The sequence below is a fragment of the Thalassophryne amazonica genome, chromosome 2, assembly GCF_902500255.1.
Source record: "Thalassophryne amazonica chromosome 2, fThaAma1.1, whole genome shotgun sequence".
In the NCBI taxonomy this organism is placed as follows: Eukaryota; Metazoa; Chordata; class Actinopteri; order Batrachoidiformes; family Batrachoididae; genus Thalassophryne; species Thalassophryne amazonica.
In genome coordinates, this window is record NC_047104.1 from 12,051,608 (window position 1) to 12,123,696 (window position 72,089).

Here is a 72,089-nt window from a genome sequence, read left to right on the forward strand (position 1 = left end):
GAAGAACAAGCGAGGGGTTGAGCCAGCTGGTGAGCAATCACACGGGACAAACAACACAAAGGAAAAGAGGAGAAAGAGGAAGGAGAGAGCACGGTCCTGAACGGTAGAAGCTTCAGAGGTTTCTGTCTGGCAGAAACATTGTGCATCAAGACTGGGCCTGCTCAGTCATCTCCGCATCCACCATCCCATCCAGAAATCAGCCAAGAGAACATCTTCCTTGCCAATGAGAAATTGCCACCACAACAACAATTAATCATGGTAATAGGTCAAGGTCAAGGTCACTATCAAAAAAGCAGTCTTGGGGTTAAAGGTCAGAGGCACACCCCTAGCTTCAGTGAGCAAAAGTCAGACCATCTATTGTTTCTACCTGTGCACCCACGAAAAGTGATTTCACTGATTAATCATCCACCTGCCTGAAGAGCTGAACTCATTAGGATCAGGAACAAATATGAGGTCGGACTTTTACTCACTGTTTTCTACCTCTGTTAAAGGTCAAAGTGAAACTAATTTCATTTGGCTTGTAATCCTGTGTAATTCAATAAAGACCCTCTTTCTTTCAGGGCATCATTGCTTTTACATGATAAGGCAGTCTAGCTGACCTTAGTTTATGGCAGAAATAATCAAATGTCAAGTACTTTTAGGGTCAAAGGTATAGTCGGTCCCTGTTTTGCAGTGCTGTTGGGATAGACTCTGAGTGTTTCGGAGTGCAGCTCGATCTAGCAGCCCTGGTCGCTGGCATTGGTGGCAACGAGATGCCAGGAAGCCTTACCCTATAGTCACATTAGCAACAAATATGGGCGACAAGCAGTTGGCATTTGTCATTTGACAGCTGTTCTTGGGATGTGGCCAACTCGTGGTTACGTAGCGCTGAATTCACAAAGTTTATTGATAGAAAATAAAGGGTGGAAAACCCAACACTGCCACTATGACTTTTTCTGTCATGCTTGACTGATTAGCAGAACCAAAGTTTCAGTCCAACGTCTTTCACAGTGATGTTCCTGTATCACTAGTTAGCATGCTAACATCTCCATAAGATGTATCATAAATCACTTCAGAGGCATTCTTGATTTAGAAGTCTTTTGTTCTTTTTAACTTTTACAAAATATGTATCATATCAAATGCCAAACATATTCGATTTATACAGAAATACAGCTGTTTTCGGAGTGTTTCCGCTATCTTGGTTTATTTTGTTTGTGTTGTATCGCTCAGCATTTGCATAAAATAGACTTCTTGTCTATTTTGGCGCCACCCAGCTGCCAACATAGTTTTGTGGTGTTTTGTAGCAACATTGTCGCTGCAAAAGTCTGACTGAAAATGAGTAGCAGGTACTCGCTTTGCCTCTCTTGAAGCATTACTCTTGGGAGTTGGCGCATCTCCGTGGTTTAGAGGCTCCTCGGTTGCCCTCATTTGCTCTTAACATAACTTTTAGTATCAGCCTCCTAAAACAAGCCAGTACGTATCCAGGATGCAGTACCACATGAACATACATTTCAGTAGGTTTATCTTTTATGTGTGCCTTTGTGGCATCTTTGTTGCGCGTGTGCATGTGCTCGATCACTAACATCCATCTGCACGCCTGATGGTGACACATCCACCAAGAGCCTCCATCAGTGACGTGCACAGAGAGGCAGAAAGTGTGTGAAAAAAACAAAACTGTGTGTGTGTGTGTGTGTGTGTGTGTGTGTGTGTGTGTGTGTGTGTGTGTGTGTGTGTGTGTGTGTGTGTGTGTGTGTGTGTGTGTGTGTGTGTGTGTGTAAGAGAACGAGAGAGGCAGAATGAGAGAGGGAGGGGAGGATCTGGCCAGGCGGCTTTAACCCTGCGTTGCCTGAGGACAAGCCGTGCCATCGATCCTGTTTCTAATTCACCCCTGCTGGCGGTGCTAATGTCAGCCACAACCGGTTACCACACAATCTGCTCAGGGGACTGGCCGGCCCTGCTCAGCTCTACGCCCAAACCTGGGTTAGGTCTTGCATGATGATTTGTGTTATCGGCATCTTTCTCAGTCTTCATATCACACTGAGAAAATGGACTGACTGTCTTAAATGTAATATGTTCAGGCTGAAATCTTCAACAGAGTGGCTATACACCCAACCGTTGGTTCAATTAGGTAAATACGCCCAACCACAACCGACCACTGAGTGCGCTTGTAAGTTCACTTCCGGTTTCAACGCGGGAGGAAAAAGGTGGATATTTTGTCGCCGGCTGTGGAAGGGTTTGCATTCCGGCGCTGTGATCTAAAGCGGTTCTGTTTGGCTCATCACACCCAGGGAACTGTGTCAAACTAACACCATCACCATCAACAAGCAGCATTTTGTTCATAAAAACTGTTTTGTCATCGTTAACAGGCTTCCGTTCAGGCATTGAGGCATTTTGTGAATGCAGAAATGCACTCCTCTGATATAAACCAAACACATCCTCTCTTCTTCTGTTGCATTTAATGGCAACCTTACTGTTGCATTGCTGCCACCTTCTGCATCAGTCTGTTATAGCAGTACTAAATCCTCTCGAGTCCAGTGTCCTTCAAGTATTTAAAAAGCCAACACCCCCCTCCCACTTTAATTTAATCGTTATTTAACCAGGTTTGTCCCATTGAGACCAAGATCTCTTTTACAAGGGAGTTTAAAGTTTCCAATTCACCAAACCTGCTGATCCTATGTCTAAAATACTTCCAACAGAAACGTCTTTTAGGCCTATTGTTCTAAATTCTGAGAGAAGCTCTTGCCTTTCTCTGGAATATTTATTACAATACATGAGGCCATTTCCAATCACCAAAACAATGTCCTAAATAAGGTCTTGCCAACTCCTGGATGAACCTGTCCCAGTGTCCTACAGATCAAGAATCCAGTGACCAATTTCATATTTATTTACTTTAAGACTCAATAAAATGTTGTTGACATACAAAACCTATAAAGCCTACTTTTAGTACACAGAAAACTCACAAGGAATTGATAAGGAATCGAATCGATAAGTGGAATCGATAATGGCATCGATATTGATAAAATCTTATCAAAATACCCATCCCTACCCCTTAATTGGAGTAAGCGGTTGAAGATGAGTGAGTGAGTGAGTGAGTGAGTGAGTGAGTGAGTGAGTGAGTGAGTGAGTGAGTGAGTGAGTGAGTGAGTGAGTGAGTGAGTGAGTGAGTGAGTGAGTGAGTGAGTGAGTGAGTGTTCACTGAATAACAGTCAGTTTATGCCCTAACCTGAGTTGCCAAAGTCAAATCTTTTGAGGGTCTTATTGGTGAAGTGAACTTGGGTGCCAAGTTTCAACTCATGTAATATGTAAAATTATTGTCAAGACATCACATGAACAAGGTTTCACACTCTCTTCCCCCTGGTGGTGACAATTAGTACTGAAAAAATCTTAGTGAGGTGCCCTTTTTTAACAAATGTTGCTTTTATACATAAAGTCTTTATTAAGGCATCGCATACAAAAATGTCAGAAAGCCTGCCCCTGGTGTTTCTCTCCATATTCTGCAGCACGGAAAAGAGTCAATGACTCCAGTTGGACAGGATGCCAGTCTGACTCAGGTTACTTCTCCAGCCATGGCCGGTACCCATTTAAAGACAGGTAGTGTGACTGGGAATCAAACCCAGGTCTCCATATTGGATCTAGAGGGGAGGTTGAAGGGGTTGCAAACCTCCCACCCCAAGGTACTGTCCAAAGCTGAGATAAAATATGGGAAAGTTCTTGTATAAACAAAGCCAGGTTGATGAACACTGCTGCATGCAGAATTGGAATTAGAAGACGTTCAGTATTTAAAATAAAAACTGTGGATTAGAAATGACGAGTAGAGTCTCTATGTAGTTTCCCAGATTAGAAATGTGAGGGGGGGCTATTGATTTTCCAGGAGGCCTTCGACCCACCCAACAAAGTCACAACCCCCACCCCCACCCCCTGCCCCACTGCCCTTGAAGCTAGATTCACACCTGTAATGTTAACCCAGCTCCTTATCCCACTGAGCTACCTGCTCGACATGAGTGGTGAAGCATCATGGGAATAAACAAAAAGTGTCCTTTATGTCTTTTTCTCCACAAGGACATAGAAAAGATGAAGGGGTGAAAGAAAAAGAAGAAGGTCAGAGTAGAAATTCACAGCAAGAAAATAATATTATGCTGTCGGGAGGGTTCAATATATGGATATACCTTTGTCAAATCTTTAGTTCAAACTTTTTGATGAGAATTTGAATGTTGTTGGTGTTTTTGTCTTTCTGGCTGCCACGTGAGGAATCCGACTGGATCAAAGCCAACAACAAACCGCTCTGTGTCATCATAAAGGCCTTTAAAGAAAAGGGAAAAAAGGAAGTCTGTTCTTACAATTATTATCTCTCTCTCTCTCCTCTCTCTCTCTCTGGGGTTGGGGGGGTGGTGTGCACTGGTTGCCTTGGAAACACTTCAGTCCAGATAATTATTGCTGTAACTGTGTCTGCACACCCCACCTATAAAAGAAATGGATCATAAATTACAATCACTGAGTGGCAGCCTTCTGATGGGCCTGCCTGCTCACTGCCGCCACCAACTGGGCAACCGAGCTAATGCAGAAGCCAGCAGAAGGACTCCTCGTGCATCATCTCGCTGACTGAACTGACAGAAAAGAAGACTGTGTCTATTATTTTTTGTTCTGCCTTCCTCTATTTTTAGCTGATGGTGTTCAGTCTGAATATTAAATCCAGATGACAATAACAATCATTTAAAAACATTAATGGCAGAATGGAAATACGACATCATGCTGAATCTGTTTAAATATTTACAAAGGCCTATTCCCATGGCCCATTCCTAAGTAATCAAAAAACAATTAAATACTCTCCCTCGGTTGAAAGTAGCTTTTTTGTTTGTTTGTTTGTTAGTTTTAAAAAATAATAAAAATAATAACTTTGCGCCTTTTTAAGAAGAGTAGTCTGGGGCTGAGTCGTAATTGCAAAGTGAGCGTCCTACTTTTCTGCTCTCCCTTTTCGTGAGAAGAAAAAAAATGAAAACAAGGCCAAAAATGAATAAACAAGCAAAAAAATAAATTAAACAAGCTTTAAGAATATAAGAAATAAGGCAATTGCATGACTGTGAATTTTATCATGTGATCTTCTGCAGTAATGTTCCACATAAATGAGGTGGGGTTTTTTATACATTTCTTTTAGTCCTTTATTTTGATCATTGTTACAGTTTCTATTATTATTGGTGACACTCAAACCCCTTGAACAGAAACTTTCCTTTCTATTTTCTGCTAAACAGTTGATTTCAATTCAGTTTTTCCCTCTATGAAGTGAGGGAGTGTCTTCAGAGAGGATATGAGTCTGCTGCAGAGGTCTTCACCGTAACGCCAATTAAATCAGCCTCCACCGCAGCGCCAAACACAAACGGGTCTCATCATTATGTTGGTCAGATTACTGTAAGACAGCAGGTGTAAAAGCCTCACCTCAACACAAACTAATGTCACAGATACGCCGGCATCTCGTGCTATAAAATGAGATGCTGCAGCGTTTTGCTTCCTGCAGCCGCGTGCGGGTGAGCAGTAAAGTTTCAGGTGTTCAAATGACCTCAGCATTATGATTGTAACTCTGCAAAAAGCTCGACAATAAAGAAAAATGTTTTCATCATCAAATGCGGTTTGTGCTGAAATCTCGGCCCATTTCTTCTCAAAGGACAGACGGTGTCACACACACAAACGAGACGGGAAGCATCTTCCATCCAGCCGCCCAACAACTTCAGAATTATACCGTCTCGCAACTTTGTTTCAAAAGAGAATGCGCGGCTGTTTCAGGAAGGAGGACCTTTTGAAAAGTTGACGGCACCTCGTGTTGGCGGTTTACGGCCGGGGCTTCTGCTCAGTGCGCCGCGCAAATCACACGTGGGTTTGCTCATTAGGCGCAATTGACAAGCCACATAAAAAAGAATCCATCGTTCCTCCAAAACACTCGTCAGCCTCCATCTCGCGGGCCTTGTTGCCCCCCCGCTGCATCCTCTCGTCTTTTCTGCGCCATGCATATTTCAGATCAGGGATGGGTGTCAGGCGCGGCGTGGGAATTATTAATCTCAGGTTGTGTACTTGCAGGGAGCTGTTTAAGGATTCACACTAACAAAGGGCAGCGGAGTCACGAAATCAGGCTGACAAGGCCCTTGTCTTTCCATCTCCACACCTCCACCTGTCTGCTGCTTCTCCTTCTCGCACCGTGTGGTGCAGACAAACTCTTCTCTCTCTCTCTGTCTCTCTCTCTGCGGCTGACCTTTGGAGCCGCTTAGGTTCACAAAACACCTCCAAACAGTTCCTCTCTAATGGCCCACTACTCAAACAATCGGTAGAACGACCTGACGAAGATGATTGATCTCTGACAAGCGGCTCGATGCATTCCTACGAGTCATTAGATCAGCCTGCGTGGAGAGAGGCTGAGAGAGAGAGAGAGAGAGAGAGAGAGAGAGAGGCTGAGAGAGAGAGAGAGAGAGAGAGAGAGAGAGAGACCTATTGGAGAATTGTGCAAGTGTGCGTACAACCAGACCAGGCATTTATCTAATGTCAAGACCGGCGGACAACCTTTAGTCTGAGTTTGATGTTGGAATGACAACAGCGTTTATACGCTCACACACACACACACACACACACACACACACGGTGGCGTGCACATGCTCACACGCGTGCATGCAGACTTTAACAGAAACAACACTGCTCGTCATCGTACAGCTGGATCATCACACAGAGGTGATGTGCACGCGCGCACAGAGTGCGCTCAGACACGCTCACGAGCACAGCTCAGCGCTGCTGTGTGAAAAGAGAGAAATGTCTTCTTTAAAGATCCTCTTGTTGTGCTGTCGCACTGGGAGATAAGGATGGATTAGGCTGAGAGACGCTCTGAGCCGAGACACGCAAACATGCTGTTCGACATGGAAGTGAAGCGCCACAAACTCAGTGTGCACACATACACACACACACACACACACACACACACACACACACACACGTGCAGTGGATGGAGATGGGCCACCAAAAGCGTTTTATTACTCCATACTGAGTTCATGTCATCATATCAGTAATCTGTTAAAACACTTTATAAAAATAAGTTCCGTTAGGCAGACAGAGGGCAGGTGGAGGTTATGTGGCCCTGGAGGAGCTGCACACTCTCTGAGTGCCCGTTTAGTGTGATTATGGTGTCTGCATAGTGGGCAAGATCCCTTTAGTGGAACAACAAGGATTTTGGATGTCTCAGTTCAAATCCCTGTTGGACTGGGAAAATCACGAAGGGCCTTTGGGCAAAGGTCCTTCATCCCCAAGTTGTTCCTGGGGTGCAGTTGAGCACTTTGCATGGCAGCGCACCGAGCATGCATGTGAATGGCTGAATGTGAGGTGTCACAAAGCGCTTAGTGCATGAAAGCACAATATAATTGCATTTCTATGCAACATCACATTATTCCGTTCACACTAAACCCGTGTCCACTGCCTGGAAAACAGCACAACACACCCTTTACACTCTCCTAGCAGGTGGTGAGCCCACACGGAGGTGACACCATGTTGTTTTTTGGGGCTGTGCCCAACCCAGCCCCACAGTTGTTGACCCGGCCACCAGGCCTGGCCCCAGGAGGTGGCCATATATTCCCTCTTCCAGGCAAGGTGACTCGATCCGTATGTTTGTCCATCATAAAGGGTCTTTTTGAATCACCCTTTGTCTGTCTCTTCACCTTCATTTGGCTGAGGATAGGGAAGTTTGGGATGAGCTGCCACCACATGATGGAGCCGTATAAACGGCAGAAAATAGATGAATGAAATAATCCTGTTTTAAAGCTACAATGTGTAGAATCTAGTGTCATCTAGTGGTGAGGTTGCTGATTACATTATACTGCCGCAGGTCATGTTTTTTTCCCCCTTCAGGTTTTTGCTTCTTTGGTGATGGAGATTCATGCTCTCTTGCCTTATGTTGTGATTAGCAACATGTTTGAGACCCCAGTTCACAAAAATGACAGTTGTCAAATGTGCTAGCTTATGCTAGCAACCAGCAGACAGTGTCCACTGTCCAGGGGAGCAACCACTGTTTCCCCTTGTTTGTTCTTCAGTCTTCTGGCTGTTCTGCAAAATACGCCAGATTAAAAATGTCCCTTTTGGGGTACTGTATCAACATCACGGTGCAACATGGTAGCCTCCGAACGGGCTCGCTCCCATGTAGATATGAAGGGCTCATTCTAAGCTCATGAAAACAAATCGATTCGTTGTGGCAGGCAATTATACACTAAGGAACAGATGGTTATGAATGCTATATTTCATTTATGCTAATAAACATCCAGAAATCCTACAGAGTGTAGCTTTAACTGTGAGGATTCACTGTCACGCTGCCACCGCAAGGAGGCAAAGTGCTTCTCACGTAATGGCAGCGTGGCCGAGGACAAACCATCCATCGTCATTGATCATTATGAAGTTATTGCAATCATAAGGACACATATTCTTCATGTTTTCTGTCTTTTCTTTATGCCATCTGATATCACAGCTGAATTAATACACCTGAACACTGTATGCTGCCGTGTTTCAGTGGAACACTTAATATTTCAGTAAAAAAAAAAAACTATAAAGTTGTTTTACAGCTAATGAACAGGAAACGTGGGCGGGGCTAAAAGGTAAACGTATTATTTATGACGGTATTTCCTTTACCATTTTTAAAGATACATTTCTATTTAAACCATTTAAACACTTTGATATTGATTATCTATTGGTTCAGTCACTTCTTGTTAACTAATTCTGAGTTCTATAGATGGGCGTCTAATGCACCAAAAAAGTGAGAAATTTAGATGCAATGAAGAATCGTTTCTTAAATGTGTGAGGTGGTAAGTGGAAAAAAATCCTCTGGTGGCATACAGTGGGAAGTCAAGTTCAACATCAGCGTAACATCAACTAATTTAATTGTTGAACATTTAATGAATAATGCAACGCTGTCCAATATATCACATAACTGACTTAAAGATACCTGGAACATAATTCATTCAAAGCTTAAATTTGTCACTGGGTTGTCAAAGCAGTTAGAGGACATTGGCAGGAAAATGTATCATATTTGTAATTGTTTGGCACCGCTGAATGTCATTTTTACCTGAGGCCATCAAAATATGGCCATCGGGCATTCGTTGTTTCACAGTTGTGAATCTCGCGTCATCTCGCGGTTCATAACTCACATGACAGGTCAGTTTCAACAGAGTTCCGGTGTCACTGCCTGAACAGTCCCCCCTAAAAATCGGTCCGCCCTGCCTTCACTGTGCATGCGTCATTTCTGAGCGTCAACAGCAATTCACCAATTAGCATGTCGTTTCTGTTTAAAACTGACTTTAGAATGATTTCAGAGGTTTTAATTTGTCATCTGATGGTTAATAATCACATTATTCCTTGATCGCTTTGGGTGTCGAGTGTCAGACTCAGAGTCAGTCTCAGATGCATGAGCAGTAAGGCAGGGCGGATCAATTTTTAGGGGGGACCGTTCAGTTGGCAACACCAGTTCAGAGCACATCATGAAGTATAAACAACAAGACAACATCAGGGTACAGCAGAAGTCCATCACATGTGCTACAACTCCTCTACATGTCATCATCATAATCGCCTGTGAACTTGCTGGATCAACACCATCCACATCCTTGCTAGCCATTGTTTGCATGCACTGTGAGATGTCAGAACTCCACTAGAACCGCAGTGCATTCTGGGAAGTGCAGCGGGCCACCAGGGGGATTATGGGAAACATTAAAGTACTGAATTGCAAAGGCGTTCTGTTTGTCTTATGCTCAGCATAAGTCCAGTCCTATTACTGCCAGGGTCTTCAAATTCACAGGGAACATTCTTGGGACACAGACACATCAAAAGTCCCACTGTTTTATGCTATGAATCATGTAAATTCTGGGGGTTTTTTTGGGGGGGGGGGGGGGTGACAGCCACTCAGAATAGAGAGGCACCGTGACATCACTGGCTGGTCTCTCTCTTGCTGCTAATTCAACATGGCGGAATCTGCTCCCAAACTGCTGCGTTTCTGTGTAAATCTAACATGTTTCTCATACATTATGTAAAAGCTAGCGAGAAATAAAACTGAAAACACTGTTTTTGTAACCTGATAACACCTCTGGAGTGATTTACAAGACATCTCGCGGACGTCAGCGTGCATGCGCATCTCACATGGTCAAAGGTAACATCCATTCTTTTCAAAAGCTCATGTATGCGCACATGCGCACCCTCTAGCAGACGCCATTAAAACATAAATAAAATATTGTTTATAACTGATTGATTGATTGAGTTAATTATTTAATTATTAAGAGCCTTTTCGTATCGTGCAACCACCCTGTGGAACAGTCTTCTTGCAACCGTGAGGCAGTCTGAGTCTGTGGACATTTTTAAGTCAAGACTCAAAACCTATTTTTATTCTCTTTCTTATGGATAGTTTTTATTTTTATTTGTTTTATTCTTTTACTTATTATTTATGTATTTGAATTTTTTATTCATTTTTAATTATTCAATTTTATGTTGACTTGTTTTATGTAAGGCGCCTTGAGACAGCTTTTGCTGTGATTTGGCGCATTATAAGCTAATTAAATTAAACAAACTGAATTAAAATTAAATTTATTTATTTATTTATTAAAGACATGCAAGTTAGGTTAACTGGAAACCTTATCATTGTCCAGGTCTCCCTTGAAAAAGAGGTGTCAGTCTCAATGGGACTAACCTGGTTAAATAAAAGTTAAATTAAAAAATTAATTATTCTGCAAAATCAATGTAAACTTACAGAGGTGAATATATCAATGATACACAGATAACACAATAAAGCATAAACTATTTATGAATAGAATTTTATGCATAAAAATGAGTACAGTAACAAATCAAAAATTTCCCAAATGAGGAAAAGGGAACCAGCCCATGCTAGAAAGAGCTCGCATCTGTGCGAGCCAATCAGAAGTGCTCAGTGCAAAGGGCTCTCCAGCCAATGAACTGGAGGAATTCGCTACTTGTTACTGGAGGTGATGATGAGTGCAAAGCAGAAGAAGTTCAATGCCACCTATATGTCTGGGGTGGAAAGAAGGTGTGAGGACCACTGTGGTGTAGAGCAAAGACCACAACAAGGCATCCAGACAATTGTGTCTCTGCAGAAAATCTTGTGTCTGTATATTATGTAGTTCCTGAGATATGGTCATTAATGTATTTTACACAATGACCTCTGATTTGACTTTGATCTCAACCTTATGACCTTCATAGGGTCTGTGTCACAAGAGGATGGTCCACTAAGTTTACCCATTAAGTTCTGAAATTGCAGATATCAACATAAGCAGACAGACAGCGAGAGACAGACAGAGAGACAGACAGACATGGGCGTTACAGTGGCGTCTTCCTGTCCGCTGTCAGCGGTGGCTAATAATGGGAACATATATTTTGAGTATGTGGACAACACCACAGGTCCTTTTGGATCTGAGTCCTTAAAGTGCAGGAAGAAAACACACAAATGTAGTCGATAAGAGGCGAAGCGGAAAGAGTTCAGGGGATAATTCCATCCATCTTTCCATTAGGGATCGCTAAAAACTGATCCGCATGGACAAAGTGTTTCATAGCTCTTGGGCTTGATCCAGACACTTTCCCCCCTCACAATGCCTTCATCTTTTCCATGGGTTACAATTGTCACGACACTTTTTATCACAGAGCCACAGTGACTTTATGACCGCCTGGGTCTCGTTAGGCTCAAACCCAGCCTTGAAACAGAAAGGGACAGCAGAATGCACCGAGAATGTGCAGACAATCTGAAACACGTCTGATCCGGGCTGGGCGACTGATTAGTGGTGCTGGTGGCGGTTGGAACGCAAGATCAGAACACACGCTGTCAGCACGATGCCCGTTTCTGCCTTCCAGCCACTTTCACCCTCCATCCAGCACTTACCCAAACCTTTATCGCCGCATAAAAGTCAAAGTGGAGAGTATAACAACTCAACAATCACACCTGATGCACACAAACACACTCCTCACACCCGGGCGCCATGGGAACGCCACTGCCAGGCTTCCCTTGGGGTCAGCCAGTCATGTTGAGGCTCATATCCTGCAGGCTTGTGTTTCACCCCGTGTTCTTTGATACACAGCACCAGTCAAACCGCTGTATGGCTGTAGACCGACTCAACGCTCGTCTCCGACATCGTCCCGCTATCATCGCTGTCATCAGCGGCAGTAATCCACAACACGTCGTGGAAAAAATATATATCGGCAGCGATCGCTGGCAAATCAGAACAGCTGGAGACGGAGAGCGAGAAATAAATTCACACAGTGATAGATAGATAGATAGATAGATAGATAGATAGATAGATAGATAGATAGATAGATAGATAGATAGATAGATAGATAGATAGATAGATAGATAGATAGATAGATAGATAGATAGATAGATAGATAGATAGATAGATAGATAGATAGATAGATAGATAGATAGATAGATAGATAGATAGATAGATAGATAGATAGATAGATAGATAGATAAGGGGGTGTTTCAAGGAGAGAATGCTTAAAACAGCAGAAGGAGAAAGAAACAGGCAGAGGGGAAAGAAGGATAAATGGGGTGAATAGAAAGAGTGAATAATGGAGAGAATGGGGAGAAAAATGAGGTGGAAAAAATAGAGGGGAAGGCCAGATTGAGAAGAGGGAGAAAGAGGCTGGAAAGATGAGTGTAGGAAGGGGGGGAAAACTGAGAGGATTTTTTAAAAAAAATGATTACTATAATATAATTTAGGTTTGTGTGACGGTGGGTGTCGAACAGACAACCCTCAGTGACAGAATGATGAGTGAATCATGATGCCCGTTGGTTCTGGAGTTATAAGGACAGCGATCCTTGGACTCCTAAACCTGTGCGTGTATTCGTACTGTACTTACATGTGCATTCACCTACCCCATTCTACCCCCCCCCCCCCCCCACACACACACACACACACACACATACACACACACACTCTTTTTCCAAGCCTCCCACCCATTGCCCCACCATCCACCTCCAACCACCACAATCCAGTCCAGTGCCAAGGCAGCACAGATGCAAACTCCCCCCTGACCGGGCTGCTGCCAAGGCGTCGCTTCCGAAGCCTCTCCACCAGCTGGAGACTCTCTGATGAGGCCAACACATCCATTTCCCTGGTAACCGACGAGCACCGGCACACACACACACACACACACACATGCATGCAAACACTTGCATATAAACATGTATACTCATTCATGTGCATTTGCGTGTGCATGCGCATGCACATATGTGGCATCCTATTGACGCCTTCCCCTGTTCATGCCCACACTGTGCAAAACTCTCCTACCCCCTGCTTGCCCTGTTTGCTGCCAGGTCTATTATCACACTGAATGGGTTGCAGGGGCACAACACAACAGCTAGACACATTTACACCCAGTTATTAGACATATGCAGCGGATAGCCCACTCTGCTGATTAGCGGGACCCAAGATATCACCACAGCGATATGCACCTCACTCTGAGGGGACGGGCGCACACACATTTAGGAGGAAAAATTTAGTTCATTTAAATGTTATTTGCGGCATTTGCCGTCATAAAGCTTGGTGGTGTTGTGATTCGTTGTTTTGCTGCTGCAAAATTGGATTATATAGTAAAATGACTGACTAAGAAGCAACCTGCAGTTACCTGATGACCACATCACAAAACATTATGTTTTAATCACAAGGTCAACAACTGTGTTTTGAACCAGCTAATCCAGCTGGTAATCCACTAACCGGGCTTAGGTAGTTTTAGCATGCTGAGCAACAATCTGAATAATAAATTCTCGTGTGACAAATTCACTCTTATGGTGGCATCAGTTTCCCTGCGGAACCCATTCATGCATTCACTCAAGTGTATACCATATACTTGTCAATCCCTTTGGGGGGCACGGGGGGTGTCAAAAACAACCCCTCGTCCACGTCATTACACCTGGGTAACAGATCAATTTAGGGATTGCCTGTTGGGGTGAAATACAGTGGGGACCTTCTGTGCCCTGTGGCCACTATGGCAACCATGAAGGTTGTCGAGATGGCTAACAGGGCTCTGGTGAAACAAGAAGTCCTCAACGATTGATCAAGTGGAAGAGGTGATGGCTTGCAACCCAACGGCTGTAAATGGAAAATGGACTGCATTTATATAGCATCAAATTTTGCCAGAAACTGGGCGACAGCCAGGTGGAAACCATTCGGATGATTCAAACCGACTTTTCAGTCGTGTGACTATCCGAGAAATTGTGGAAGAGGTGGGCATCATTTTTCGGAGTCCAGCATGTCCTGTGAGACTTCAACACGAAGGTGCTTTTCCTCCGACGTCAGCTTCGGCACGAATTTCACCGCCACTCTTTTCATGGCCAAATCATCTGTCACAGTGGAATGTGCCGAAAAAGTGCTGATGTCCACCTCTTCCGCAATTTCTCGGATAGTCACATAACGGTCCCACATCACCACAGCGTTTACTTTGGAAATGATCTGGTCATTTCAGCATGTTGATGGCCGACGGGAGTGTGGCTCGCTCTCCACCGTTGTGTGGACGTCTTTAAACCAGTTGTACCGCTCCTTAATCTGTGTGATGCCCATAGGATCGTCACCAAAAGCCGTCTGAATCATCCGAATGGTTTCCACCTGGCTGTCACCCAGTTTCTGGCAAAATTTGATGCGGCACTGTTCTGTCTTTTTCCTTGCAATGAAAATTCGCCGAGAGCACAACACATGTCCCACGCAAAGGCTGCTTACCAGCAAATGACGCAATCGACAGGCGTGAAAAAAGTCACGCATGCGCACAAAGGTTCAAGGTTGGCTGATGCAAGCACACATGATTCAAATCCATCAGGTTTTTGCAAAAAATAAAAAGGTCCGATACTTTTCTAACAGACCTCGTATAAGTAATATCATATTATTAACAATGGAAAGGTTTCAGCCTCACTACATCTAAACTCTGGGTCTGTTAGTGAAGCACAGGGGTAGCTGCCAGCAACCACCTTAGTAATCTCTCTGTGAAGGTGGATGAAGGCTGCAGTAGGTCCTCAGACCCTGATCATCTGGGATTTCCCACCCTTTGAACCGGGATAAGGATCTGTCAAGGACCGTGTGTTTGTTGGCGTGCAACAACATTCCCACGTTAAACGAACCCACACACAGGCATCTCAAGATCTACTTGACCAAGAGACCATCTTCCTCTCCACCGAGGGATTGCCACGACAAAGCATGTTCAAATTTGGAGTATTTCAGGACTTCCCGTTTGTGGTCGAGCTATATTTTAAGTTTCTTCCATCAAATTTATGCCAAAATATGTCAGTATTTATACATATAAGTGGGAAATTATGAAGAGGAATGTTGTGAATTGGTTTAATGCCTCAAGATAAGATAAGATTAACTTTATTGATCCCACAGCAGGGAAAATCACTTGTTGCAGTAGTAAGACTCGTACAGTAGTAAAGAAAAAGAAAAATATTTACATTAAAGAAAGTTGACTAAAGAATATTGCAATGTTTCCTGGTGCGTGAATAAATACTGATGTCAACAGATTACGTGAAAAATAGAATATAAATGAGTATTAGTATGTATAGACATGGTAAAATTATTGCACAGGATAAATTGCACAGTTGTGCAGGTAATAAAGCACAAAAGGCGGAATAAAACATAGTTAATAGTGCAAACTCAGCAGGTGGTTATGGTGCTAAAAACCTTTTGAGGTATTATACAGTCTTACTGCAGTTGGATTAAATGACCTGCAGAGGTGTTCTGTTTTGCACCAAGGGTGCAGCAGTCTATTACTGAAGGAGCTGCTTAAAGCTCCCACAGTCTCATGTAAGAGGTGAGAGGGGTTCTCCATAACTGATGTCAGTTTAACTAACATCCTCCTCTCACCTACCACCTCTAAGGGTCCAGCGTACATTCTAGGTCAGAGCCAGCCTTTCTGACTAATCTGCTGAGTCTTGTCCTGTCACTCTCAGACCTTCCACAGCCCCAGCAGACCACAGCGTAAAGTATGGCTGATGCCACCACAGAATCATAAAAGGTTTTCAACAGTGTCCTGCACACAGCAAAGGGCATCAGTCTCCTCAGCAGGTGAAGACGACTTTGGCCCTTCTTGTACAGGACATCAGTGTTGTGTGTCCAGTCTACTTTGTTGTTAATGTGAACACCCAGCTATTGGTACTTCTCCACAATCTCTATGTCTCTATGTCCAAGACGTGCGGACGGATTCACGCGTCGCGACGCGGCCGCTCATGGCACGTCACAAACAGCACCTCCATGTTGGAAGTCTCACAGGACAAGTTGTGACATGCCCTGCTGTTAAACAATTTCTCTGATGCTCACTCGACTGAAAAGCCACCGAAAGCCATCTGAATCTTACGAATGGTTTCCAACACAGAGGTGTTGTTTGTCCTGCGCCATGAGTGGCTGCGTCGCAACGTGCGAATCCGTCCGCACGTCTTTCATTACAAAATCTCCTTTAACAGTGGAATGTGCCGATAAAGTGCTGATCCCGACTTCTTCTGAAACTTCTCTGCTAGTCACACGACATCCTGCATCAACAGAGACTTAAATTTGGAAGTGATCTGCTCGTTTCAGCCTGTCGATGGCCGCTCGGGGCGCGGTGCGCCCTCCACCGCTGTGGGCCATTTTTAATCCAGTTTTAATGGTCCTTAATCCGTGTGATACTGATAGAATCTTCACCAAAAGCCATCTGAATCTTCCAAATGGTTTCCATCTGGCTGTCTGGCAGAGTTTCTGAAAACATTTTCATGGAACAAAGCGGCAGTCGCTCCGCCATTCCTAAACAATAAAAATCTGACGAGGGGGGTGGACCAGTGCTCGCTCAAAGCCTGCCCACAGGCGAATGACGCAACCGACAGGCGTGAAAAAACTCACGCATGCGCACGATGGTTCAAGCTTGTCTGATGCAAGCGCACATGATTCAAATCCATATAGTTTTTTAAAAAAATAAAAAGGTCGGATAGTTTTCTCACAGACCTCGTATAAGTACATATGCATATATATAAACTTGATTGGGATTGAAAAAGAGATAGGAGCATCTTATTTACAATATGTGAAGTGGAATTTAGATGTGATAAGGTGACATTAGTGCAGGGATTTGTAAATGAGTTGTTATTGCACATGATTTGTGGACATATTGCATTTGCGCAATATCTCTAAAATTAGAAAGGTCTTGTCTCAGAGTGATGCTGAAAAATTAATTCATGCATTTATTTCCTCTAGGCTGGACTATTGTACTTCATTATTATCAGGTTGTCCTAAAAGTTCCCTGAAAAGCCTTCAGTTAATTCAAAATGCTGCAGCTAGAGTACTGACGGGGACTAGAAGGAGAGAGCATATCTCACCCATATTGGCCTCTCTTCATTGGCTTCCTGTTAATTCTAGAATAGAATTTAAAATTCTTCTTCTTACTTATAAGGTTTTGAATAATCAGGTCCCATCTTATCTTAGGGACCTCATAGTACCATATCACCCCAATAGAGCACTTCGGTCTCAGACTGCAGGCTTACTTGTAGTTCCTAGGGTTTATAAGAGTAGAATGGGAGGCAGAGCCTTCAGCTTTCAGGCTCCTCTCCTGTGGAACCAGCTCCCAATTTGGATCAGGGAGACAGACACCCTCTCTACTTTTAAGATTAGTCTTAAAACTTTTCTTTTTGCTACAGCTTATAGTTAGGGCTGGATCAGGTGACCCTGAACCATCCCTTAGTTATGCTGCTATAGACTTAGACTGCTGGGGAGTTCCCATGATGCACTGAGTGTTTCTTTCTCTTTTTGCTCTGTATGCACCACTCTGCATTTAATCATTAATGATTGAGTCTTTTTCCTGGTTCTCTCCCTCAGCCCCAACCAGTCCCAGCAGAAGACTGCCCCTCCCTGAGCCTGGTTCTGTTGGAGGTTTCTTCCTGTTAAAAGGGAGTTTTTCCTTCCCACTGTCACCAAGTGCTTGCTCACAGGGGGTCGTTTTGACCGTTGGGGTTTTTCTGTAATTATTGTATGGCTTTTGCCTTACAATATAAAGCGCCTTGGGGCAACTGTTTGTTGTGATTTGGCGCTATATAAATAAAATTGATTGATTGAACTTGGCTAACACCCTCCTGTCAGCCAGCCCCTCCAGAGAGTCCAGAGGACAGCCCAGGACAGAGCCGGACTTCCTGACCAGCTTATTCAGTCTGAAAACATGAAAAGTGAGTCAGAATATGGTAGTCATACAATGTGTTTTGTCCAGTAGATTTTAGCTGTTTGTTTCATTTTTATTTTTTTAATCATGAACTTCAACCAGTACACTTTTATCAAGGTACACGCTAACTTGCTAAGCTTGTGGGCTTGCTTAACAAGCCTTTCTATTAGCTGCACTAAGCTAGGATGCTAGCTTGGATGCTACCAAATGCACCACTGAATGCTTTGTTGAATACAAAAAGAAATGAGATGATACAGCTCACGTCACACTATAATGGCATTTCTAAAACGGTTCATACTTCTGATCAAGAGAATTTTATATATTATGTAATGCAGTAAGCTAATGCAATAGCCGCTAATATTAATGGTAGTTTAATTCCAACATGCAGATCCACCTTGGATTTGTTGTGGCGACCCCGAGTGCAAACAATGGAGCAGCCGAAGGGACTTACTAATTCCATCACCAAAAAAGGTCAGCTGTTTCAAAGAAACACTGTTGTCATTTTGGCATCAGTGCAAAATTTGGCTGAATGAATGAAACCTTAAATATTGAGTACACAAGTGAATATTTTGTTTCCTTTAATGGATAAACACACATCAGTGGCTCACAGTGAATTACAGTCAAACAAATTAAAATTCTTCGATCAGTTTATGTCCTAAATGTCCTTTGAAAGCATGCTATATACTGTTCTCTATTCCAAAAAAATACATAAAGAAAGTAATGAAGAGTAAATTTGGAAGTAAAAAAGGGAAAAGTCATGTGGGGGGGGGGGGGGGGGGGGGGTTGGATTCATATGCTGGTGTTGGCCAGATTGCTTATGTGTTCCTAAAGCATTCACCAAGTCATCCGTCCACAGCGTAATCTGGCGGCAAACACAAACCCAGACGAAGAATAAAGGTGCTTTGTAACAGAGGACACAGGAGGCCAAAAAAACGAATGGAACAGTGCCTATCAACATGAGTGGAGAATGTTGCAAAATGTATAATCTCTTCAAACAGCCAGGGTCAAACAAACAGCACCTGTTTGTGTCGCGCCGACAAGGAGCACGAAAGCGGAGCGTTGCATGGAAGTCCACGGAACAAGACATGGGAGGCGGGAAGGAGAGGAGGAATGCGGCGGCTGGAAGAAGATCAGTAACCGAGCTTTCACCTTGGGCTCTTTGTGTTGGAAAAAAAAACTCACGAGCGGGCCCTTAGCCTGTTCTGTCACATCGACACACACAAAGGGCCAAAGGGCGTCCGAGGCTTCCCCGGTTCCACTCACCGTCCGAGACGTGAGGATGGTTCGCCATGTTCACATCGACACAGTCCTGTGAAAGCCTTTTGATGTCCCTCTTCTTTTCGAAGGGACTGCAGAAAGGCTGGAGGACTTTTGGAAGCGCTGCCAAAAACAACAAGCAAGAAGGCAGCTGTGTGCAAGAAGAGGCGGATCAACACCCCAATCAAAGATGGCTGCTGAAGAAAGGAAAGCAGCGTATCAAAAGAGCGCGCTCACGTAACGGGACGTCGTCACCGTCTCCAAAGAAAGTCACCGAAAAGAAGGCCACTGAAGGAAAATACAGACAAAAATTTACGTAAAATTCCAAAAATCTGCAACTTTTCAATCTGCATGAATTCAAAACAATTCATTCTGCAGCCAGAATTAGTGACAGTTATGGCATCAACCTGCACAAATCTCAAGACGCTGTGTGCTTCAAAACAATCAAGTTGTTCTGGCAATGGGGAATTTTAAGCAAACTATCACAGTAACCATTTAAGAATTAAAGGAGATTTTTTTTTATGCACAGCTCCTCCATTTCCAGAGGCGACAATTAACTGGACAAATGACATATAACAGTTATTGTTCATACAAATCACTGAGGGAATAACTCTGTTGTCTCTGATGATTTGCAGATGTTCATGCTGGATTTTATGGTCGCAAATTGAGTTTTGCCAGTGACACGTTAACGGAGCCGGGAAAAAAGGAGTTTTAGGTAAAACGGATATTTGCGACCATAATCCTGCATGAACGTCTGCAAATCATCAGACACAAGGGGGGTATTCCCATTCTAATCCAATTCCATTGTTTGCACAGTTTATTTTTCTGTAATTCGGTCAGCGAATCGTTGTGAAAGGGTGTGGTCGGCTCATCAAAGCTTACCGTCGCAACAGCGTCTTCATGCCAAACTGGAAATTCTGCGAGCAGACCCACAGACTTCTCCATCTCGTCAGCTACATCGAGTTAAATCCACGATAAATGCATCAATCAATTCAGTTAAGCCCATTAAATCCACGCATTTCGGGGTTGTCGTTGCTGCACTAGTTTCTCTCGGTCTCAGGTGACAGTGTCATTGTTGACACCTGTGCAGCAACGCTTCTACTGCTTAGTCCAATCAAGGGTCGCGGGGGGCTGGAGCCTATCCTAGCAGCCATAGAGTGCGAGGCGGGGTACACCCAGGACAGGACGCCAGTCTGTCGCAGGGCCACAAACAGACAAACAAGCACAGACACACCCACACACACCTACGGACAATTTAAAGACTCCAATCCACCTAACCCGCATGTCTTTGGATGTGGGAGGAAACCGGAGCACCCACGCAAACACGGGGAGAACATGCAAACTCCACACAGAAAGGCCATGGGAATTGAACCCACGACCTTCTCGCTGTGAGGCAACAGTGCTAACCACTAAGCCACCGTGCTGCCCGTGGAATAACATATCAAATGTGAAATGGATTTAATATTTTGTCACTGTTCACGCGATATTTTATGGTCTGAAATCTCTCACAATTAACCAATCAGATTTGCAGAAAAAAATGTAACTGGATTAGAATGCTTTTTTTACAGCCACTTTTCTTAAGACAAATTCACTGATGTACAACCCCAAATAAGAAAACATTGGAAAAATATATGTGACCGTAGGACCTTTGTGGCCGGGACGGCGGTGGGACTGGACCCCGGACGGCTCGCAGTAAAGACCATTCCTCTACCAGGTCAGCCAAAGGGGAATTCCCTCATTAGCCAAGCTAGCGGGAATGTCTTTTCAATCAGGACCCGGGACCTTCATCCAGCTACATATAGAAAATGTAAGTAAAAAGAAATGCAGTGATTCTTACTTTTACTTTGACTTCAATTTCATTGTAAACCGTATGAACCCATGACATTTCATGTCTCCTTGAAACACACCTTGCAATTCCCAGTTTAGTGCAGCGGATAACTGAAAAAAATGCTTCAAATGGTGATGCAAGCACCAAATTTGGCACACATACTCCTTAGACATTACTCTTTTAAAAATGCCAGGTACCCACGTGAACTCTCAATAGGCGGCCAAGAAGGGGTCAATTGAAGTATTACACAGGGGTCAAAATTTAAAAATGCTCCAATCATATTGAAAGGTATTCCATATTATTTGTCTGATCATAAAGATTCTAAAAAGGTATAGTTTGGACTATCTGTGAATGAATGGTCTGGAGTTATGGGGTAAAAACAGCAAGAACACTGAGAAATTTCAATTTCAGTTTGTACAGGGGTCAAAAGTTAAAGTTGCTCCAATTTTGGTAAAAAGTGGTGCAAATTACTGGTTGAGCTAATAGGATTAATAAATGGAATAGTTTTGACTGTGTTGCGTGCTTGGTTTGCAAAGTAAAGGTTAAACAATATCAGCATCGATTGGATTCTATGACATGTGACATATGCTACCCTGTAACATGATAACTAAGCATGATACATGATGCAAACTATTCCTTTTTAAAACCATATTCACTCAACTAATAATTTGCATCACTTTTTACCAAAATTGGAGCAACTTTAACTTTTGACCCCTGTACAAATTGAAATTGACCTTTGTCACTGTTCTTGCTGTTTTTACCCCATAACTTCGGAACATTCATTCACAGATAGTCCAAACTATACCTTTTTGTAATTTCACCATTTGAAGGATCCCTCAGTAAATATTCACTTATCTGCTGCACTAGTTTATCCAATCACAACTACAGAAGCCTATAGCTCCTTCAGAGTTGTCTGGGTGTCTTGGTGGCTTCCCTCACTATTTTCCTTCCTGCATGGTAAGTCAGTTCTTGAGAACTGCCTCCTTGAGACACAGTACCATACTGTTTGTATTTCTTAGTGATTGGTGGAAATGAAGTTCAAGAAATATTCAGTGAGTTGGAAATGCTCATGTGTCTGTCTTAACCATCTGTACTCCTGCACAATTCCAGCGGGCTCCCTCTCATTCAGGCACATGGGACTCACCTGCAGTTGACAGCATTAATTTGCTGGATGTAAAATACTTAAAAAAGATAGAGTTTGGACATTTAGAAGGAATTCTAAAGGCACCTTAACACTTGCACGGATTTGATCCCCGCATGCGTGCCAATGAGTAAACTTGACGTAAACTGTTGTAAACTGTGTGTGAACTGGTGCATGGCTGTGTGTCAGTGTGCAATGAAAATTTTGAAATGTTCATAATTTCTGGCACACATTAATTTTGTGCTGTTTGTCGCCAACATTGCGCAATCTATTTGAAAACACTGTGTGTCATTGCGCGATTATGATGAGATGTTACATCTATAATAAACATAAATTTACAGATACATTATCTAACTCATAAGAAGGAAGGAAAATGCAACTGTTTTACCAATCTGTTACAATATACTCGTATATATTGTAAATAATTACCTTTGAGACAAGATTCCAAATGCATTCTCCACCACACAACGCGCACAAGATGACCTGCAGCTGTGGATAATTTTTCTGTGATTCCGGGAGCGATGAGAGAATGGTGTCATCAGCCAAGTTCTGAGAGAAAATATGTCATTGGGTACGGAATGATTATTTTATATAGCGTGGGATCAAGTGGGACAAAGCGGGAAGCACTGGTACGACGAATTGTGCAGCAGTGCTGGGATCAAATTCATGCAAGTGTCAACGTTGCTGAGTCCTGCAAAACTCAAAAATCTGAGACTTTTTGAAGGTTTGCCCTTCTGCTGTTTGTCATATTAGGCTTTGATTCTGATCATTAGATTATATTCACAATATGCTCATAAGTGTTCATAAAACGTCTTCTGAAGTCCACTTTAAGTGTAGCGTGTGAACCAGCGCCTCCCTCCCTCCATCTCTTTCCTGATCAGCGCCGTTAAGTGAACATGAAGTGAACTTTACACTACAAATACACAGTTTTTCTCCTTTCTACACGCCATTATGGCCCAGGGAGGGAAACAGCCTCTTAAGAGCAATCCAGACGTTTCCTGAGGCTCTGTGTCCCCAGGGCCTCCAGGCAGCTCGCCCTGAGCAAGAAGAAATGAGCAGCCAAAGCAACAAAATCTCCTTTCCCCACAGCTATGCAGAATGTACACATGTAGTCCTAATGCCTGGAAATCACATTTCTCCATCACTTTAACACATCGCTTCTTAAAAGCACAGCTTTTCCACCAGTTTAAGACAAGTAAAGAGATAAAAATGCAGGAGACAGACAATGTTTCATCAAGACACTTTAAAGGAAAGAGTCCAAAAGAAAGGAAATGCAATCTTCCCCTGTTTACTCGTTTAAGAAAAAAGTGTTTTTTGTAAAGGAAAGACAGAATCAGTGACAGACAGATTTAAAGTAGGAAAATGTAATTTGTATTGTGAGTTTGCCGAATATTTGTCTGGATACTTGAGATCAGGAGTGTGCACCAGGTGGTCCAGGGGCTGGTACAGCACGGGATCATGGAACTCTCCCAATACGATCTTTTTCTTTGTCGTTTTCAAAAAGTCTTCCATCAACACGGCACCAGTTCAAGAAATATCTGCACTAATTCCACATGAAAATGCTCAAACCGCCTGAAAACGCTGTAGTGCATTTGCCAGGCCTGTATGTGGAACTGCAATGCTTCCATAGAAAGTGGAAAAGAAGACGTGTGTAAGAGCTAACTGGTGTAGAGTTAATCCATGTAGCAGCAGAAGCTAAAGCTACACTAAAAAGTGGCACACTGAGTAAGTATAAAGTCTTAAGGTGACCTTTTATGTGCTTTCAACCAGATTCATCATCACAGCCTGACAAAAATTGTTGTCCACATGATGCCCTTGTTTTGGAAGATGATGTCTGGAAATACTTTAATTGCTTATCGTAGAAATTATTTGCGAATACAAACAACGGTATTAAAGAAGTCCCTTGGTGTTTGTCTGCACCGGGTGCATTTCTCAGCCTGAGTCAGAGGAAGCATCTGCTTTGTCTTGCCAAGAAGGAGAAAGAAAAAGCATATTTTAAAAGATGAAAGTCCTTTCTGCAGTTACTTTATTAGCAGCACAATGCTCCATTTATTCACGGTCAGCGTTCACCTCAGCCATCCTTTTTCACCTCAGCTCTCTGCACACGATGAAAATAAATCCCATTAATGATCTACCAAGACCAAAAAAAAAGTATGTGAAATTACACTGTTGACAACATTCATTATGAGTGGCTGAGCTTAGAGAGGTGGGACTATGACATCATTGTTTCAGAAAAGGTCTGTATTTTATTCTAATTTTTTGTAACCGTTATTTAACCAGGTTAGTCCCATTGAGACTAAGACCTCTTTTGCAAGGGAGACCTGGACAATTATAAAGTTTCCAATTCACCTAACCTGCATGTCTTTAAATGTGGGAGGAAACCAGAGCACCCAGAGGAAACCCACACATACACAGGGAAAACATGCAAACTCCACAGAGAAAGGCCACATGTGGGACTCGACCCCATGACCATCTTGCTGTGAAGCAACAGTGCTAACCACTAATCCATCGTGCTGCCACATTACTTATTCATATGAAAACATGAATCTGGAGTTTTCAGATTTATCCACTCTAGGAGCTGTTTTCAAAAAGGAACATTTTCAGCCACCAAAAACGCTGGTTAAATGTGGACGAAATCTCACTACAAGACAAAAGTACCAGTTTTATTTGTTATTATCTATCGTCCACCTGGTCGTTACTGTGAGTTTCTCTGTGAATTTTCAGACCTTTTGTCTGACTTAGTGCTTAGCTCAGATAAGATAATTATAGTGGGCGATTTTAACATCCACACAGATGATAAGAATGACAGTCTCAACACTGCATTTAATCTATTATTAGACTCAATTGGCTTTGCTCAAAATGTAAATGAGTCCACCCACCACTTTAATCATATCTTAGATCTTGTTCTGACTTATGGTATGGAAATAGAAGACTTAACAGTATTCCCTGAAAACTCCCTTCTGTCTGATCATTTCTTAATAACATTTACATTTACTCTGATGGACTACCCAGCAGTGGGGAATAAGTTTCATTACACTAGAAGTCTTTCAGAAAGCGCTGTAACTAGGTTTAAGGGTATGATTCCTTCTTTATGTTCTCTAATGCCATATACCAACACAGTGCAGAGTAGCTACCTAAACTCTGTAAGTGAGATAGAGTATCTCGTCAATAGTTTTACATCCTCATTGAAGACAACTTTGGATGCTGTAGCTCCTCTGAAAAAGAGAGCTTTAAATCAGAAGTGCCTGACTCCGTGGTATAACTCACAAACTCGCAGCTTAAAGCAGATAACCCGTAAGTTGGAGAGGAAATGGCGTCTCACTAATTTAGAAGATCTTCACTTAGCCTGGAAAAAGAGTCTGTTGCTCTATAAAAAAGCCCTCCGTAAAGCTAGGACATCTTACTACTCATCACTAATTGAAGAAAATAAGAACAACCCCAGGTTTCTTTTCAGCACTGTAGGCAGGCTGACAAAGAGTCAGAGCTCTATTGAGCCGAGTATTCCTTTAACTTTAACTAGTAATGACTTCATGACTTTCTTTGCTAATAAAATTTTAACTATTAGAGAAAAAATTACTCATAACCATCCCAAAGACGTATCATTATCTTTGGCTGCTTTCAGTGATGTCGGTATTTGGTTAGACTCTTTCTCTCTGATTGTTCTGTCTGAGTTATTTTTCATTAGTTACTTCATCCAAACCATCAACATGTCTATTAGACCCCATTCCTACCAGGCTGCTCAAGGAAGCCCTACCATTATTTAATGCTTCGATCTTAAATATGATCAATCTATCTTTAGTTGGCTATGTACCACAGGCTTTTAAGGTGGCAGTAATTAAACCATTACTTAAAAAGCCATCACTTGACCCAGCTATCTTAGCTAATTATAGGCCAATCTCCAACCTTCCTTTTCTCTCAAAAATTCTTGAGAGGGTAGTTGTAAAACAGCTAACTGATCATCTGCAGAGGAATGGTCTATTTGAAGAGTTTCAGTCAGGTTTTAGAATTCATCATAGTACAGAAACAGCATTAGTGAAGGTTACAAATGATCTTCTTATGGCCTCAGACAGTGGACTCATCTCTGTGCTTGTTCTGTTAGACCTCAGTGCTGCTTTTGATACTGTTGACCATAAGATTTTATTACAGAGATTAGAGCATGCCATAGGTATTAAAGGCACTGTGCCAGACCAGAAAATCACTAAGGGCCCTTGGGCAATGTCCTTAATCTCATAGTTGCTCCCAGTGTGTAGCAAGCGCCTTGCATGGCAGCACCCTGACATTGGTGTGCGAGTGTGTCTGTGTGAATGGGTGAATGTGAGGCATAATTGTAAAGCCCTTTGGTCTTCTGATACAGTTTGAAAAGCGCGATATAAATGCATTCCATTGAATAAGAGGCTGCATATACCTATTAGTCTAACACTGAAATAGCAGACCCTCTTCTCATGTCCAAAACGATGAAATAACGAGGAAGCAGTGACAGATGCTTTGTATGGTACGTACAACTTGCTGTTTGCACAAATTTGAGCACAAAGATGTTGAATACAAGAAAAATGTAGAACAGTGATTAGTAAACAGTGGTTACTTCTCAGAACAACACAATGTTTTTGACGTTCGATGGAACTTTTCGGGACGCTCATTGAGCGGACAAAAGAGAAAAACGTGTACAGTCACATATGAAACCTCTGAGTGTGCACTCATAGAATCTATTGGAATATAAAATATTCATATTAATGAATATTATGCAACAAAGGTGTTGTGAAGCTTTTTGGGGTGTCTTATGTTGTGATTAGGTACTATATAGTAAATAAATTGAATTGAATTGAATTGAATTGAATTGGATTGAATTGAAGGCTGAAATAGTATTGCAGATGTGGTGAGGGAGACGGCTAGGAAGGTACCAGATATGACAGCTGGACAGTGGAAGGAAGACCAGGAGACTTGGTGGTGGAACAAAGATGTCCAGGAAAGCAAAAGGAGAAAGAGGTTGGTGAAAAAGAATTGGGATAGTCAGAGAGATGAAGAAAGTAGACAGGAGTACAAGGAGATGCCAGCATAAGTCGAAAAGAGAAGGGGCAAAAGCTAAGGAAAAGGCATATAGCAAGCTGTACAAGAAGTTAAATAGTAAGGAAGGAGAAAAGGGACTTGTACCGATTGGCCAGACAAAGGGACAGAGCGGGAAAGGATGTGCAGCAGGTTAGGGTGGTAAAAGATGCAGAAAGAAAAATGCTGACAAGTGAGGAGAGTCTGTTGAGAAGGTGGGGGGAATATTTTGAGGAGCTGAGGAATCAAGAAAACGAGAGAGAAAAGGCTGGATGATGTAGAGAGAGTAAATCAGGAAGTGCAATGGTAGAAATGTGCTTTCTGGCTTCCATCAGTGGTGCATTCAATGTGCATCTGAAAAAAATCTATGCAAGCAATGCATCATGATTTAACTCGTCAAATGAATCGATGCACACTGAATGAACGCTTGTATCTAGATACCAATTCATATTGATTAATCTCTACATGCATAATACAGACGTAAATTCAACGTCTAGTCAAGTCTGTAGACAGTTTAGCCATGTGATGATAGGAAATTAAAAAAAATAAATGTACAACCCCAAAAGTCAGAATAAGGTGAGATGATATGGAAAACGCATATATATATATATATATATATATATATTTTTTTTTTTTTTTAATGCAGTGATCCTGACATTTACTTTGACTTTTATTGTATCGGAGATACAATAAATAAGTAAATAAATAAGGGATGAACCTAAAATAGTTCATGATTTTTTTTTGGACAACTTCATTTTCTATGTTAATATACACCCCTTCCTGTGTTTCAGGCCTGCAACGCCTACAAACAAGAGCAATCAGAGATTTCTGACGTCCGCCAGTCTGGAACCGGATCACTTCTAAAATTGAGTGGAATCTTCCATGCTCTAATATCTACCTGTGGTGCAAATTTGGTGAGAATCTGTGAAGTAGTTTTGATGTAATCCTTCAAAGCCTATATAAAAGGAAATCTTGATCCCAAATCCAGATCCATATCACTTCCAACATTTAGTGGAGTCTTTCATGCTCTAATATCTATCTGTGGTGCAAATTTGGTGAGAATCCATGAAGTAGTTTTGACATCCTTTAAAGCCTATAAAAAGTGAAGCTTGATCCGGATCCGGATCCAGATCAACTCCAAAATTTAATGGAGTCTTCCATGGTGTAATTTGTATCTGTGTTGAAAATTTCATCAAAATCTGTGCAATAGTTTTGATTTAATCTTGCTAACAGTAATCCTTCAAAGTCTATATAAAGTGAAACTTGATCCAGAATCCGGATCCAGATCCGGATCACCTCCAAAATTTAATGGAGTCTTCCTTGGTCTAATATCTATCTAAGCATTTATCACTTATTAATGCTGCCATTCCTTCTCATGACACTGAAAATACATTTTTGCAATGAGGATGCCAAGCAAAGAAACATTTCAGGTGTTTATTTTGTCCCATTCTTTTTGCAAACACATCTTCACGTGTGCAACAGTATGGGTTTGCATGTCATTGTTGTATATTTTGTTTCAAAATTCTCCACACATTCTCGGTTGGTGGACAGGTCAGGACTGCAGGAAGTCCAGTTCAGTACCTGTATGTACTCTCTCTCTCTTCTGCAGCCACGCCTTTGTAATGTGTGCAGAATGTGGTTTTGCATTATCTTGATCAAAAATGCAACCTATGCTGTTTTTAAGACAGCATAGTATGTTGCTCTAAAATCTCTGTACATTAATGCTAATTTCTTCCTGTTAAAAGGGAGTTTTTCCTTCCCACTTTCGCCAAGTGCTTGCGCATAGTGGGTCGTTTTGACTGGTGGGGGTTTTCTGTAATTATTGTATTGCTTTTGCCTTACAATATAAAGCGCCTTGGGGCAACTGTTTGTTGTGATTTGGCGCTATATAAATAAAATTGATTTGATTTGATTAATGCTGCCATAACAGAACTATAAATTTCCTTATCCAAGGGCACTAACACAATCCCACACCATGACAGACTTGTTGCTGAAAACAGTCTGAATGGTGATCCATTTCTTCCAAAAAAAAAAAAAGATGTGTAACACTCATTTCTCTGACCACCATACACGCTTCCAGTGTGATGTCCACCTCAGATGCCTCCAAGCTCAGAGAGGTTGATGCCACTTTTGGATAAGGTTAACACAGTAAAGTTTATGCGGTGTTTGTGAATGTAATTCCATGTTGTAGTGCTTGACAAAGGTTTCTCAAAGTAATCTCTTGCCCATGTGGCTATATCAGGTATTGATGAATGATGGTTCGTAATGCAGTGCTGTCTGAGTGATTGGAGATCACATGTGTTCAGCTTAGGCTTGGGTCTCCAGATTCCCTTAATTATTTCATAATATTTAACAGTATCTTGGGAGAAATACACAAAGCACTGCACAAAGCAATGGCATCATTATTTAATTTATGTACCTCATTACAAGCCCCAAAGTGCCCCCATTCAAAGGTTTTGCTGTTGCAGGCCTGAAATGCAGGAATTGTTGTATACTAACAAATGAAATGAAGTTGACCACTGAGAACATGAAATATCTTGGGTTTGCATAGTTTGGACAAACAGGGTGGTGACAAACGTCCTCACAACACAAAGTACCAATAGGATTCATGGATATTAGCACAGGAGCCAGAAACTGTGTCTTATTTGGGACCCAGACTGTCCAACCCTGCCTAATTTTTGGATTAACTATTTGTTTTAATATCCGGTTTGTGGTAAAATCAGAAAATCTAAAAAGATATGCAGATGGGTTTAAGATGGGGATGTATAAGGAGGATTGAGGAAAATAAGGTCGGTGTGAGCTAAAACAATACTCATATTTGTCTCGAGGTTAAGATGTAGGAAGTATTGTTGAAGATGCAAAGGAAAAAGCAAATCTGAAGGGATGAAAGAAGGAGAGAAAGAAGAGGACATCCGCCCTGCAGCTGCTGTCAAGTCTTCACCTCTTCGTCTGTTTTTCACCTTTCTTTGATGTTTACTTTCACCTCCTCCACTCTGTGCTCCACTCTGCACTTCGTTTGCTGCTTTTCTTCCTCACTGCTCCTCGTCTGAGGTCAGCTCACTTACAAAAACTACATGGCTCAAGTTTTAGGTGAAATATGGACGTGCAATTAGTCTTCTCCAGGCACTAGGCTCCTCCTCACCTGCATGCTGGATCGTGTCCAGAGAAACGTATCACATGTCCAAAATGTTGTAGCTGAGGCTCCTCATCAAAGTGTCGCAAAGTAACTTCACTGAACACAAAATCATTCCAGCAGTACCCAAGGATCCTCCGAAGCAGCCTAGGACCAAGGAAACCTAGTCATAGTCAGTGGTTCCCAAACTTTTTCTGCAAGGGGCCCAGTTTTAAAATTAAGAATAGTTTCAACCATCTTTACAGTGCCATTTTTAAAAGTGATATGCATCATGTATCTTAATTTATTTATTTATTGCAAACTTGTCATGATCATCATGCGTGTTACTGGATACAAATGATGGTTTTCAACTCAAAAGCTGTCAAAAAACACACAAAACACACAATCTTTTTATATAAACTAATGCTTTAACTGTCAGGTCCTGCCTGACCTCCCCTCTGGATCATGTATTATTTGTACTTATATATGTCATCCAGGGTCCCCTGATTATGGGTTTACTGTGATACACCATGAACTGGTGGCTAGTACCGGTGGCCGCAGCGGTAATAACAGTTGTGGGTGTGCACGCTGGTGTTCTGATGGCCGTAATACTCTGACCAAACAAGGTTACATGCACTACAGTTATGCAATCGTCAGAGGACCCTGGTTTGCATGTTCACAGTTCATAGGCTGGATATCATCCAACATCCAGCAGGAAGACATGGCAGGTCTTCAACAGATAGCAAAACACAGCGCTCGCTCTGCTATGCCCCTCCCCTTGCTTGCCTTCCACTCAGACTTCTGGTGGCAATTGGACTGCACCCAAATGACATTCCAGTGCATTTTTGTTATTCTTACTACATTTTAAAAGCATTCTGGGTATTCGTATTGTGTTCCAACTACAGTTGATCTGCATTCGTAAGCATATGCATGGAATGTGCACAAAGCACATTCTGTGGAATGTGCACAGTCAAGGTGGGATCCACCCACATTCTACATAGTCGAACAGCGTTCGCACACAGCCAGACCTCTCGACTGTGCCTCGAAGTTTGGCTTTTTTTCTCATTCTGGCTGATTCAACTTGATTCCTGCCCATTCATGTGATGGGGTCCTTACTGTTGTTACTACTATTGTTTCTAAACAAAAGCTTTCATTATGATAATAAAGTATCTATTTACGTATAAACTTGGGCCAAATTCTGTCCAAAATAATTAATAATCCAAAGGAGAGAAAATACTTAAAGATCATGAAAATTCATTCAGATTTAGCCAATTGATGATGCATCTGGACAGTGTGCAGCAAGACAGACACCGTGTCATGTGAAGCAGAGTTCACATGGGTGACGTGACATTCAGATTGCCTGCTGCATGTCATGATCTGATCTGTCTGTATCACCTGGGACAGCCTGTCAATGTGCACGCTGTGCGAGGTCTCCAGCCCGTCACAAAAGCAATATATGTTCTTATGTATTTCCACGTGAGGACAGCAAGCACACACATGCGCATGTCTGTCAGAACACGATACGTGTTCTGCAGCTTTGAAATCCAGGACCAGATAATTCAACAACTGCTGCTGTTGGCAGCCAGCCATGCCCCCTGTCTGTTCAGCGCACAGAGCAAGGTGTCACTCTGTGATCAGATGAGAGGCACCTCACATGCCACATGTGTACTTGGCAACTTCATGGGGGCACTTGAACAACTTTCACCGCCAGCTTGAAAGTGATTGTCTGCTGACTGTTTTTGTGCTAACAGCGCGAATGGCCACACATTTTGTGCCAAGCAAGCAGTGTTAGATGTTTGTGTGTGTCACCTGGAATGTGGCTGACACCTGCCGCGAGAGAGTTCGATGGGCTTTCACAGGGCACACTCTGTCTTTCAGCCGCTGGTGTGTGCAAATAATTGTAGCAATCAGTGTACGAGACGTTAGATGTAGCTCCAATTTTACACAAATTGCATACGTTTCTTGCTTCGTGCGCAATTCAACCACATTTGTACTATGTGTGAAGGGTCCCTTACCATCGCACACCACTATCACACTCTACTCTCCTATCACAGAAACTCTGGGTGTATAATGTTGTTGATACAGGTTTCCTCTTTGTCTTTATTGTTCCTCACAAAGACTTTTAAATGTTCATGGTCCCGGTTGAATGGCCTGTTCACTGAGAGCAATGCAGTGTGTTTGGACTCAGTGCCTATTAACACTCTTGGCCAAAATGCCGTGTGTTTAGATTCAGTTCCGCTTAACAGTCCCGGCCAGATGGTGGTGGAAATACAGCTGTCACTCTGCCAACTGCCATAAAACTTCACAGAAGAGTTGTGGCTAGTTAGCATGCTAATAGTTTAGTCTAAGATGATAGTACCGAATGTCAAAAAAAAAAAAAAAAGTAAACTAAAAAATAAATAAATAAAAGCACTGAATGCGATATACATTGAATGGCACGTGAAAAGTATGCCCCCCCCCCCCCCCCCCACACACACACACACACACACACACACACACGCACACATGCTATCCCAGTGTCTAGATAGACAACACAGAATGAAGTGATCAGATAAGCCGTTCAGCGTGATGCGACAACGGAAGAACGGACAGACATTTCATGCTCCCATCCAGTTGGTGGCGGTAATGCAGTTGTTGGTCTAGTGACCACCATAATATTTCATAAAACAAGAAGTGTTGTGACTAGTTAGCCTGGTAATACTTCTGTCTGAAATGAGAGTACCTCATTCTCTATAACTATCAGGGGCGTGCAAAAATGAACCCCCCATATGTTACTCCACGGTCTACATAGATGACACAGAAAAAAATTACTGTTATCAGATGAACCGTTTTGGCGTGACAGATGGATTAGATGGATGGACAGACATTTGGTGAATTATAGTGTAGATACAGATACACTTCTGATGGATGAAAGCTTGGATCTTCTTTACTCGGCTTCTCAAAACACTGACTACGTTTACATGCCGTTAATATTCGGGTTAAGGTCAATATTCCGGTTTCTGAATCATTAGGAATAAGCCGTTTACATGCTTAAGTAGACAGAGTTACTCCTGTATACATGGTCATTGGTATCATTTGAAATGTCCCCATCTAAACAGCGATGCATGTTATTATGTCATTCTGGTTATGAAAGGGTTATTGGCTGCATGTAAACGTAGTCACTGTATTTAGGAATTGATTCAAAAAGGACCATCTCTCCCACAGAACTTTATCTAAATGTGTCCATCACATTTTGATCAATCTTGACCACAAACAAGCCTTCAGACAGACAGACGTGATCATGTTATCTCCACCCTTCTCCTTGGGTTGGTGGTGGTTAGAATCCATAACCGTGTTTTAATGTTTAATGTAAAGTTTTTTCATGACATGGTTAACGGGTGCAAAGTATTTATCCACAGCCTTAAATCAGCACAACAAAAATGTGATCAATCCCATTTTCACTCAGGCGCAATAGAGAGAAAACTGTCACAAACCCAGCATGTTGTGGAATTAAGACCTTTACTTTCAGCACTATCCTCACATAAGTAACTCTCAACTGATTTACAAGTGTGGAGAATCAGGCAACAAAAAAAAATCTGCTTTAGCACTTTTTGTGCTTACAAAGCCTGACGAAGAATGGAATGGAGAGAGTATAAAAAAGTGATAATGAGTCCACTTTTCACTGATGAGAAACTCATTTGAAACTGCGCAGATTTCTCCTACAAAGAGACACGACACCAAGGCTGCACATTCACGCCGCCTCGTCAGAATGTGCTTTCACAGCCTCAAAAAAAAAAAGAAGAAGAGAAGGGATTTTCTTCTCTTTTTCTGTATGTAATTCTTAATGTTTACTGTATCCGTCCACCAGCGTCTCCAACTGAATCATCTTCAATCGCCTCCTGGACGCCTTCATGGAGGATCTCTCACAATAACAAAAACACATACAGATGTCTGCGTGTCTGTTCGTGCAACAATCAGTAGCACGACGCCGTCGGTCCTGTGTCCTTTGAAAAAGAAATCGTATTTGAAATCAAATCTGTCGAAGGCTTCTTAGTGTCATTTCAGGGAGACGGCTCAGCCCTGCGAGGCTTTTTCCACCTAAAGGCTCCACTTAAAGCAAATTATCATTTACCTTTCGACGTGTGCCAGATCATTAGGCAGGGACATTAAAACCAGCCACCACAGCACCGGAGGGGAGCCGAGTGAACCGCTGCCCGCTACATAGCTGCACAGGAGGGTGCATGTGAGCATGTCCTCATGGGGGGGGTGGGGGGGGGGGGGGGGTGCTGGAGCACGTGCAGGAGCGTGTGGGAGGATTTCCACGCTCGTGCTCAAGAAAGGGCGTGCGTGCGAGTGGCATCAATGGAGCCAGCGGTCCTCAGTTTCACCATGTGCCCAAAAACAGGATCATTTGACACGAGCAGATGCATCATTAAAACACTGCCACGCTTGCTGGCCAGGCGCGTGCATTAGCATTTTTTGCCCCCATTCTTTCGAAATGCCCCCAAATTCCAAAAAGACGAAAGTGCAGGCCAACGCATCCACGAAGGGACTTCCTCTTCTCTTTTTTTTTTTTTTGTTCATGTATTTTCTCTGCCGCTTTCCAAGAGTCATGTGAGTTTTGACAAATGCGTGTGATTTCGGTTGGGAACGACATGGCGGTGGCGTATCGTCAGGGTGTGTCAGGTGGCGTGGGTACTTGCCCTAACCATGGCAACCCAACCCTTCTCATTAAAGCAGACAGAGCAGCTCACGTCTGGGGCCGTCACTGGCCGCATGGTGCATACACACACTCACACAAACACACACTCCCGCTTGTAGAGGGACAGCAGGGCCGACGGCGGCCCGACGCCGGGCCAATGCCACGCCTGTGATGTGCAGCCAGAGGATAGATGTGGACAGACTTCACCTTCTTCTGCTCTGCTGCTGTTGGTAATACTGCTGGAGAACACAACAGATGGCTGAAGCATTTCTCCTCACCCCTTTCCTCGCTTTCTTTTTTTACTCTCCTATTTTCAAATTCATCCTTCCTTGTCTCTGCATCCATTCTTGCAAGCTCACTCCTCTCGCTCTCTCCATCCCATCTTTAATCTGGTCGTACTGGAAACATTAAGACCATATCAGCTTATTCTTTAGATTTTAAAAATGACGAAGCTGGTAAAAGTCTGTAAGTTGAGTAAACTGAAAATAAGTATGAAATATTTTATAAAAGACAGAGAGTTTATACAATCATTATTTTATAAGCAGTTGCACATACTGGGATTTTAAAGAGATATCCAATGACTTATTAAAACATCTAGCAGTTGTGAATAAGAACTCAAACCCTTCAACAATAATCCTTTCTGAGGTACTTAAATACTTCTTCTTCTTTGTCTTTCGGCTGTTCCCGTTAGGGGTCGCCACAGCAGATCAATCGTTTCCATCTCACCCTGTCCTCTGTATCTTCCTCTGTCACACCAACCACCTGCATGTCCTCTCTCAGCACATCCATAAACCTCCTCTTTGGTCTCCCTCTTCTCCTCCTGCCTGGTCGTTCCATCCTCAGCATCCTTCTCCCTATATACCCTGGGTCCCTCCTCTGCACATGTCCAAACCATCTCAATCTCGCCTCTCTGACTTTGTCTCCAAACCGTCCCACCTGAGCTGTCCCTCTGATATGTTCATTCCTAATCTTGTCCATTCTTGTCACTCCCAAAGAGAATCTCAACATCTTCAGCTCCGCCTCCTCCAGCTCTGCCTCCTGTCTTTTTGTTAGTGTCAACGTCTCTAAGCCGTACAACATAGCTGGTCTCACTACTGTCTTGTAAACTTTCCCCTTCACTCTTGCTGGTATTTTTCGGTCACAAATCACTCCTGCCACCTTTCTCCACCCACTCCACTCTGCCTGCACTCTCTTCTTCACCTCTCCACCACACTCTCCATTACTTTGAACAGCTGACCCCAAATATTTGAACTCATCTACTTTCACCACTTCTACTCCTTGTAACTGCACTATTCCACTGGGCTCCCTCTCATTCACACACATGTACTCAGTCTTGCTTCTACTGACTTTCATTCCCCTTCTCTCCAAAGCATATCTCCACTTCTCCAGACTAGACTCAACTTGCTCTCAACTCTCACTACAGATCACAATGTCATCTGCAAACATCATAGTCCATGGAGATTCCTGTCTGATCTCATCCGTCAACCTGTCCATCACCACTGCAAACAAGAAAGGACTCAGAGCTGATCCTTGGTGTAATCCCACCTCCACCTTGAATGAGTCTGTCATTCCGACTGTGCATCTCACCGCTGTCACACTATTCTTGTACATGTCCTGCACTACCCTAACGTACTTCTCTGCCACTCCAGACTTCCTCATACAATACCACAGCTCTTCTCTTGGCACCCTATCATAAGCTTTTTCTAAGTCCACAAACACACAATGTAACTCTTTCTGGCCTTCTCTGTATTTCTCCAACACAAAAAATTTAAAAGATAATCCAGTAAGTGGCTTGATATAAAAATTCACAAAAATACAATGAGCGCTTATCATTTTACTTTGGATATGTAAATTCTGTCTATTTTTCAATTTCCGTCAGCAAAGTTGGAGGAGGTTATGTTTTCGCCTTTGTTTGTTTGTTTGTTTGTTTGTCTGTTGGTGAACAGCTTGGAACCCACAATTTTTCATCTATAGTTATGAAATTTTTACTGACAATTCATGTCCTGATAGGCAAAAACTGATTCAACTTTCATGTCATAGGTCAAAGGACAAAGTCAGAAAACATTTTGGAAAAATCCCTATCTTTAACACTGAACAAATTTTCAAAAATTCATAACTGTCAAAAAAGATTAAACTTCTTTCATATTTCTGAGACTTATGTAGGAAGGTATCCATTCTTAACTGCAAAAGTTTGAGCTGGATCTGATCCAGATTACAGATTTTGTGGCTATTTAAATTTAGCATTGAAAACCCCATTTTAATGTATATTTTACATTATATCTTAAACAAACATGCCCCAATCACTCTCATATTTGAAAGTGAGATGCAGACTGGTGCTCATCATCGCCTGACAAAGTTTGGTCTGGATCTGATCTGGATTGTGTATTTTGTGGATATTTGAATTTAATATTGAAAAGCCCATTTGGTGTACATTTTGCATTATATCTCAATCAAAAGTCACTCAATCACTCTCATTTGTGACAGTGAGGTGCAACCTGGCACGCTCAATGAATAGACTAAGTTTGATCCGCATCTGATCCGTATGACGAATTTAGCAGATATCTGATTCTTTTTAACATTGAAAATCCCTTTTGATCTATATTTTTTAATTATATTTTATCTTATGAAAAGCCATTTCTAACAGGACTTTGGCCTTGAAAATTTTTTCCAAGGTAAAAATTTGTGGCATTGGAAACTAGTGTTGGCAGAGGTTTGCATGCTATGAGCATGGTAGTTTTTATTTTATGTTTGAGGGGTGACTGAAAAGATTTTAGCCAGAAAAGGTAGGACGTGGTTCTCCATCGTTTGCATTCTGAGAAACCAACATTTCTCTTGAGAATGGGTGCAATATTGCAGACACAATATTTTAGTGAAGTGAGTTGGGGTGCGTCAGATCAACAAAATGGGTAAAGCTGGTGGGTGTGCTGTGATACAGTATCTCATGAAAAAGGTAATGTCTCCAAAGGAAATCCATGCAGACATGATAATGACATTAAGGGATGATGCCCACCAGCTTATGCTGCAGTTCAGCGCTGGTCACCATAAACACGTGTGTTTATGGTGTGTGCATTAAAGAACATCTTACAATATCTTTGACATCCAATAAAAACTAATCCTCTTAAGCAAAGGCAGAAGACAAGTTAAAAATCAACATTTTTGCTCCGTCTCTGCGATTCCCCGAGAGGAAGAGGATGTTTGGTCTTGGGTCTCATGTCTGCTGTCTAAGGAACTATAAATACACATAGAGACACTTCCAGGTGAAAGGACTGACAATGCAAACACATAAACACAGCGAGAGTACAGGGGACAGACAGGGGAACGGAGGACTAAAGCAGCCAAATAAAAATCTATTGAGCTTAACAATGGTGTTATAAAAACGTACAAAGGTAGTGTTTAACAATGTGGTAGGAAGAGACGGGGTAAATACCTCTGGGAACGATGGGGTTTGGCTCAGCATCAAAGCCCTGGCGAGCGTACAGCATTGTCTTTAAATTCACACCATTGTCTTCAAACGCACGGGCACACACCTCCATACATCTAAAATGATGATGTCGATGGATATTTTTGGGGCCGTTTTGTTGTGTAACTATAGAGTTGGACTGAGACACACAGGTGGAGGCAGTTCTGCTCTTAAAGAGTCAAATCAACAGAGCAATAAATCGAGATTAGTGGACAAGGCCGCAAAGAAACAAAACGTTTAAAGATGTTATAGTTTAAGTTCACTCTCTATACAAGCAGGACGACTGAAAGTGTTACTTTATTTCGAGCTTTTGACTTTGATCCTGATTCCTTTGATTAGCTCTTCAATCTTTGATCTTGATTCCTTTGAGGAGTTATTCGAGCTTGATTACTTTGACTTGATATTTAATCTTTAATCTTAATTCCTTTGATTAGATTTTCAATCTTTGATTCTGATTGCTTTGATTAGATCTTCAGTCTTTGATTGTGAGTCCTTTGATTAGATCTTCAATCTTTGATCTTGATTCCTTTGATTAGATCTTCAATCTTTGATCTTGATTCCTTAAATCTAGTGATCGGGATTATTGATTGAGTTCCTGCCCTGTGATCCTAATTCATTTGATTGAGACTGGAGCTCAACATTCTAGATCAAAAATCAGAATCAAAGAACAGTAATCCGGATATTGACATTTTAGAAAAGAGATCAACAAAATAAGCCTCTCACAATTTAAAAAAAATAAGCAATGTAAACAGAGGACGAGTGGACGTTTGTGGAATTATGCACATGCCAAGTCTCATTCATCTGCCAGATTTTTGGAAATGAGATCAATAGCATTCACATGATTATCTCAAACGATGGTGTGATAAACCAATCACAGCTCAAAACAAGACACACCTGGATTCTTAATTTTCAGTAAAGGTGTTATTGTGTGTCCAGGCAGAGTCGAGGCTGTGAGTTTGGGAGAAGATCTAATATCTGCAAGGCCTCATTAGGAGATGTCCCCTGGAAGAATGACATTTATGGTCAGCTTTTTGTAAAAATGAGAGGTTGTTGCTGTGTATTTATTGATTGCTGATAAGAGCGTTGATATTGACAATGCACATGGAAAACCTGGTGTCATCCCCAAGGAATCAGATCACAATGCTTTGTTAGAGCTTTTGGCTCTGCATACCCATGGTGACGGTAACCTTTTTGTGGAGGTATGTCGCAGCAGGGAAATGGGAACCTGCAGCGGACTACCAGTGCGACAGTTTCATCATATTGATTTTTTTTTCTCAGTCGTACATACAGCATCACAACCGCACAATGCGCAAATGTATGCTGGATATTTCAGTAAATGTGGTTATGTATTTGCCTGATGTTGCCTGCACCCATAAAGGCCCCTTGAGCTTCCTGGAGGTGCACATCAGCACCTGCCCACTGGTGGCCACAATTCAGCCTAAAGCACTTTCATGCAGAACCACTTTCACAATACCTGCTGCTGGGCAGTTTTTAACTTACTTTATAGATGCTTCATCTGATCCATCGGTCACATGAACCCATTGGTTCCCCAAGCATCATGGAGTTAGTTCTGACTGGCAAATGAGAGCTTGCAAAACTTTAGGACATAGAGATTCTCATTCCTTGTACCTACAGTAACAATGGAAAGTTAGTTGGTGGTGGGGGGGTTCTAATGGTATCACCTCACGGTGCCAGCTATTCTATTTTTGAGCACATCACTGAACATATGTAGGAGGGCACCTCAACTGTCCCTCCACTTGATACATGTGTCTCTGGAGCTGCAATGTGGAAGGAAGTCACACTGCCTGTTACTGCTGGACCCAAAACTGAAATGAAGAACCCAAATGCGGGAGGCAGAATGAAAAAATGAACAGGATTTAATTGCAGTAAGCAAATGTGCGACAAGGAATTTGGAGATGTTGAGGAGGCCTAGAGCATGGAGACCCAGACTGGGCTGCTGTTTAAACAGGGAGCCGCAGTCCAGTGGAACCACAACCAGGGATGGATGAAGGAGTGGAAACCAGAGTGACATGATGAAGGTGACTGGAGCCAGGTGGCCGCCCACGGAGCTGATGGGGTGCAGGATCACTGCGGAGGAGGAGAAGGCACAGGTGAGTGGTGTCGTGGAAATGCCCAAGAGCACACACCGGCGTTGGAACAAACAACGCTCAAAGCTGCTCAGTAAAGCTGTGTAGGAATGCACAAAAAACTCTGTTTAGAGAACAGAGGAGCCAGATACCATGTCATGATAACTGAGGTTCTGGCGAAGATGGAAATGTTGAACCGGGGTTTTTATACAGGTGCCATGATGAAGCACAAGTGCGGTGATCAGCTCCGTGGCACGCCACCTGGAAACACAGACGGACAAGGCAGGACCAGGCAGGAACTGAGGCAGCACACAACACTACCCGGAGTAACAACGGTTGTCCAACCAACAGAGGAAGGCAGTCAGAATTCCGATTTTGGTTCCTGTCAAATCTATGTGACATTCTAATCCAATTACATTTTTTAATTGTGTGAGCTTTCCGACCATAAAATATCGCGTTGACGGTGGCAAAATATTCAACTGTTTTGCATTTCATGTATTACTCTGAACCCTGACCACGTTGTCAATAATGGCACTGTCAGCTGAGAGCGAGACAAACTGGTGGAGCAACGACGATGTCGAAATGGGTGAATTTAATCTATCATACGAAAGCATTGATGTGGATTCTGATACAGAATTACTTAATGCAGTTGACCAGATGGAGAAATCTGTGGGTCTGCTCACAGAATTTCCAGTTTGGCATGAAGATGCTGTTGCTACGGTAAGCTTCGCCAACCGATGGAAATATTGCAATTACTGCTGTGATAACCGATAAATACAACACTATTTGATGACTCGGGACCAGGAATCCAGCAATATTTCCCTAAAACTACGGTCTGCGTAACAGTTTTATCGAGCTACATTATTATGCGGGTTTAGATGTAGCCTTCAGTGGTGAAGCGGTCTTTCGCTGAAAACACAGACCCAGGTCCAATTACTTACAGAAAAATAAACCGTGCAAACAATGGAATTGGATTAGAATGGGAATAACCCCCTTGAGTCTGATGGGGGGTTATGTTAATTATAAAGTGAGAAAGATAAACAATAAAATAAGAAAAAACACTATCCCAAATTTTATTCAACAAATCGAACAAGATAAACCTTTTTGATTGGCTCCAAAGTTTGCTGGATTCTTTTCTGACCCAAAGGCTACATCTAAACAAAATTTAGTCGCAATATGTGCTTCACTTTTACCGTCAGCAGTGGATTTTACATAACCTCCACCTCCCTCTGGATGTTGGGAAATTCAACAAATGCACATATTTGTTTTGGTGTAAAAACAAACAGTTGTAACAGTTGTAAAAACAAACATGATAACTTGATAAACACTGAACCTATCCACTCTAAACTTTGCAGGCACCATATTTCCCAGAGTACGATTTTATTTGTTTGTTTGTTTGTTTGTTTTTTCATTAGTTTGGGAGATGCTGCAAATTATATTCCAAAGTGACCTATATGAAAAAAATACTGCATTATCATCTATGGCCACGAGATGGCACCATCTACACACACAACAAGCTGCTCCTATATACTGAAGAGGTGCGGGAATTCACACTCTGTATGCTCGCCACATGAAAAACTACGCTCTAGAATTAAAAATATGGAATATAACTTTAATATTGCTTGGCACAACACTTGTTTGGAATGTGTGAGACAAGAAGAACAGTAACAAAAGGTCACCTAAGCTAAGGAAAGTCCATTGCCTTCTACTAATATTTAATCCAAGATTTTTCAAACATTTATCTCATATATGATGATCTGTTCTGTAGCCAAAAGAAGCAGTTTACCAGCATTTAGCGCCTGTTACAATTGCCATGGTTAGCTTGTTAGCTTCTGTTAGCTAAAGCAGTTTTTGCATGATAAATAAATGTATGAATAATGTTCTTAGATTTTCAAACGTTTAATTACATTGCACATTTACCTCATCCATGATTGTTTGTTTAATAGACATAAGAAGCAGCTTACTCACATTTTGTACCTGGTACAATAACAATAATTAGCTCAGTTTCTGATTGCTAACAGTCTTTACCTTATAAATAATGTGGCAATTCAATTAAGTTTGCTTCTTACTACATAAAGCAATAGCACAACATTTAAAAACTGAATGCAACTTATACCCAGGTGCAACTAAGTATGTTTTTCTCTCCATGATGGTTTTTGGTTGTTTTTTAAGATGCGCCTTATGCTCTGGAAAATACAGTATGTAGTGGTACCTTAACATAAAATCTATAATGAGTTCACATATGGAGATTAAGCTCATGGGTTGGTACAGTTCTAATATTTCTAGGTTGAGTAAATATCATACAAGCAAAACCACTGATTCTTGAAGATTTAAAAAAAAGCATGTTCAGTAATAAAATTTTGGCAGAGCTGATTTCATGTTCAGCAAAGATGTCAAAATTATACACTGATGTATTAGCTACAGTGTTGCCACGGTTACTTTGAAAAAGTAATCCAATTACTGATTACTGATTACTCCTTGAAAAAGTAACTTAGTTACTTTACTGATTACTCAATTGTAAAAGTAACTAAGTTAGATTACTAAATTAGTTAGATTACACCCTTTCTTGACTTCAATGAAAAAAAATTCTTGTTTTATAAAAAGTAAAATAAAGACCTCTTTCTTGACCTCATATTTAATTGTTGACAGCACTGTAACAGTAAAACTTGCAATTTCTAACCTACATTGTTTATAAATTTTTCTAACATTTAAATTCTCTCTAAACATTTTACTTGTCAAAATTGTTATTATTATAAGTAGTATTAGTAGTTGTAGTTAAAAAAGGCTTCAAAACTGGACCTTTAATCTAGGGGTGTTGTGGGGGAGCACATCCTTGCCCCACGCCCCCATTCCATCTGGATTCGCTCCTGCTTTGGTGTTTGAGCACAAAGAATGGATAACATTTATTTATGCAGAAAACATGACCAGATTTACAGGTAAGAAAGTTTTATTGCGTTTTGCACATCATGTGGTCCTCAGAAAGAGAGTTTAGGTGCATTTGAGTGGAAAATAGTGTTAGTTGTTGATGCATTGCGGATCAGCTGTTTTAACGAGCAGATACGGAGCGGCTCCGCTCAGAATTCTAAATAAATGAGGAAAAAAAAGCATAAAAATGTCTTTGTAAAGCTCAGTGCAGGTGTGCTGTTGTCACCATGCTTTAAGAGGTGGGGACGAGTTGTAGCTGCTGCAGAAACCCGTGGATGAAAAGCTCACAGCTCGCTGAAAGTGGGCAGTTCAGTCGAACCCCGACTTCCTGCCCACGGACCAAGTTTAATGCTGCTATCGACCCACAATGCAAAAATAATAGTAATGCACAGTGACTTGGAGAAGTAACTTTAATCTGATTACTGATTTGTAAAGATTAATACGTTAGATTACTTGTTACTAAAAAAAAGTGGTTAAATTAGAGTAACGCGTTACTAAGTAACCGGCATCACTGATTATCTCTAAATATCTTTTTATGTAAATATATAATACAGTGAAGTGTCTGTGGGGACACACTTTGGGCATCATGCAAGAATCTTTTTGTAAACGTCTTTTAAATTTCTTGTACCTTTTGAAGTCTTGTACGAACATGTCAGATTCAGTAACCACTTGTATAACCAGTAAGTTACACGTAAACGTCCTGAATCTTGCATCTCTGTAAATCATTTAGCATTCATAAGAAGAGTGAATGGAGGGTTTTGATTTTTATTTTTTTTTGGTCTTTTTTTCTCCTTCCGTATCAGAGTGTTGACTCCGTGCAGGAATCTGCTCTACTACTGAGCGCTGTTCTGTTTGAATGTTGTAACCTTGAACAGAGTATTCAAGTAAATGTGCCACGAATATGCAGGTAAGTACATGCTCTGGGAGTTAATACAGTGAAGTACTCTCTAACACTATGGAACATGCTTGCAAAAGCATTAATGAAGGTGGATTAACGTCTTCCTGTGAAAGCAGCCGCGGCAGCTTCACCTCTTCTTTGCTCCTCCGCGATCTCTTACTGCCATCAAACTTTCCCCAAGACGAGTCTCAAGCTGAAATAAAATTGATAAGTACACAAATATGCCGTGCATAAAAGGCATTCGGCAGTAAATAAGACACATGAAAATTTTTCTTTTCCTCTGCCATTTTGCTAAGCGTACAGAAAACGCTCACAACATTTTCACCCAGACGGACGAGGCGTTGCCTCCAATCCTTCAATAGCACCCGTAATAAAGTGCAGATTTATGGCAAATGTTTTCACGTTTCGCCTCTATCAGTGCCCCTGCTTCAAAATTAATTATTGATTAATCACTTTGGTTTTTAAGCAAAAATGCAGACCAGCAATATCAAACTTACAAAAAAATGATTATGCCACCCAAATCCTATTTATCCCGCCCATTCATTACTATTGTATTGACAAGGACCAAGTTGCTAATCACCAAAGCTGAAGAAATAAGGACTGTCAGCATTTCCGGGCCAAAGCAGATATATAAATATATACATGCACACACACACACACTAGGATGTAAGTTAATGGATTGATCAGAGTGAGAGGCGGAGACGGCTAACCGTGCAGCAGAAGGTGCATATGCATAATCATCAGTTTGCTTTAGTCTCAAGTCTACAGCAAAAGAAAAAAAATGACATGATGACATCATGCACGATGCGTGTACATCCATGTGTGAGCCTGCGTGCGTTGGCATGTGCTTGTGTGCCCACATATTGAAACTGCAGTGCGATTGCCAGTACAGGCGTCCAGCGGTAAAAGGTCAGTGCGAAGTTTAGATGGCGTGTACCAGGGGCCTTAAGATATTCATAGCCAGCGTTAACATAATGAGATGAAACTGGTAAATATTTGCTGATCGTCTGAAAAATTCCAACCATGCTGGGAGGCTATTTTGAATACAAAAGATGTCAGGGGAGGATGATAAGTCAGGATGGGGTTGCAGGGGGGCACCTGATAGCTAATTAGTACATTTGCCCAAATAATTAGAATGAGCACTCATGGCTGATATCACACAGGAGAGCAGTGTGTGCAGCATTCTGAACGGGGAAATATGCATTTCCGTGGCTGCTGGTCACTTATAATCCCGCACACAGGGGCTTTTAATGGACACATTTGCCGTTGCTGCGTATTGGTTAGCTATGATTGAGATTGGCAGGTTCAAACACCAATGAGGGAACACTTCTTAACTGCCTGCACCAAAGGATTTTCAGTTCATTTCTGTTATTGAATGCCAACAGAAGTTCAAACAGGGTTAAAACAGTTGTGCAAACAAGCACCTGGATGAGTTCTGATTCTCCAGCCTGTACAAGTGGAGGTCCAAGTGTCTATTCAAGACTTCAATGATTCAAGTCAGGTCTGGTAGCGTACGCTGGTGCTGCATGTCTGTCCTGATTGGACACCACACAGGCAAAAAAACTGGTCCATCCCCACTTCCCATAAGTAGCCAACCACCTGTTGCAGCCAGGTGATATGTGGCGTGGGTGGTCCCTTGGACTTGTCCAGGTGTTGAGGTTCTCAACATGAAGTTCTGAGCGCTTAATCAAGCTGAGAGAGGCATGCCACATGAGCATCATGTTGTAATTAACATTCCCTCTCAATGCAACTCATAAGCCACCTTGACACCTGTATGAATTTGATTCCCGCACTGGCACCCAATTTTGCCACCCGAACGGAAATTCGACCCACATTCGGGAAATGGCGAGGTGCATTCCAAATAGTTGCGGCCAGCCCAAATGCAGCCAGCCCAAATGCAGCCCAAATGTTGAGCACATGCACTCAATTGTTGAGGTGCGTTCAAGGTGGAAATCAATCGAACGGCAGTCGAGGTGGACTCTAACTGGATTCTGACTGCGTTCTAAATATTCTCATGGCATCAAAATAGCAGTTGAAACAGTCTGATCACCTTTGAGGGAAATCCACCATGGACAGGCACGTCAAATCCGGACGTGCACCACCAGTGCATCCCGTTCAAAGTAAATTTTTGCGGCAAAGTAAATTTTGTTATGTGCAAAGTCTGTGGCATGCATTCATCTTGTGAACTGGATGTGAACATTGTGCAATCGAACCGAAAAGCCCAAGTGTCACTGTGTGTCAATGCGTCTCAGTGCTGCTGCGCACCACAGCGCAGCGCCTCTGAACAAGGTGTTACATCTGTAATACTCATGATATTACAGATACATCATCTCACACATAAGATGGAATGGACATGCAACTGTTTTACCAAGCCATTACAATATAACAAAAATAAATATTCACCTTTGACGCAACTCCAAATGCATAGCCCAGCATCACAACACGCGGCATCCAACCGGTGCACGTGCATGTGGCTGGATCATCTGATCACTTTGGTGCTCCTGCGTGGGCTCACATCATCTAATCACTTCAGTGTGTGTGTATGAGCCCGTCAGGACAGTGGAGCGTCTGGCTGTCTGCTAAACAGCTGGTTTCCTGGAGAGACAGAAAGCGAGAGAGTGAGAGAGAGAGAGAGAGAGAGAAAGAGAGAGAGAGAGAGAGAGAGAGAGAGAGAGCATGCGACAGATTTAGTCCTATCTCACATATATTAATCTGAACATCATATATAATATTCCTCAAAATACATGTTGTGTCACCAGCTGATATACAGCCAGTAAATGATGATGATAGTTGTACCCTGTAGCTGCTGCGGATCATTCTGGCTGGATGTGGCGTGGGCCGCTTGGAATTCACTTCCGACCGCGATCAGCTTGTTTTGAGTGCTGTTGGGGTGCCGTTTCGAATATTTAGATTGCGGTCAAACTGCACTTCGACCGGCGTTTGACATTTTCCCATCTCAAATGCACCTCGACAGTAGAGAGCATGTGCTCTACCTTCTGGCTGGCCATGCGATTGTGTCCGACTGTTTAGACTGATCTCAGAATGCTGTCCGACATTTTCGACTACACCTCAACACTTTCCAAATGTGGGTCAACTTTCCATTCGTACAGCATTCTGGCTCATTTGACCTCTGGTGTGATGGGGGGTATTATTCTTACTGCTGTATTATTCTACTGTGTTCCACCTACATTTGAACTGTTCGATAATATCTGTGCTAAGTCCTTATTTTATGTTAGTTATCAAGTATTTGCTTTTGCTATTTGATTGGAAGTCTCTGGGATCTGGTTTAACGTTTAAATATGAGTTAATTTTTCCTTCCATTATTTATATCTAAGTTTTAGATACAGGGAGGGCTCCCCCTATCTGTGAGAGCCAGTAACATTAGAAATATGAGACTAAAGTACACCCATTGTAAATGCCCACATTGTATAAAAAATGTTGTATGACCCATTTTCTGGGCCTTTCACAAGATGGACACTGTCTGTGGGGGTCCCGTCCGGTTTTCATTGTGACCTTTAATAAATCCAAAATGAGGGATACAATGATTTGGTTCTTGGAAAGGGGCAGAAATTACATAAAGAGCCGGGAGAAAATACAGAACTGTGTTTGGGCTCTATTGCGCACAGCATGTGCAGGGCTCTTTCAAGATGGGTTGGGGCACAATATGAGTATTTGGACAGCATTCTTAGGCATTTCTGATTCCCTCCCAGTTATGGCAGAAATTGTGTTTTTTTTCCCATTCGGCCTGATTCGGCTTCATTCGTGCTCATTCTTGCTAAGTGTGACGGGGCCTTAAAGACTGCATTACAGAAAAATCAGTGTGCTTTGGTTAGAAGTTGATTTGAAGCACATCATTGAGATTACATGTTTGACAAAGCAGGATAAATGACAACAGAGGCCTTGACTCAGCTGTTAGCATACTGGAATACTGAATAAATACACAGAATACAAGTTTTTCAGTATGTCATGAATCCAAGGGAAGAGTCTGAGACTACGTCAGACCAGCTGTAAAGTATAGATATCTGTGCACAACTCTAGTAACTTAGCTTGTGGCATTTTGAGAGGAGATCAATGCGATATCTCAAACAGATATGAAAATATTAAAAAATGTATTTTGTGGATGCTGTACTCAATCATTGTAGAAGAAGGAGCTGAGCCAGAAGGTGAGCTTCTCAATTTACCAGTGGATTTACACTCCTAACCTCACCTATGGTCATGAACTTTGGGCAATGACTGAAAGAATAAGATCATGGATACAACTAGTGGAAATGAGACTCCTCCATTGGGTATCTGGGCTTACACTCCAGGCCAGAGTGAAAGGTTCAACTATCCGCGAGGGACTTGAAGTAGAGCTGCTGTGTTAGTCCATCAAAAGTTGCTATCTGAGGTTCAGGCATCTGGTGAGGATGACCCCTGGTCATCTCCATAGTGAGGTCTTCCAGATATGCCCAACTGGGAGAAGGCGCCAGGGAAGACCCAGGATGTGCTGGAAGGATGATATTTTCCAAGCTGGCTTGGGAAAGCCCTGGGATCCCAGAGTAAGAGTTGGAAAACTTGGTCAAGGATAGGGAAGTGTGGGGTGAGCTGCTTGGTCAACTGCCACCGCGACCTGGACCTCAGAGGCAGCTGACAGTACCGGCAGGCCAAGCGTGCCGCAGCCCGTGTGGTCGCAGAGGCAAAAACTCGGGCCTGGAAGAGGTTCGGGGAGGCTATGGAGGAGGACTATCGGTCGGCCTCGAAGAGATTCTGGCAAACCGTCCGACACCTCAGGAGGCAGAAGCAGCTCTCCACCAGCACTGTTTACGATGTGGGTGGGGAGCTGTTGACCCTGACTGGGGATGTTGTTGGGCGGTGGAAGGAGTACTTCGAGGATCTCCTCAATCCCATCGTCACGTCTTCCGAAGAGGAAGCAGAGACTGGGGACTCGGAGGCGGACTCATCCATTACCCAGGCCGAAGTCACCGAGGTGGTTAGAAAGCTCCTCGGTGGCAAGGCTCCTGGGGTGGATGAAATCTGTCCTGAGTACCTTAAGTCTCTGGATGTTGTGGGGCTGTCTTGGCTGACACGCCTCTGCAACATCGCGTGGCGATCGGGGACAGTGCCTCTGGATTGGCAGACCGGGGTGGTGGTCCCTCTGTTTAAGAAGGGGGACCGGAGGGTGTGTTCCAACTATTGGGGGATCACACTCCTCAGCCTCCCCAGTAAGGTCTCCTCTCCAGAGTCAGTCGAATCAGTCGAACCTTGGATTCAGGAGGAGCAGTGTGGTTTTCGTCCTGGTCGCGGCACACTGGACCAGCTCTACACGCTCCATCGGGTGCTCGAGGGTTCATGGGAGTTTGCCCAACCAGTCCACATGTGTTTTGTGGAACTGGAGAAGGCGTTCGACCGTGTCCCTCGGAGCACCCTGTGGGGGGTGCTCCGGGAATACGTCCGGGGTCCTTTGCTAAGGGCTATCCGGTCCCTGTACGACCACAGCAGGAGCTTGGTTCGCATTGCCGGTTAGTAAGTCAAACCTGTTTCCAGTGCACGTTGGCCTCCGCCAGGGCTGCCCTTTGTCACCGGTTCTGTTCATTATTTTTATGGACAGAATTTCTAGGCGCAGCCAGGGTGTAGAGGGAGTCTGGTTTGGGAACCACAGAATCTCGTCTCTGCTGTTTGCGGACTATGTGGTTCTGTTGGCTTCGTCAAATCAGGACCTTCAGCGTGCACTGGGGCAGTTTGCAGCCGAGTGTGAAGCGTCCGGGATGAAAATCAGCACCTCCAAATCCGAGGCCATGGTTCTCGACCGGAAAAAGGTGCTTTGCCCTCTTCAGGTTGGTGGAGTGTCCTTGCCTCAAGTGGAGGAGTTTAAGTATCTCGGGGTCTTATTCACGAGTGAGGGACAGATGGAGCGTGAGATCGATAGATGGAACGGTGCAGCATCTGCAGTGATGTGGTCGCTGTATCGGACCGTCGTGGTGAAGAGAGAGCTGAGTAGGGGGGCAAAGCTCTCGATTTACTGATCAATCTATGTTCCGGTCCTCACCTATGGTCATGAGATTTGGCTCATGACCAAAAGAACGAGATCGCGAGTACAAGCGGTCGAGATGAGTTTCCTCCGCAGGGTGGCTGGGCGCTCCCTTAGAGATAGGGTGAGGAGCTCGGTCACTTGGGAGGACCTCGGAGTCGAGCCGCTGCTCCTCCATGTCGAAAGGAGTCAGTTGAGGTGGCTCGGGCATCTTTTCCGGATGCCCCCTGGACGCCTCGCTGGAGAGGTGTTCCGGGCACATCCCACTGGGAGGAGGCCCCAGGGAAGACCCAGGGCACGCTGAAGGGACTACATCTCTCGGCTGGCTTGGGAACGCCTTGGGGTTCCCCCGGAGGAGCTGGGGGAGGTGTGTGTGGATCGGGAGGTTATAGTTGATAAATTACGTTTAGTTAAAGCATTGTGCTAATTTACACATTAATCAGTAATGTAATTTTAAAAAGTATATTTATAAAACTGGTGTTTTTTTCCGTATGAAAGAATCATCTCTTACCTATCATGTGACTGACAGCTGATGGTCCATCAGTGTGCAGTGTTGGGAGTAAAAGTTACAAAAGTACACAAGTAATACAATTACAGTAACAGTAATGCAATTACAGTAGTGTATTTCTTTGTAATGCAGCAATGTAATGTCAGTTAAACTTGATTCACTAAAAAAAAATGCATGCTTTCTCTCACTTTCTTCTGCAAGGTGGATCGAGCAGCCAGTGTTTGCTGCAGGGATCAACACACAGCGCTGTGTGTTTTTAAAATATATATTTTTATATGCACTGAATTGCTTGAAAATGCAATGTCTCTTTTTGATCATTAACACTGTGCTTCTGTCTCGCTTTTTCTGGCGTGGACTCTCAAAACCCTCCTTCTCCTCTCTCCTGCAGTTCAAACACAGCGCCATGCAGTGGCGGACCCACAAAGGTAAGCCCCCCCCCACACACACACACACACACACCCAGAGGTCCACTTTTAAAGACATTTTCAAGACAGTTTTTGCACATAATAAAAGTAACAATATTTCTAATTATTATTATTATTATTATTTGTAATATTTAAGAATAAAGTACTTCAGTTTCAGCCATGTTAACTTTGACACCAACATTGGTTTTTACCATCAATTTCTATCTACTCACTCGATGAAGGACCAGGCTGATCCGTTCATTCACTGACTGTTGCCAGTGTCCAACAACCAGACATCAATAGAAATCAGTGTGGGCATGATCAATGTTTTCAGGAGAATTTCAGCATACATTTGCATTTTCCGTGCTGTTACATTTATTCAAACTCTTGCCCCTAATACAATTATAATACTGACAAAATAATATGAGATTCAGTTACAAACACACAATCATACATATATGTTATTTACAATGTATTGGTAACACTAAGTTTATTTGTTTTGGAAACATTTCTCAATGCTCATGAAGGGTCGACAATATATCGCCCAGTTCTTTCATAGGCAAGGTGGGTCTGTCTGGAAAGCTCTGGAATGTTAGCCTGTTATCTGTTCCTAACTTTGTCCATAAGCTCGCTCACTTTTCTCCCCATGTTAGCTCATATTTCTAAGAAAACTCTGGAGTTATACATTTCACTGTTGTTTTAGTTAAATAATCAATGCAGGTAAATGTTTAGCAAGCTTCCCAGCTCAAAAAATGACTCATGTTCTGCACAGACATGTCAGGAGCAGCAGCATGTCTGTCAACAGCCCCCCCCACCACCACCACCACCACCACCACCTGAATAAGCCCAGGAACCCCTGATCTATTATTATAGAGAAAAAAAACCAATAAGAATAAAAAAAAAAAAATCATTCTGAAATTAAAAAAGCCTGTAGTCTGTATTTATTTCAGGATGATTTTAATGGCTTTCACTGAAATATAATGTTTGGTCATTAGTTTGGGACTCATCCCCCTGCTTTCCAGTTGGAACAGAGAACATTTCTAGTGTGTGCAGACTTGGTGACTGTTCTCAGTCCAGTCAGAGAAATGTTTACATTTTCTGGAAATCAGAACATTAAATAACCACAACCATATAGCCTCATATATGTATTTGGTCAGTCTAGAGTATCAGTCTTGCAGGAAATAATTGAACTAAATTAATTTCATTGTATTTTCATTGTAACTGTCAAATCATGTTTTTTTTTATTTTCTGAAATATGAGAATGATAGTCAAAAATATTAAAATACATAGTTTTATGTAAAACAGTATCAAAATTTTCCAACAGCCTAGCAGTCAGCTATGAGGGGCCCCATTAAGATTTCTTTTCATGGGCCGAAAATCCCTGGTGGCACCCCTGATTGCAGCGCAGTGACGTTGACTGACTGACTAGTCTGTTCAACCCCAAATCATTCATTTATGACACCTTCTTACTCCAGTTGAGGGTCATAGGAGGGCTAGAGCCTATCCCAGCAGTTATAGGGTAAAAGGCGGGGTACACCCCGGACAGGGCGCCAGTCTACCGCAGAGTCACATATAGACAAACACATTCACACTCACATCTATGGGTCAATTCAGAGTCACCAATCCATCCAACCTGCATGTCTTTGGAAGTGAGAGGAAGGCGGAGCACCCGGGGGGAACTCACTCAAACACGGTGAGAACAAGCAAACTCCACGCAGAAAAGACCAGGTGGGAAGCGATCCCATGACCTTCTTGCTGTGACACATCAGTGCTACCCACTAAGCCACTATGCCATATACAAACTGAAATCATTTGCAACATTTGCTTTACTGACATGATTTGAAGCAGCACAAATCTACTTATCAAACTCCAAAGAGGTCAAATACGCATCTGAGCTACAGCGTGTGTGCATCATTTCCCAAATCTTAAACTATTTAATGAAGTAGATAAGCAGCTGCTGCTGCTGTGTGAATCTCTGGCCTCAAAACATGCCAGAGGATTAAAGCTGTTCAGAGCAAAGGGACCTCACGTCTTAATAGGTCATTGACACCCATACTGTGCGTTGTGAGGAGGTTCACTGATTTCTGATGGGCTGAAATGGCGAGGAGGAAGGAATGAGTAAACAGAGGTGAGTCAGTGAGAGAACCATCAGGTTCTTGTGGCGTCACTTTAACATGGACCTGTAAAGTTCTTCAAGGTCCTCTGCAAATACGACTCCAGCTTTCTTCACCGCGTTACAAAACCATATGTGCGTTGTTTTTTTTTTCTCTCCTCATTTGGCAAGTCAAGAGCAAAGAAGGAGAGGAGGCAGCGGCAAGGGGAGGCGACATAACTGAAATAGAAATCTGAATTGGAAGCAAGGATACAGATCAAAATGTAATCCCGCTTATGGCTCGGTCAAACCGAGGAGAGAGATTATGATGTGATACCTTACCCTATCTTTACAATTAGTTTCCTACAGGCCTCCAAAATCACATTGAACAACTTCTCTAACAGGGTCAAGGAAAAGATGATTTAAGCCTCGACTATATTTACGTGCAGGGCTACAACAGCACGCCGCCATTTGTCTCTGTCTCGTGTGTTTTAGCAACATCTGGCGCCCAGAGATTTAGGTTAGACAGGTAATTAGTGGCACATATTTGTCCTAAAGACAGGTGTATTTTCATTTAAGAAACACTCCATCACTTCTGCGGATTGGAGCGTGTTTGTTCTCGGCTCTCTTACTCATATCCAGCCAGCAGATACCATAATTATAGTTTATCTCCATTTGCATCTTTAATTGCAAAAAAAAAAAAAAAAAAAAAAAAAAAGGTGTTCTATGGAATAAATTTGATGTCACAATTTTTTTAAGCAACACTGGTGGGTCAGAGTGGAAATTCACCCACTCACTCACACTCACATTTTCAACCACTTAGTCCAATCAAGGGTCGCGGGGGAGCTGGAGCCTATCCCAGCAGTCATTGAGCGCAAGACGGGGTACACCCAGGACAGGACGCCAGTCTGTCACAAACAAACACATTCACACCCACACACACACCTATGGACAATTTAAAATTTCCAATCCACCTAACCTGCAGGTCTTTGTATGTGGGAGGAAGCCGAAGCACCCGGAGAGAACCCACGCAAACACGGGGAGAACATGCAAACTCCACACAGAAAGGCCACAGGTGGGAATCAAACCCATGACCTTCTCGCTGTGAGGCAACAGTGCTAACCACTAAGCCACCATGCTGCCCGACATTCACCCACGCTCTGGCAAAATCCCACTTCCATTATAAAACCATTACATGACTGCAAGGTTTGGCACTGACAGTCTAAAAATGTTTGCCGTTTAAGTCCGAGGCATTACTTTATGTTAACAACTTGATGCCAGATTATTTCATATCAGTCTCTCATCTTTTTTTTCCCATAAATAGTTTTCTTCATAACTGCCAACAATGAGGTTATGGGACCAAGGAATGGAATCCAGGTCTACATATTGGTAGGCCAACTCCTTACCCTACTGAGCTACCGCTACAGTACTTTACTGAAGAAGCTCATACAATTATTTCCTGGCTGCACAAACCAATCATTGAATAGAAGTGTACCCATAGCCATTTCTATTTCAACAAACCCAACTTTCTATTTAAATCCAGATTTTATGATCATTGATTAATTAATAAATTAATAGACTCTGGTCTCCAACCCCCCTTGGGGTAATGATAAGGTGTTTAGCAGGCTGACGTCATTGAATAAGTGACGGGCGCAGTTTTGTAGACAGCAAGGCTTTAGTTTTATTGATAACTGACCCTCTTTCTGGGGTTGCTGTGGTTTGCTGATGCCAGTCGGCCTTTGCCCTACTGAGGAAGACACCACCATCTTATCTGCAAACATAGATAGAGTTCTATAGGGAGGGTAACATTAAAACTCTACAGCAGGCCAAAAGTAATTAGGGAACCTGTAGAACCTGAAATAGTATTAATTGTGGTGTGGAATCCATTAGCCTAGCAGGGAAATTCATGCAGGAAATCCACTATGGTGACAGTGTAGTTTATGTTCCTGGAAGGGAAAATTTTCAAGTTGAGATTGTGGACGGTTTCCACAGACTTACCAATAAACAGTGTAGAGGGACGTGTTTTGCAAATTTATTTCCCATTACTACACTGGATAACAGTAAAATTGACAGTGCCCCATTAGCTGTTTCTGTGGCGTCAAATATTCCGTGTCTGCTACCTCAACCAGTGTGCAACTTCAGAAACCCAAACCAAATTTCAGGCATCTTATATGTATATTACTCTGGAACCACCTCCAAATCCCAATAGTCAAAATGTTAACCCCAGTGAGGTGCTTAGTTTGGGTATCATTAACATAAGGTCACTGTCCTCAAAATCACTATTGATAGATGATCTAATTATGGAACATCGCCTAACTATGATTTGTTTATGAGAAACCTGGCTTAAACCTACCACTACCCTCCCCTTAAATGCAGCCTGCCCACCGGCATACACATTTCGTCATGTCCCTCATGGTTCAAAGTAAGGTGGACGTGTTGCTCCAATTCATGAATCTGGGTTTAGCTTACTGGCTCTTGGGGGTCTAAATATAATTTGGTTCAACATTTGACTATCTGCTCTGCCCAGGATACTATGTACAGCCAAGGTCAGAAGAATAAAAATCCATGTTATAAATGTTATAACCATGTTATTTGTGTCAAAATAACATGGTTATGCCCCCGGTGATGTGCAGAGCTGCAGTAACTACAAAGGTATAAAGCTGATCAGCCACAGCATGAAGTTATGGGACAGAGTAGTAGAAGCTAGGCTTAGAAAACAGGTGAAGATCTGTGAGAAGCAAAATGGTTTCATGCCGAGAAAGAGCACTACAGATGCAATGTTTGCTCTGAGAATACTGATGGTGAAGTATGGCCAGAGGGGGTTACTTTGTGTGTTTGTGGATTCAGAGAAAGCTTATGACAGGGTGCCAAGAAAAGAGTTGTGGTATTGTATGAGGAAGTCTGGAGTGGCAGAAAAGTATGTGAGGGTAGTGCAGGACATGTACAAGGACATGTACAAGGACAGTGTGACAGTGGTGAGATGCACAGTAGGAATGACAGGCTCATTCAAGGTGGAGGTGAGATTACACCAAGGATCAGCTCTGAGTCCTTTCTGGTTCGCAATGGTGATGGACAGGTTGACAGATGAGATCAGAAAGAGTCTCCATGGACAATGATGTTTGCTGATGGCATTGTGATCTGTAGTGAGAGTAGAGAGCAGGTTGAGTCTTGCCTGGAGAGGTGGAGATATGCTCTGGAGAGAAGGGGAATAAAAGTTAGTAGGAGTAAGACTGAGTACATATGGGTCAATGAGAGGGGGCCCAGTGGAATAGTGCAGTTGCAAGGAGTAGAAGTGGTGAAAGTAGATTAGTTTCAGTAATTTGGGTCAACTGTCCAAAGTAATGGAAAGTGTGGTAGAGAGGTAAAGAAGAGAGTGCAGGCAGGGTGGAGAAAGGTAACAGGAGTGATGTGTGACCGAAGAAAATCTGCAAGTGTGAAGGGGAAAGTTTACAAGACAGTAGTGAGACCAGCTATGTTGTACGGCGTAGAGATGGTGGTGCTAACATTCACGCCATCAGGAGAGGTGTCAGTCCCATCGTTAGGAGGGACAGCTACCCTGTCATTAGGAGGGTGCTAACTAGAGCACAACAGGTGCTAATTAAAGCAATTATTTAGTCACTAGCCAATAGCAGTCTGCCTCTCGGTAGGAGGCGTCTGGTTAGGTTTAAAACTCCAGCTTTTGTGGCTTGTTTGTTCTTATCAACAAGGGTCAGACAGAAGTCAGACTACCAGAGCAAGAATTTTAGCTGAGGAAGCTTCTGCGATTTGAAGCTAAACGTCCTCGCGTCAAGCAACCCAGTCTAGTCGAAGATTCAAGGTTCTCTACTATAAAAAGACAGGAGGCAGAGCTGGAGGTGGCAGAGCTGAAGATGTTGAGATTCTCTTTGGGAGTGACGAGAATGGACAGGATTAGGAATGAAGATATCAGAGGGACAGCTCAGGTGGGATGGTTTGAAGACAACGTCAGATAGGTGAGATTGAGATGGTTTGAACATATGCAGAGGATGGACTCAGGTTAAAAAACATTCTCATGCAAAATACCAGGATTGTCCAGCTTTGGTGGAGGTACACACTTTGAGTGCTCTCCTAGTTTCCCCTCTGTTTGCAACAACTAGAACATTAAAGACTTAAATTTCTAAAATCACAGACATTGATTGGAACTGGTCAACTCCTGTTTTGCAGTTGCATCTATGCCAGTGTTGGCTGCATCATTGAATCTTTCAAATTAAATGAAGCCAGCGTTCGACTTTGTGACGTGTCTTTTTTCGTTTTCTATTTTTCTCTCACTCTGCGCCGTGTTGGATTATGGCAGCTCAGTAATGTGCTGCGCTCTCTTCATTAGCCCTTTCTTTAACTTTCTTTTTCCCCTCCATCTCCAAATGAAGCTGTAGAGTATTTTAAAATGGAAATGTACTTCATCATGGTCACTTGGCTCACGGTTCTAATAAATCAAGGGCCGTCCGCCATTGCTGCTCCTCTCTGGAAAACAAACGGCCTCTGGATGGATCTGCTCAGCTGCTCCTAATGGAGGTCACATTCACAGAAATACACATACGCGCAGCAGCATGCACACACTGGCATGTTCCGGCATCCTGACTACAGCAGTGGCTGATTTTATTAACTGTGTCAGGAACATGTTTTCATGTGTGACAAAATGAACCAAAATAGACCAAAAAATTTAAATTGGAGCTACCTCTCTGCAGAGCAAAGGATGAAACTATTTCTACCCATCCAGCATACCTCCAAATTAGAGGCGATTTCTCTAAGACTGCAAATATGTACAATCTGTTAACATTTCATTGACTACAAATGCGTTAGAATACCTTCATTTTGAAGATGAGTGCGTTCAGAATCAGCTACTGTAATTTCCAGACTATAGAGCACACCTAAATGTAAGCAGCACCCACCAATTTTAAAAAGAAAAAAAAATGTACATAAATAGGCCGCACTTGTCTATAAGCCGCAGGTCTCCACGTTGTAACATGAGATATTTACACAGAAAGATGTTAGACAGAAAGACTTTTTAACTTTTAATTAAATAGATACCATAAATGCTTTTTTTTCCTGGAGGTGTTATATGCAAATATGGAACAGCACGCCATCCAGTACATGGACGGTGGCGCGTGGCATCTCCGCTCCACACGGAGAACTGAGTAACTGTAACTTTTTTCTTTTCTTTGTGCATCATGAGCAGTGATGCCGGTAACGCGTTACTCTCATCTGACCACTTTTTTTTAGTAACGAGTAATCTAACGCGTTAATCTTTCCAAATCAGTAATCAGATTAAAGTTACTTCTCCATGTCACTGTGCGTTACTATTATTTTTGCATTGTGGGTCGATAGCAGCATTAAACTTGGTCCGTGGGCAGGAAGACTGAACTGCCCACTTTAAGTGAGCTGCGAGCTTTTCATCCACGGTTTTTTGCAGCAGCTCCCGGGCAGCAGCTACGACTTGTCCTCACCTCTTAAAGCAGTGACAACAGCACAAATGCACTGAGCTTTACAAAGACATTTTTATGCTTTTTTTTTTCTCTCTGAGCCGCTCCGTATCTGCTGCTAAAAACAGCTGGTCCTCCGCCACGCGTCAGGCACGTCAACAACTAACACTATTTTCCACTCAAATGCACCTAAACTCTCTTTCTGAGGACCACATGATGTGAAAACACAATAAAACTTTCTTACCTGTAAATCTGGTCATGTTTCCTGCGTAAGTAAATGTTATCCATTCTTTGTGCCCAAACGCCAAGGCAGGGATGAATCCAGATGGAATGGGGCAGGGATGTGCCCCCCCACAACACCCCTAGATTAAAGGTCCAGTTTTGAAGTCGTTTTTTTACTACAACTACTAATACTACTTATAATAATAATTTCGACAAGTAAAATGTTTAGAGAGAATTTAAATGTTAGAAAAAATTTAATAGTTACATTTATAAACAATGTAGGTTAGAAATTTCAAGTTTTACTGTTACAGTGCTGTCAACAGTTAAATATGAGGTCAAGAAAGAGGTCTTTATTTTACTTTTTATAAAACAAGTATTTATTTTCATTGAAGTCAAGAAAGGGTGACTATAAAGTGAGTTTTGGCAAAACAAGTATCATTGTCATGTTGAGGTGGGCAGAGGGTTGTTGTCGGCAGCTGGGGAAAGTAACTAAAAAAGTAACTAGTAATCTAACTTAGTTACTTTCCAACTGAGTAATCAGTAAGTAACTAAGTACTTTTTCAAGGAGTAATCAGTAATCAGTAATTGGATTACTTTTCAAAGTAACTGTGGCAACACTGATCATGAGATAATTTCATCGCTTGCAGCCAGGATTACCTGGTGTCTGTGGTAAATTAGACATTAATGAGGCGCTGTGACTTTTTCAACTTATGGCGCAAAGACAGAGAGCCGGTGGGGAAGGGTGAGGGGAGAAGGCTCCGCTGACTGATCTGACAGTGCAGCTGTGGTGCAAAGTGCCGAAGAGAGACTTTTTTTTCAGCCACAACAAGGAATTAAAGTATTTTCAGATGTTGTTTTCCAAAATCAGGAAGCTTTATGTAGATAATTCTTCTTCAGAACATGATGAGGAATCCACTAAAACGAACGGGCAAGACTTTATATTTACTTTTTGTGTGAATTTACACTGCATGAGGACCGCAGCTTTCAACCAATCAGTGGATAGCATCAATTGACGTAGATGTGATGGAATGTCTCCGTTGTCGTATTTTGCACTTCATGATGCACACATTTTCAATGGGTGACAGGTCTGGACTGCAGGCAGGCCAGTCTAGTACCTGCACGCTGACTTTGAAGCCACGCTGTTGTAACATGTCCAGAATGTGGCTTGGCATTGTCTTGCTGAAATAAGCAGGGACGTCCCTGAAAAAGACGTTGCTTAGATGGCAGGATGTGTTGCTCCAAAACCTGGATGTACCTTTCAGCATTGATGGTGCCATCACAGATGTGTAAGCTGCCCATGCCATGGGCACTAACACACCCCCAAACCATCACAGATGCTGGCTTTTGAACTTTGCACTGGTAACAATCTGGATGGTATTTTTCCTCTTTTGTCCAGAGGACATGACTTCCATGATTTCCAAAAGCAATTTGAAATGTGGACTCATCAGACCACAGCTCACGTTTCTACTTTGTGTCTGTCCATTTCAAATGAGCTCAGGCCCAGAGAAGGCGGCAGCATTTCTGGATGTTGTTGATGTATGGCTTTTGCTTTGCATGGTAGAGTTTTAACTTGCACTTGTAGATGTAGCGACAAACTGTGTTAACTGACAATGGTTTTCTGAAGTGTTCCTGAGCCCACGCTGTAAGATCCTTTATGCAATGATGACAATTTTTAATGCAGTGCTGCCTGAGGGATCGAAGGTCACGGGCATTCAATATTGGTTTTAGGCCTTGCCGCTTATGTGTGGGAAGTTCTCCAGATTCTCTGAATCTTGTGATTATATTATGGACTGTAGATGATGGAATCCCTAAATTCCTTGCAATTGAACATTGTGAAATATTGTTCTTAAACTGTTGGACTATTTTTTACACAGTTGTTCACAAAGTGGTGATCCTCACCCCATTTTTGCTTGTGAACGGCTGAGCCTTTTGGGGATGCTCCTTTTATACCCAATCATGTCACTCACCTGTTTCCAATGAGGTGTTCTTTGAGCATTCATCAACACTCCCAGTCATCTGTTGCCCGGTCCCAACTTTTTGAAATGTGTTGCAGGCATCCATTTCAAAATGAGCAAATATTTGCGCAAAAACAAAGAAGTCTATCAGTTTGAACATTAAATATCTTGTCTTTGTGGTGTATTCAATTGAATATAGGTTGAAGAGGATTTGCAAATCGTATTCTGTTTTTATTTACATTTTACACAATGTCCCAACTTCACTGGAATTGGGGTTGTAGGTCCATGAGCTGACCACAGTATGGTTCTCGGGTGTGCCCTGGCAATCAGTCAATGCTTCGGACTGTGTGGAACTTGCAATCACGTGTTACATGCCATGACAGGTAGCGTCGCACCATATGGGAATTATATTTCATAGCGGATGAGGCATTTGTGAGATGATGTTAGCAGCTTACAGCACTGCCAGGATGAATGGGTGGTCACCACAGGCAGCAGCTCCTGCTGGTGTTTGCCCTGTGCTGTGGCACGCACCTGGAGCCGTTCCGAAGGTGAGTTTTATTTTTATTTGTGAAGGCCTGGTGAACCAGTTGCACCATCATTCCTCCTACAGAGGTACATGATGTCCATTTCACGATTGGTGTATTACAGCTGTCACATCCCGTTCAGCTGCGCTGTTGTGCGCCGAGCCTATGACACGCATCGACTCGCTATGGGGCAGCAGCGGTGCATGTTGCACCTGCACGTCGTGTTCCAGCTATGATGATCATATTAGCTTACATACATTATCTAACCCATGGGAGGGAATGACAATGTATCTGTATTATGAGGTTTATCAAGGGTATGACGGCCTGTTCAGACGTGTGCTCTGCGCTGTGACTCTGAGATGCATTGACTCACAGTGACACATGGTGCTTTTGGTTTGATTGCGCGATATCCACATTTGGTTCACAAGATGAATGCATGCCACAGAGACTGTACATGACAATATTTTGTTTGCGCTCCCTGAACAACATCCAGTGGAGGTGCACGTATGGCTCATCTGTGCCACAATGGGGACAATGCCAGCAAGATTGCCATTTGACCATGCTGAATTGCCCTTGAAACGTGATCAGACTCTTTTCGAATGCTGTTTTTGGCCTTGGGTAAAACACAGAGGATGTACAGTTTTAAAACTAGAGCCAATCACAGTCGCCCAAAATTAGTAACATATGACTGTGTTCAGATGCCATTACCGGCTGAAGACCAGCGATATTGTGCCCGCTTGTCCAACGCTTTACCTAATTTTTCACAAGGATACCCCTGATCTGCACCAATTAAATAGATGTTAATGATTTACCATCACAAATCTTTTCAACATTTTTCAAACTTTCCGAAGCGCACAATGTTCTACAACACAACAATAAAATAAAGATCTGTGCCAAATTTTATTGTAATCGGACATTATTTAGGGGGTCCCCACAAAGCAACAATTTTCCCAAACAAGCAATGTATAGTAATCCAGTAATTCCAGTAATGTTCTCCCTCTGGTGACCAATCAACCACCACTTTTTGTGATTATGGCATCAGAGTCCTTCTCTCGTAGGGTGACGTTGCCTTGCCAGTGGAGGGAGAGAGGAAAATGTGTCACTCTGGGGGACCTCTAAATCTTATCTGATGAGTTCAAATTTGGTCTGCACCAGTGGTGTCAAAAGTACACACATTTGTTACTTAAGTAGAAGTATAGATACTGCAGTTTAAAAACACTCTGGTAAAAGCTGAAGTATCAACTGACCTCTTTACTCAAGTAAAAGTGAAAAAGTATGTGCTCCAAACCTACTTAAAGTATAAAAGTATAAAGTAACCTTTAAAAAAAGAAAAAAAAAAAAAAGGTAGATGCCACTATATGAATTGAAAGCTTAATTTAAAAACTGATTCGTTCTACATGTGGCTCAAGACCCAAAACCACAAAATTACCCCCCAACACCACCTGCACGAAAATGTTTCAATTCTAGAAACTCTGAATGCAATCTGGGACTATTCCATGCGTGAGTGTTTTTTCACGCGTCAGTGACGTCATTTCCCTGTGGGCAGGCCTTGAGTGAGATGTGGTCCCGCCCTCTCGGCTGAATTCCTTTGTTTCACACGCTGCTCGAGACAGCGCGCGTTGCTTTATCAACATTTTTTCTGGACCTGTGAGGAATATCCAAGTGGACACTATTCGAGAAATTAAGCTGGTTTTCGATGAAAAGTTTAACGGCTGATGAGAGATTATGGGGTGTTTCTGTCGGTGTAAGGACTTCCCACAGAGCAGGACGTCGTGCAGCGCTTCCAGGCGCCATCGTCGGCCTGTTTCGACCTGAAAACATCCTAATTTAAGGCTTAATTCACCCAGGATGTCGTGAGAGAACAGAGAAGATTCAGAAGAGGCCGGCATGAGGACTTTATGCGGACATTCCACTGTTTAAGGACATTTTTTAATGAAAGACGTGCGCGCAAATTTGCCGAGTTGTTTCCATGACGACTCGGCAAATCTGTGTGCGCCGCGACAGGAAAAACACCTCCGTGTTGAAAACCATTTGTAAAATTCAGGCGGCTTTTGATGGCTTTCAACAAGTGAGTAACTGAGAAATTGTTTAACAGCTTGGGCATGTTCCAACTTGTCTGTTAAGGTTTCCAACGGAGGTGTTTTTCCTGTCGCGACCCCCCGCGGTCGGGTCCGGCCCGACATGCGGCTCCGCCCGCACGTTCTTTCATTACAAAATGTCCGTTAACAATGGAATGTCCGAATAAACTCCTCATGCCGACTTCTTCTGAAAGTTCTCTGTTCTCTGACGACTTACTGGGTCAACAGAGCCTGAAATGTGGAAGTTTTCAACTTGAAACGGCGAGACGCTGCCGCCTCGAAGCGCAGATCGTCGTCAGGCGCCGTGGGCCATCCTTACGGCGACACTACCAGACCAAAATCTCTCATCAGCCGTTACAATTTTTACCGAAAACCAGCTGAATTTATCGAATGGTGTCCACTCAGTTGTGCCTTACAGTTTTGAAAACATTTTGATCAAACAAAGCAGCAGTCTCTGAGCCATTCCTAAACAATGAAAAAACCGACGAGAGGGTGGGCCACTCCTCACTCAAAGACTGCCCACAGGCGAATGACGTAACCGACAGGCGTGAAAAAACTCTTGCATGCTCACGAGGGTTCAAGCATGTCTGATGTAATCACACGTGATTCAAATCCATATGGTTTTTGAAAAAAATAATAAGGTCGGATACTTTTCTAATAGACCCCGTACGAGGGCTGTCCGTAAAGTATAGGTCCTTTTTATTTTTTTCAAAAACTATATGGATTTTATTCATATGTTTTTACGTCAGACATGCTTGAACCCTCGTGCGCATGCGTGAGTTTTTCCACGCCTGTCGGTGACGTCATTCGCCTGTGAGCACTCCTTGTGGGAGGAGTCGTCCAGCCCCTCGTCGGAATTCCTTTGTCTGAGAAGTTGCTGAGAGACTGGCACTTTGTTTGATCAAAATTTTTTCTAAATCTGTGAGACACATCGAAGTGGACATGGTTCGAAAAATTAAGCTGGTCTTCAGTGAAAATTTTAACAGCTGATGAGAGATTTTGAGGTGATTCTGTCGCTTTAAGGACTTTTCACGGTGCAAGACGTCGCGCAGCGCTCTCAGGCGGCGTCATCAGCCTGTTTCAAGCTTAAAACCTCCACATTTCAGGCTCTATTGATCCAGGACGTCGTGAGAGAACAGAGAAGTTTCAGAAGAAGTCGGTTTCAGCATTTTATCCGGCTATTCCACTGTTAAAGGAGATTTTTTTATGAAAGACGTGCAGACGGGTCCGCACGTCGGGACGCAGCCGACGCGGCGTGGCGGCACAGGAAAAACACCTCCGTGTTGATAACCATTTGTAAAATCCAGTTGGCTTTTGATGGCTTTCAGTGGAGCGAGTATATGAGAAATTGTTTATCAGCTGGAGATGTTCCAACTTGTCCTTAAGGCTTCCAACAGAGGTGTTTTTCCTGTGGCGGAGCGTCGCAGCGGCTGCGAGCCGACGCTGCAATCCGCCCGCACGTCTTTCATTAAAAAAATCTTTAACAGTGGAATATCCGGATAAAATGCTGAAACCGACTTCTTCTGAAACTTCTCTGTTCTCTCACGACGTCCTGGATCAATAGAGCCTGAAATGTGGAGGTTTTAAGCTTGAAACAGGCTGATGACGCTGCCTGAGAGCGCTGCGCGATGTCTTGCACCGTGAAAAGTCCTTAAAGCGACAGAATCACCTCAAAATCTCTCATCAGCTGTTAAAATTTTCACTGAAGACCAGCTTAATTTTTCGAACCATGTCCACTTCGATGTGTCTCACAGGTTTAGAAAAAATTTTGATCAAACAAAGCGCCAGTCTCTCAGCAACTTCTCAGACAAAGGAATTCCGACGAGGGGCTGGACAACTCCTCCCACAAGGAGTGCTCACAGGCGAATGACGTCACCGACAGGCGTGGAAAAACTCACGCATGCGCACGAGGGTGCAAGCATGTCTGACGTAAAAACATATGAATGAAATCCATAAAGTTTTTGAAAAAAATAAAAAGGACCTATACTTTACGGACAGCCCTCGTATGTATGTATTTATTTATGTATGTTCATTGTTAGTTGCTTTTATATTTTATTTTCTGTTGTGTTTTTGTGTTTTTTCTTTTTGTCTCTTTCTCTGAAATTGTATATAATAATCATTAGATTATTAATATATAAACAAAAATAAATTTAAGAAATATTACAATTTGAAAACAAATGCACCCGAACGTGAAGACAGCTGGAACTGCTTCATGCTAACTTTTAACATTGAAAATGCCATAGATATGCTAACGCGTTAGCGTCGCTCCCGTTTTTAAGTTATAAAATACATCTATCAACTGTTTCAGAAGACCATTGTTGTGTGGGCCGCCAGAAGAGGAGGTACTGCTGGCCCACCACCAGAGGGCGCCCTGCCTGAAGTGCGGGCTTCAGGCACGAGAGGGCGCTGCCGCCACGGACACAACCGGGAGTGACAGCTGTCACACATCAACTCATGACAGCTGTCACCCATCTTCATTTCATCACTCCATAAAAGCCAGATGTCATCTCCACCTCGCTGCCGAGATATCATCTACCTGTGAAGGTACTTTTCTCTGCTGACCTAAATCATTGAATAATAACCTGAACTTCTTTGCAGCTGTATTCCTGTGGCGTTTCATTATCTGTGGATTGGCGTTTGGTGTGAACAGCGACGGCTTCGCTTCACACCCAAACCAGATAAGTGGTTAGACAGGAGCTGCACGAGTGTGTGATTAGGGGTGGAGGTGACTTTCCACCTTCTGACTGTTTTTGTTACTGGGTGTGCACACACCCACATCTCACTGTTTGTGCTCCTCGCCAGCAGTACCAGATCCGACAGTCGGGGACGGTGATCACCTGGAATTCGGGACTTGGCGGCTCCAGTATTCTCCGGGTTCTGTGGCGGTGGAGATCGTGTGGTTCTGGCTCTTCTTGGGACAGACGTCTTCTATCCTTGAGCCTGCCCACACGTCACCTTGGATATTGACTGCTATCTGATTCTTGATTGTCTGTATAATCGTTGTGCACATTCACAACATTAAAATTGTTACCTTTTGGCTCATCTATTGACCGTTCAGTTGCGCCCCCTGTTGTGGGTCCGTGTCACTACACTTCCCCAACAACCATAACAGGTCGGTTTAACATAGAAAAGGTAAATAATACTCACAGAAGTATGCTCTTTAGGGTTTTAGCGGGGGAAGATTAAGCGAAAGAAAGAAAGAATAAATGAAACAATAGGTCGAAGCATTGCTTCAATCTGCGTACCACTGCTTCAATTGGTTCAAAAGCCATTCCTTTATCTTCATTGATCCATGTTTCTGATATAGCAATTATGTTAAATATTTTTTTAAATTGACTTAAATATTCTTTAATGTTGTTAAAGTTTGCATACAGACTTCTGCTGTTGAAATGGATTATTGATAATTTGTTATCTGTTTTAATGATCCAATTAAACTGTTCATCTGTATAATAGCAACAACTGTCACTGATATTTGAGAAGAAATTATTGTCCGGGTCTATATCGTGCTCCAAGTCCAGTACATTGTGGTCTGTGTATTTAAATGTCCTCAGTTCTACTTTTCCGTGATCAGCAATCCTTTGAGTTATGTCCTTCTTGTCTCCAGATGTAGATGATGTAGTAGATGAATATGTTCCTCTGGTCTGTGTCATGGTGTTGTGATGTGTTTGTGTCGTCATACCTTATTGATCGTATTTGTCCAGTTCCTCGATGTTCCTGATTACCATAACCTTCGCTTGTTCTGGTGTTCCATTCAGTTTGATGAATGTTTTGCATTTGGATGTCCATGTCTGTTGAATTTTTCCCTGCTTTTTTAAGAAACGAGCTTTCCTGGCGATGTCTGCGTTTCTTTTGGTCAGATGTTCATTGATGAATACGTTTGTTCCTTTGAGTTTCTGTCCCTGTTTTAACAATGCCATTTTATGTTTTCTGTTGACAAACCTCATAACTGCTCGCTTGTCTCCATCCTCTCTCCTGGGCAGGGGGTGGCACGCTTCAATCTTATTACAGTCCATTTGAATACCTTTAGATTGCAGGAAGTCAGCCACCTGTTGTTCCCACTGAGCTGGCCTCCTGCTCACTGGTCTCCCCCCCGCTGTCTTCTGACACCGCTTGTGCGTAGGATCAAGGTTTAGTACTAATTCCTGTAATAATAACGTCGTTCATCCTTGTGTACTGTTCCAACTCCGCAACACGGTTCTCCAGGTGCACCAGACGCCGGTCTTCCTCGGCATTCTGGATCCGGAGAGCCTTCACTTCTTCCACCAGCACCATAATGGATTTCTGCTGCATTTTAACAACAGAGATTTCCTCAGACAAAAAGTCCAGGGACTTCTTGATATCGTCTCCTTCCTCCGCCGTCAGTGCCTTCTTCGAACCCATGGTCAGATAAATCTGCGCTGACACCTCGGTAAAGCCGCGCCGGTGGAACTGCGCTGGCACCTCGGGCCTCGGTAAAGCAGCGCCAGTGGAACTGCGCTGGCACCTCGGGCTTCAGGTGGAGCCGCGCCGGTGGATGTGCGCTGACACCTCAGCGCACATCCACCGGTGCTAAAGCCAAGAGTAACGAGGCTGTTTGTTTTAAAAATGTAAGGAATAGAAAGTACAGATACTTGTGTGAAAATGTAATGAGTAGAAGTCAGAAGTAGGCAGAAAAATAAGTAATGGAGTAAAGTATAGATACCTAAAAAGTGTACTTAAGTACAGTAACGAAGTATTGGTACTTCGTTACTTGACACCTCTGGTCTGCACCTATAAAATCCCAAGTGGAACAATGACAACGTGTGGCCCGAAGTCTCTCACATCTTTTATTTTTTTCACTATATAACATGAACAGCCCTAGTACATACGTCAGGTACGTAGGTAATGCTTGAAGAAAGAAAAGCAGAGATACATTCGTATTATTGCCATAACTTTTGACATTATTCATGTCATTAGTGCATTTACTGGGTTTTGCATGAGCATCAGAAGAACATCAGCCCTTCTGCTGAATTAAAAACAAGTTTCATAGAATCACATTCCACTGCTACGTATATTTAACTACTAATTTAAAAGTATTTTCCCTTTCAGATCAGTTAATCTAAATGGACTGCATTTTTATAGCGCTTTTCCATCTGCATCAGACGCTCAAAGCGCTTTACAAAAATGCCTCACATTCACCCCGATGTCAGGGTGCTGCCATACAAGGCACTCACTACACACCGGGAGCAATAGGGGATTAAAGACCTTGCCCAAGGGCCCTTAGTGATTTTCCAGTCAGGGGGGGATTTGAACCCAGGATCTTCTGGTCTCAAGCCCAACACCTTAACCACTAGACCGTCACCTCCCTTAATCTCTCTCTTGAAGATAAATAACTGCTGCAAAGTGTCTCTTATCACATTTCAGGTATTAAATGTTTGATATAATAGTGTTGAAATGCAATCAGAACTTTTATACGAGGTGACATTTAATGTGAATATTGCATTTGTAAAGCAGCACAGGGCGTTACCATAATGTATAACCAATTAGAAGATCTATTTAATCAAATTAATTAGTAAGTTCTAACCTACATGCTGATTTAGGTCATTAAAGATGATTATAATAATCTGTATATCATGTGTTTAAAATCATGTTTCCCCCCATTCAGATTAATGTCAGCATCTTCACTGCGGAGGCCAAACACGCGCATGTGCACAAAGCAATGCCTTTAGCCGCAGAAATGGATTTCGGCGCGTTTAATTGTAAGCGCGGTGGAAAGAAAACAGCAAGATCAATTGTGATTCAACTCATTCCTCTGAACGGAATTATTTGCACACAAAAAAGAAATTCAGAAACGTCTCCGCTGTACCGGCTCAATCAAAATATTCTGATCCCAGTTACAGAAACTGAATATGTATGAACAGCTCAAATATGCTGAATTTCTTTTGAATATTTAATGAGATATAAAGTATAAGTCTATTTCGGCAACTAATAAAATCAGTCTCGTATGAATGTGCCGCAGATTGAAATTGAACAGTGAGTGAGGGAAGGAGGAAAACAAAAGGGGTGTCAGGGCTCCACTGGCGCGGCGTAACCGTGTGGCACGGCCATATTTTGCAATGTGCATCCAACACACACACACACACACACACACATCACCACCTCCACCACCACCGCCACCTCACTCTTCCTCTATCGCTCCATGTGTCCAATCACACGCCAGCCCTTCTCAATAAAACAAATTAACTGATTAGACATTTTAATCTCAGTTGTCTTTGACCTTGTAGAATATATTACTGATGTCTACATCGCTGAGAGCAGATAATGCAGCAGGCAGCTGCTTTTCTTAAAGACAAAACTGCCCTTTTTAAAGAGGCGCCAGACGCACACGCTAACAGGTTGGGGGCAGAAGAAGGAAAAAAAAAACAACGCCTTCCTCTTCCTTCTTCTTTCTCCTCCTCCTCCTCCTCTGTTCACCCTCCATCACCCTTTACACCCCCCCCCCCCCCCCCCCGCCTGCCGCCCTCACTCCGCGCGCGCCCTCCCCCGTCTGCTCCCTGCAGGCAGCCAGCAGGGAAGGGGTTAAGGCAGAATGCATTAACAAAAGAAAATTATAGCGTAAACAGTTCATAAAATCTCACAGCCCCTGATGTCGGGGCTAGATCATTAAATTTCTGCAACAATTAGACCTTTTCTCACGGCGGCAAATTGGAGCCGTTGCCATGGCAAATCCAAGCCCTTAAGTCATATATCTTTGATTGTGGAAAGGTCAGGCGCAGACAGCCTAATAACTCAGGGAGCTGTTTGACAGATTTCATCCAAGCATGATCACATAACAGAGCCAAACTATGTCGGCAGTTGTTAAAAGCAAGGGAGGGGTCAGCGGCAAGGTTGGGGTTATGGAATGTTTCTGCTCGGCTAAGCCCAGCCTGATAATGCGCCCGGCCAACTGCAAATCCACCGGAATATAAACAAAAAAAAGAAAAGAAAGGGGGGAAAAAAGTAAAAGGGCATATTTCTTTAAGTGTGGATCAATGCCAGTGGTTGGGTGGTGGTGGGGTGGTGTTCTCACTTGACCAGATCCGGATGAAGCTGTAAAGGAGGTGATGTTAAGGACGGGCGATTTAACACCATGTCTTTTAGAAACGGCGTAGAGGCGAAAAACGGCGAGGACCAGGCCTGGCTGACTGACTGACAGTCTTCCACCAATCCAATGATGAACCATGATTTATTTTCCATTCGAACACATATGTTGAGGGAATTGAGATAGATGGGAGCTCCTGGTGTGGCGTGGGACTGAGTGGCAGGCTGCAGCAGAAATCCCTGTCATCGACTCGTTAACGACCCCAACACGCAGAACTTTGAATAACAATCAGCTTCTCCTGACTCCGTTAAAACTACATGTCTCACACTGCCGGGGTGTTTAAAACTCCCCCCAAACACACCCCATCCTTCTGCCTCTGCAGGCAGTGCTGGCATTTCAGCTGCCTATCCACAAGGCCCGAGTGTGAAACGAGTGGCAATAGCACCCCTTGCTGGAGAATAATGGTTACTACTCCAGCTCTGTCCCACAGAACAAAGACAGACAGGTGGAGTCTGTACCAAAAATCACATGCACATGTTACATTTGAATCAAAACTGAACATTATCCACCCGTCAATCTGTTTTCTTAACCCACGTGTTCCAGTTCGGGGTCACTTGTAACAAAGGATTAAGTGTGTTTACACTTTCAACCCTTTTAGAGCCACATGAACATTAATGCGAGTTGAACTGTTTCATGATCCTCCTCCCGACCCGTGAACGGGTAACCTTCACGGATTTACCAACGGGGGCGCACTGGTTGACCGCACGCACCGTGGCACTGACAATGTTCCTCTCCAGAAGCACCTGGAAAATGACAGCCTGGAAGAGCTGCTTTATTTTATGTTTTTAATCTTTATTGCTTCAAAACAAACACAGTTTCATCTGCATCATTGTGCTTGTTAGTTTGATTATTAGCAGGACTGCATAAAAAAAAATCTAAAGAACCATGGGTGGGGCAAGGGTCAAGGAAGAATCTCAAGTTTTCTTTTCCCTCTTTTGTTAAAATTGTGAGGTAAAACAAAGAGGACAGGAATCTGTATCAGACCTCAGTGATCATGATCAAAACTACTCAGCAATTAGGATCAAAGCTTTGGATCAAAGACATATGATGAGAAGCAATGAATCTGAAACAATGGGGAATGTTCAGGAATCCATGATTGTTGCCTCATCCATGTCCTTTGATCCAGAACTAGATAATGGTCCTGGTGATATTTTTGGACAGTGGTAGTGCACTCTAGGATTGGAATTTGGTT

At 42.8% G+C, this 72,089-nt stretch overlaps 1 long non-coding RNA gene across 1 annotated transcript; it reads left to right on the plus strand.

Annotated features, from left to right (window-relative positions):
* Positions 1-15,909: 15,909 nt before the first annotated feature.
* LOC117501787 lies at positions 15,910-30,774 on the plus strand. Its single transcript, XR_004558085.1, has 3 exons — positions 15,910-15,991; positions 16,341-16,345; positions 30,763-30,774. It is a non-coding gene; the product is annotated as an uncharacterized LOC117501787 (long non-coding RNA).
* Positions 30,775-72,089: the final 41,315 nt, after the last annotated feature.